Source organism: Strix uralensis, chromosome Z (genome assembly GCF_047716275.1).
Source record: "Strix uralensis isolate ZFMK-TIS-50842 chromosome Z, bStrUra1, whole genome shotgun sequence".
In the NCBI taxonomy this organism is placed as follows: Eukaryota; Metazoa; Chordata; class Aves; order Strigiformes; family Strigidae; genus Strix; species Strix uralensis.
The window spans coordinates 81852322-81924410 of NC_134012.1; the positions used below are offsets into that span (position 1 = coordinate 81852322).

General features: G+C 39.6%; 2 protein-coding genes across 5 annotated transcripts in view; both read right to left on the reverse strand.

The window, feature by feature from the left end:
• Positions 1–371: 371 nt before the first annotated feature.
• On the reverse strand, positions 372–40666 carry IL31RA (interleukin 31 receptor A). 4 transcript variants are annotated; one of them, XM_074855507.1, is made up of 17 exons: positions 40649–40666; positions 38680–38731; positions 28307–28388; positions 25979–26275; positions 24440–24560; positions 22138–22319; positions 20543–20694; positions 17407–17572; positions 16726–16808; positions 15963–16179; positions 14322–14504; positions 11920–12021; positions 9699–9845; positions 7013–7153; positions 5572–5665; positions 3934–4012; positions 372–3480 (listed from the first exon to the last, which is right to left on the reverse strand). In XM_074855507.1, the coding sequence occupies exons 3-17, from the start codon at positions 28356–28358 to the stop codon at positions 2887–2889; spliced, it is 2610 nt and encodes an 869-aa protein (XP_074711608.1). In that variant the 5' UTR covers positions 28359–28388; positions 38680–38731; positions 40649–40666; the 3' UTR covers positions 372–2886. The 4 variants fall into 4 exon arrangements, with proteins under 4 accessions (XP_074711608.1, XP_074711611.1, XP_074711609.1 ...); XM_074855510.1 differs by lacking the exon at positions 40649–40666 and adding an exon at positions 39077–39098 and having other exon boundaries at positions 17515–17572; positions 38680–38734; XM_074855508.1 differs by lacking the exon at positions 40649–40666 and adding an exon at positions 39077–39098 and having other exon boundaries at positions 372–3462; positions 38680–38734.
• Positions 40667–55782: 15116 nt separating this feature from the next.
• DDX4 (DEAD-box helicase 4) overlaps positions 55783–72089 on the reverse strand; it is a 30886-nt gene continuing 14579 nt past the window's right edge. The window contains exons 4-13 of the mRNA XM_074856936.1: positions 71430–71572; positions 70241–70393; positions 68541–68695; positions 66435–66564; positions 65230–65396; positions 61557–61702; positions 60698–60797; positions 58573–58843; positions 58335–58418; positions 55783–55863 (exon numbers count right to left, since the gene is read on the reverse strand). Coding sequence (XP_074713037.1) covers positions 55783–55863; positions 58335–58418; positions 58573–58843; positions 60698–60797; positions 61557–61702; positions 65230–65396; positions 66435–66564; positions 68541–68695; positions 70241–70393; positions 71430–71572 — 1430 coding nt within the window. The remainder of the gene's footprint in view (positions 55864–58334; positions 58419–58572; positions 58844–60697; positions 60798–61556; positions 61703–65229; positions 65397–66434; positions 66565–68540; positions 68696–70240; positions 70394–71429; positions 71573–72089) is intronic.

Here is a 72089-nt window from a genome sequence, read left to right on the forward strand (position 1 = left end):
ACATCATCTTGAAATTATGCCACAAACTGATCTCTATTAACCTTGCAAAGACCCATACACCCGAGAGATTAATTTTCTGCATTTTAAGGAGGAGTAGAAATGGGCATTCTTCAGATCGGTCATCATGAAATGAAATCTAGGAAGACCACTCTAAAAATAATGACACCAGACGTTCTGTAAAAAGAAGTACCAAAAATGTTAAAATATTGTAGTGTCCAACCTGCCATTGCCACTTGACATTGTAAAAGTGGAATAAACTGCCCAAATACCCAATCTATTTGTGGATCCCTCTCAAAATAGGATCACATTTCTAAATGAATATGGAAATCTAAAATGTCTAAATGGTGTATTGAGTATAAATTGATAAAAACTTTTCCATATGTTCTCAGTTTTATTTTTTTCATGGTTCACAGCATTAGTTTGAAAGACAAATTGTAAAAGGTCAGAAAGAGTACAACTGTGAACGTAAAACAAACCAAGTCCAAGAAGCTGATGTTCCAAAGCACAGGCAAAAGGCAGCCCTAATTTCTGAGATGTACTGAGCCCACTTATTGCATTACCCTTTTGCAGAGAAAATAATGGACAAGCAGTTCCAAAATGGGGAGAGAAAAGCTGCATAGCAATAGAGAAAGAAATAAAATGGGATGAAAAAGCAGGTTATTACTTACCCTTCAGAAGCTAAGAGGTGTTCTTACAGGGAGATCCTACCCAAACCACCCAGCAAGACCCTCCCCTAATGACCTCTTAAAGTTTGCATTATTTTTATTTTTTACCTGACTCAATCATGTAACTCAGAGTATGCTTTTGCATATGTTTAGCTTTCATATGGTTGCTAAACAATTCCTAGACAGGCCCCAAAATATCTCTGGATCGGTTTATTTTAAAATCTTGTGATATTTTAAAAAATACTGAGATTTAAGGGGAAAAACACCTGCTGTGACTGAGTCAGTGACTTCTGAACTCTAGAGAACGGCAATGTAACTGTGTGTGAGAAGTCCAGAAGCGAGTGAAGCAGCAGGAGCATTGACCCGACCGAAGCTGTATCCTATGCTCATTTCAGAGCATGATTTATCTGAAGCAAGGGATTTTAAGAACAAACATACATACATTTCAGCTTATAGCACTGTGATTGGGAAAGTGATCCAACAAACTTGGGGAGGGGGATAGGAATCAGTGTTGCTGTACAAGTAACATTTGCAGAAATGCTTTTCTCATCCCTTCTTGGAAACTAAGCAAATATTGCTATAAGTAAAAGCAGCTTCCAAACTATACATGAAAAGCCTAAATGTAAATTTTACCCTCTCTTCCCCAACACAATGCAAGTAATGGCCAACACATCCAGGGTAGGGCTCAGCCTTCTCATTCATGCTGGACAATGTATTCTCCATTCTCCCACTCTTCTTCCTGCGCAGAAAGGAAAGGCTTTCTATTCCTATTCACATTTGTCTCTCCTTTTTCTATCCCCATGACTCCTGTATCTTTTTCACCCCTAAAGAAGCCTGTAGTTATGCACCAACAGACTGATGCTGTCAGGCCTTTAAATATTCTGAAAATAGTTTAGTCTTAAAATTACTATATGCCACACATGTGCCATACTGAACATTCTCTTTTAACACATTTTACTCTGAGCTGACTCTCCACCTCTTTTTCTTAACCTGTCATTTAACAGAGTAAATATTTTGGTAAGAATTTTACAGTAATAGCCTCTTTCCTGCTGAAAAAAAAAAAATAGCGTGATGGAGAGTTTCCTGCTTAATTGCTGCTGTATAAAATGGAAACTACAAGTAGTTTTATGACTTATCTAAATCATAAAACAAATGACAAAAGTTATAGATTTCATACAGAAATCTATTCCTAAATCAGTTACCTGAGGATATCTGGAGATATTGTTGTAGACTTAGTGTTTTTTCAACACCTTCCAGAAAAATAATTTCCTAAATATAAACTCAGTGCTTATTCCAACACAAGATGTTGTATTTAGTTGAATTTTTTTTCAGTTCATCTCAAAATATCAAAACCTCAACTAGGAAACACAGTTTTAAACTCAGAGAAATTATAGGCAAAGGACAAGAAGATATCCTGCAGTAAACAGAGTTTTAAAAAGCAGCAAACACAGCAAACAAACTGGAGAGACAAAAACAGCACAAAATGCAGAGAATGATTAAAAACACAAGAGAAAGGGAAGGAAGCAACAAAACCAGCATAACGCTACCTCTTCTAAAATGCAGAAAAGTCAGTAGCATATACATAACAAATATCCTCTCATTAGAGACAGAGTAGCTATGAGCCAAACCACTGATTTAAGAGACAGGATGCAAAAAGACAGTTACTGAAATCTACCAAATAATTGCGAAACAGGAGGAACACTATACATAAAACCAGTTATAGAACAATTGAGGGAAATAAGAACAGGAAAGTGGTTCTACTCCATGTAACTTAAGGAATGATTCAGCAGATCCTGGCTCTGTTCAAGTCAGTCCACGTTTCCCCAGCAGAGCTCGGCCACGGGAGCTGGTTGCCTGGGGAGAAATCAGTAAGCTGCTTGCACTGCTTTATGTTCCACAGTAAAGATAAGTTTGTTTTAGCAGACTGATATGGCAGAACTAAGAAGTAGTAAGAAAAGCTACTTCCTTTGCCTCACTACTGGTCCATCTATCTAGTAAAAAAAAAAACAAAAGCAAACAAAAAAACCCCACCTCACACTGAAAGCGAACCCTGACGGGTATAAACACAGTGCAAAAAATTACTTTACAACTGCTCAAAGGAAAGGGGTGTTTTCATCCAAATGAACTGAGATCAGCGAGGTTAGTACATATGAATACATACAAGCAGCAGCGCTCAAGATACATCTCACAAGGGGACTTTACAAAGGGAAGTTTTCTCATGCTAATGAGCTGTGGCCAGCCCAAACATGTCCAATGTTACATAGGATTGTCCGGCGACATTTTTTTGAAAAGGAGGTAAGACAGTTGATTGGCTTTTGGGTTCATTCTTACTGTGTTCTGACAAATTCTCAGAAATAAGAAATTCCCTTGTTTTAACAGAATTTTTAAGGTATGGATTGAACAGTGCTTTTTCACTGAAATCTTCCAGCTTTAAAACTTCTTCATTATAATTTTCATTTTTAATTGAAGTCTGTTGGGATCCACATATGTCATCTTCCAGCATTTCTATGGGTTGGATTTCCTTTGCTGGTATCAAAGCTGAATGCATTTGACTTCCGATATCTTGATCAGTAATTATATAAGGCATGGATGGTGAAAAACATTTAGCAACTTCGTTTTTTTCATTATACAGTATCTTTTTATCTCCATTAATCATGCCTTTTGTATTAGTATCAGTACATTCAGAAACATGGTTTCCACAATTCATTAGTAGTGATCCTTCCTGATCTTCAGGGAAACAATGTTCCAAAACACTTATGTCTTCAAAGTCTACGGTTTTAGCCTCAGATGTCACTCCCTTCAAAAATGAATTATTCTGTCAGTAAAAAGAAATAAATTGCAAAATTATAGATAGATAATGTATTTGTTTATTTTTTTAATATATAAAATATTGCCATTTAAGCTCTGTTTGACTCAATTTTAAAAGTGCATTAATACAGAGTTCATGTTAATTTCAGCTGGGATGCAGTTATATGTGAATGAGTACTAAAAATAACAATGTCATTCTGCCCATTTGTTAAACACTTTCATATTAGGCTTTCTGTGCTTAATAAAATAAGGAGTTTTAATGAAGACTTGGAATCAGGCTGGGAGTGTTTCCCTCTTTTCCACTCTAATGAGCCATTTTTGAGACAGAAGTTAAATCCCATTCTCCGCAGATTACACTTTCTATGTAAACCTGATCAACACCACATCATTCAAACAAACATCAAAACTTTAATAAGAAAGAAATATCCAACAATAAAAAAGATAAAACTGCAATTATTACCACAGATGCATCAAGAGGCCATTCCACTGCAATGCTCTCTGCAGGATTGGGTATATCAGGCCAGCAAACCTTTTTAAACCTATCATTGAGAAAGGAATTTTAGTCAAATAATGAAAGAAATAGATTAATAAAAATAAAATTAACAAATCTCCAGAAAGCCCAAATACTGCTAAAATATCAAACTTCCACAACAGAAGTCATTCCTATATTAACACAATCGTTTTCATTAAAATTGTTTTCCTTCACATTAATTCTTATTAAAAAAATATCTCAACAAGTAAAAATCTTGGGCTACAGAGACACTGCAGAAAAATTACTAATGCACAAAAGTCTTCTGTCTTATTATATAGTAGATCAAATAATAGCATGCCAAAATAAGGCTGTATACAAAATCTGTTGTGATTATGTTTCAGGGTGGTTCTTCAGTGAAAAGCCACCTCAGGTAAACTTTGCTCTAGGCAAGTGTCCCTAGCACTACACCACATTAGAGCTATACTGAGTTCTTACATTAACAGCAGATAAATGATGCTGACTGACACTGTAGCTTATAACTGTCCAATGCAGTAGTAAACAGGAAACAAAATTAATCATTCATTGATACTGGGTATATATGTGAGTGAACGAAAACCAGGCCATAGCTTGACTTTTCACATTGCAATTTGATCTACACAAGAATATGAACACTCAACTACATCTCAAAGTATTTTTCAGAATCAAAACACAGTTTCTTTCTACCGTAAAAAGTCAAGAGTACACAACACAGATTAAGATGTAGAAGAGCTGGAACCTATACTTGCTACTTCAACTGTACTTATTACCTGATGTTTCGCATAACAACAATCTTGGTTCTAATAGTTTAGAACACCCCAAAATAGTTAACCTTCTTATTAAGCTTCAACCAAACAACCTAGTCACTTTTCATGCTGAAGAAAGCATATTTTACAACCTTAAAAAATCCTCACAGTCATCTTTGGGATGTTATAGCATCTCCATGCTCTGAAGAAGCAAATTAAAATCTGGCAGGGGACATCTGTGATGGCAGATAAAAGGATTATGAATTGTGTATAGATCTGGATCCATACTCATGGATCAAGCACCCAAATGCTTTCATATGATGTAATTTCTAGTTTCTTCACGACTTCTTTAGCTCAAGGGAAGTGTCACAAACTAACAATATTAATGTAGCTAAGACAAGCAATAGGGGTTATCTGAAATGTGTACTAGCTGATACATTAAGAGTGCCTGGGAAACTTTATTTCTGTCATTATCAGCTTTTCAGTAACTGACTTTGAAGTATACTTCCCTCACTTGACGGACCATGGAACTGCAAATGGCATGTAGCATTTTCCATAAACTGATATAGGTAATATGTAAATCTGTTTCTCTTATTCCATTTGTTCTGATTTACTGCACTTTCTAAAATTAATATTTATTTCTGGACTACAGCACATTAACTGCAGTTACAAGATAACCTGTGAACTTAGTTATTTGTTACTTATTTTCTTTTTTAAATTGCTTATTTTCTTGACATTAGTTTGGAATCCAACAAAGGCATTTATAAGACATATAAAAATTTGCCTTTTACAAGTTAAAATGAACTGATTGCATTACATTTTAGAAAGCAGAAGATATACTCACGCATGTTTTTTCAAAATGCATGTTATCCAAAAGCCTAACAGAAACAACATGCTTAATCCAATGGGTAGAGCAATGAAAATAACATCTTCTTTATCTTTAGAGGGGAAAAAACCAAACCACACAGATGTTCATCATTACTTCATGTATTCCCTTAAGACAGTTAATTTTCAACATCCAAGTCATCTAATTAGCACAATTCTAAAGAGCTCTGTCAAGACTAGCCAAAATTACTCATAATACTGGTACTCATTGTACAACATGTCAAAAGATGAGTATTTTGAATCCAACAAGTCACAGTTACTGAGCCAGAAAAGCAGCTCATGATAAGACTTCTTAGGATATCTCAAGAACAGATGTATTGCATTTTAAAATTTCCTTTATTTAATAGAATCACACAAAAAAATCAGATTGGAAGGGACATCTGTCAGTCACCTCGTCCAACTCGGAAATTAGAATCAGGTTGCTTAGGGTCATACCAAGCCAACCTTTGAAAGTCACCTTGGATGAAGAGTCTACCACCTCTCTGGGCAACTGTTGTTTCAGAGTCACATAAAGCTGCAATACAGTGCCACTTCTACCTGTACTACAAAGTAAACAGTAAATTCAATGCAGGTTTTAAATAGACAGAAAATACAGTTACTCTGACTGAAACAGTGCACAGATTTCTGAGCTAGCTTGCAAGTACCTACCACAGGTAGGTACTGACAGAAGTACAGACTGGACCTCAGCATAGTCTAACTTACTTTGCATTTGACTAGCAAACTAGCAGATGAATTTACAGGCAAAAAATAAATTAACTTCAAGTCCCCAAGTTCAAGGATAGTTCAAGCACTTTTTTATACTTCAGTTTGGCCACCACTGTGACAATTTATGTATGTATTGAAAATGTTCTTCCAGAAGTAGAAATGAGGAAGTGTCTGAACTTCTGAACTGAAGCCACCATACCAACCTCCTCGGTAAAATCTGGCTAAAACAAACAGTAAGAAATAGGAAAAGATATTTCCACACGCACACTGGCCACAACCTGTGCAGTGATCTATTAGTTAAGCTTACATAGCAGAAAGAATGCAACGCAATGCACGGCTATCCTAAATCTAGTATGTCAGATGGAAATACCTACTTTTTAATAAACTGTTAGGCACCCCATCCCATAACTGACAGCATACAAACTGTTGCTCCCACCAACATCCATAGTATTCCACAGCTTTATTGACAGCAAAATAAAGATTTTGGGGTTTGACTTCTGATCTTGAGGTTTTAGTCTGTGACATGATCAGTGAAACTGAGTTAAATTTAGTTAGTGTTGGTAATTCTTCCTTGTCTTAACACTGATTTTTAAAAAAATAAATAAATAAACAAATGCCTAAACAAATATATCCATTATTTCTTACTCCCAAACCTGTTTTTAAAACAGTAATAACTAACCTGGAATATTACTTACTAAATTTCAAAGTCTTGAAGGTTTTGGGCTCTCCACTGGTTCCACCAGCTCCATTGTTTGCCATTATATAGACAGTATATTGTGTATTAGCCTGTAAGGACTTCAGTCTGTATTGCAGAACATCAGAGTTCACTGTTTCACCTTTTTAGGAGAAGATTTATGTCAATAAACACACAAAATAGTGTTATATCAGGGAACCATACAGTTATGCATCTTTTACAATGATAGATCACAAAGTATTTTAAAGACAACTTGAAACACAGAGTGACCTTATCAATCTTTGAGAGACAAAACTTAAATTACCCATATTTATCAATGCTACTTAAAAGTTTAGGGGAAAAAAATAAACCATTATGTATTTTTAAAAATAAACACACATTTTTTTGCTAATATTAAAGATAGGCAAATTATGATCCCTTGTGTTTTATTTTATCATTGAAAACAGTGCTTTGAGAAGTTTATTTCCTGGAACCTAGGCTCAGAAATTAAAAACTTAAAAAATTTTCTGCAGCTCATGAAATTTAACTATATTTCTAGTACATGCAGTTCGACACTAATCATCCAAAAGTATGCAATCTACCAGCATTGGGATATCACCCCAATAAAGTCAGAGGAAAGCCAAAATCAACAGGAATTCTTTTCCAAGTTTCAAAATGCTTTTCCAAACAGAACTCAAGATTTCCAATACCTTCTCTATTACTGGAATTAGTAAGATATGCTTCTCTTTTAAATTTTTTTAAGCAGGGCATATATCACAACATTCTATGACTATGAACAGTATTAAAAGCATATTCATATCATGAAATTAAAGTCACTAAAACATTTTCTGATGCATGAAGTCAAAGCCAACTCATGTCATCATTCACTTCAGTCCAGAAACACTCAGGAAATAGATATAGGGCAGTATGCACTGAGATTAAACAAACTCAATTTCTCTTAAATCAAAGAGGGGAAAGTGAAGTTCTAGAGTTAAAAGGCCATCAGTTAAGTCACCTTGGCACAAACTCCATGTTTTATTCTTATCAACAAGATGCGACATCAGAGAAGCCTCAAAAAACATCAGTACAATAGTGTTTTGCCATTTATATTTAACTCCTTCAAGTTGCTATTTAAAACTAATTTCCTAAAGGAACTAATCTGAACCCCTAAAATGGGCACAGTCTGCTTTATATTATAAGTAACATGGAGACATACAGCTCCACAACATGAGGCTGCATGTGTTGAGGATGAACCCATACGAAGCAGTCAGCATTAAATTACTCAGAAACCAACATGGCACGAGAAGTTGCATGTAGAGGACTGAATGTGACAGAAATAATCAGCTTCCTCTTTCTAATTTAAAAATTATCAAGAATACTCTTGCCCTGGCTCCAAACTGGATATCCAGAAGCAACTGAAAACACCACAAGATTTGTAAGTTTGAGTTATTTTTAAATAAGATTATGTTAGGTGTCTGTTAACAGTGATGTCTGAAACAAAGGAGGAAAAAGAACCATTTCTGAAGCGTTGAATCATCCAACAGCATTCTTCATAAACTACACAGGAAGAACAAATTTAGGTCACTGAAACACTTCTCATGAAAGATTCTGCTGAGATTTAGGCTAGAGAAGTTCTGAATAGATTACTGACACCTTGGATGGATATTACTCCTGAGGTAGGAGATTAATAATATGCTCAAAAAATTATGCTATCAGCCTCCAGAGCAGAAAAGCGATATCCAGCACAGAAAATCAAGCACATTTGAAGAAATTAATCTAAAAACTATGTTCAGAGAAACTATTTCTTGGCAGCTTGTTTTAGCTTCTGACTAGCATTTGCTATTTTGCTTTTATTATAAAACTGACTGTAAAAACATTTTTACCAGAAAATTTCCACCATACTGTTCCAGAAGCTGAGAACATGAGAAAAGCATCCTTCCAAGGACATGCATGGAGCTTATAAATGCACTGAATCCTCGTTAGGTTCAAATTCATGAATTTGCACAGGATCTATGACTCTTCAATATATTTCAGCTCCACTTTACCGCCTCTACTTCTATCATGACTTTTCCATTGGCTTCAGAGGTGTGTCACGATGAGAGAGAGATGTGAAGATGGAGGGAGACTAGTACATATGTAAAAGGGGAAAACAGCAAGTATCTGACAAATAATACTCTCCCATTTGGCATAAACCTGCTAATTTTAATTTTTTATTGTTAGTGGAGAACAATCAGCAAAAAGCCTCTCATATATGAATTTCCATCCTGGTCTGGAAAGGGAAGAAGAATGGTAGTGCCATACACTGATTAAATTTATCACATGGAGATCCATCAGATTTGCATCTGAGAAGCAGAAAGGATGATGTGGTCAACAGTCATGGCTACACTATCATGGGCAGTACAATACTAACAGCAAAAAAATTAACTGAGAGCAATCAGTGTTGTACAAAAATAAGTTCAGAATGAAGAAATTAAGCAAGAGTACACATGTAGTATTAAAGCAGGGACTATTCACTAGAATACCCCATCATTTCAATTAAACCCACAAAAGTTTTTAATCTTTATGTAAGCCACATTTTAGTACCATTATTTTCATACATACTTATAAGATACAATAATAAAGTGTGCTAATAACTATGAAAATAACTATCTTCAGACAGCAGATTGTCATAACCCTGTTGAAAGCACCAATGTGTAATGCATACTTACTCAATTCTTTTCCATCTTCAGGTTTATAAAATATTGTATAGCTACTGATAAATCCATTTCTTTTCTCCTTTGTAATCTCCTTCCATTTTATTGTAACTTCGTTTTTCCCTGGAATGCCTGTGTCAGCCACAGGTCCTTCTGATGGCTCTAAACAGAAGCATTATAAAATTAAAAAGGTAGTAAAATAGTCTTAAGTACCACAGTGTAATCCATCTATGTTACTTCACACATACCAGTAACATTAGAGGCAACAAACGTTCAAGTAAGTATGTCATCTCAATACTCTGATATAGCCCTTAACTTTTCTCACCCTCTTTAATGTGTGCTTTCTTCTGATAATACTTCCCCTCATCTATTCTAGCATTTGCATAGTTCTGAAAGTTACTTCATCCAAATACCTCAAGATCACAGAATCACAGAATGAATCATAGAATAGTTTGGGTTGGAAGGGACCTTAAAGATCATCTAGTTCCAACCCCCCTGCCACGGACAGGGACACCTTCCACTACATCAGGTTTCTCAAAGCCCCGTCCAACCTGGCCTTGAACACTTCCAGGGAGGGGGCAGCCACAGCTCCTCTGGGCAACCTCTTCCAGTACCCCACCACCCTCGCAGAAAATAATTTCTTCCTTATATCTAATCTAAATCTACCCTCTTTCAGTTTAAAACCACTACGCCTCATCCTATCCCCACCCTCCCCACCTTTCCTGTAGCCCCCTTTAAGTAGTAGAAGGCCACTAGAAGGTCTCCCTGGAGCCTTCTCTTCTCCAGGCTGAACAACCCCAACTCTCTCAGCCTGTCCTCATAAGGGAGGTGCTCCATCCCCCTGATCATCTTTGTGGCCTCCTCTGGACCTGCTCGAGCAGGTCCATGTCCTCTGTATGTTGGTGGCCCCAGAGCTGGACACAGCACTGCAGGTGGGGTCTCACAAGAGCCGCGTAGAGGAGCAGAATCACCTCCCTTGACCTGCTGGCCACACTTTTCTTGATGCAGTCCAGGATACAGTTGGCTTTCTGGGCTGCAAGCACACATTGATGGCTCATATTTAGTTTTCCATCCACTAATACCCCCAAGTCCTTCTCAAGATCATTAAAAGGTTCCATCCTCACCACAATCAGAGAGATCAAGAGGTAAAACATCCTTATGCACTAATGGGGGAACTCAGGTGCAAGGTCTCTGTATATGCAGGACATCTCTGGCTGAGCTGAAATTCAACTGGGGTCTCCAGCACCCCCAGTCTTTGCCCATTACATTAGACAAAGTCTTTCTACTTATACAATACAACTTCACATGTATTGCTCGTAACTTTGAAGCAAGAGTTCTCTGTACCTCAGTTTTAAAACAAGTATCCTCCTTCCCATTCTCTGACAACCTTTAGTACTGCCACAGCTCCCTATGAACAGGAAAGCACTCAAAACAAAGTTCTAATTGTGCTAGTAAGTATTATTCAAACATACAATAATCCATTACTTCCTCCTAGTAATTATTGGTTTAGTAGTGCATTGTACTATGTGTACATGCACACTTACATAGCCCTGTGTACGCACACACACAAATTGACATTTTCACCTGAAATCTTAAAATTACCAGCAAACTACATTCTTACAGCTGGATGTAGAGATCACTCAATTCACATTAAACTTCTACAAATTAAGAAACCTTCCTCCCCAAAACACTATTTCATCCACAGTCTCTATCTAATCACAAACATCATGACTTCTTACCATTTTTAATGTGCAGGACTGCAAATATTTTGTTACAGTATAAAATTTAACAAAAAGCAAGCTTTTCAAGCCATCTGTTTTATTCTGTCTCCTTTATTCTATCTCCTCATATATTAGGACTGATAAATGCAGTCAAGTATTAAAATCAAGTCTAATTTTATATCTAAATGAGTTGTAACATTTAAGATAGCTAGTTTAAAAAACTTTCATGTTTGTAGCTATACTGTTTCCAAGTGCTCTATATACAGTATGTAAACTTTACAACAAATGAGTGGATTCAAGCAGCAATGTACCTCTATCATAAGATACAAATTTTCTTTACTGAACAATTCAGCAGCTGATCTATGAACAGAAACCTGGAAGCCTGAAACCTGGTTTTTTTTGAGTACCTGCATCTCTCCTTTAGTAATGCCAGTACCAAATTGCTCAGAGATAATACACCTTGAGAGACAAACTACAACATACCCTTCACAACATTATTAGTTTAAAATACATACTTTTTTCTTGAACATAAGTTTGTATGGAACATGGAGCTGCTACTTTATTTCCATATAAAGGATACACCGAGATGTTATAGCATATAAATGGTTTAAAGTTTTCTGTAAAGGAAAAAAGGAAATATTTACATACAATTCCCTATGTGAGATTAAATCAATGAAAGTAGAATAAATCACAGTACAGTTCTAAATATACTGTTACAGACCTCTATTTTCTTCAGCTTTTTAGCAAGCATGATATATATTTATTACATCGAATGCTCATTACTGCCCTTAACATAACGAATTTTATTTAGTAGCATTCATAAGAGTACTTGTTTCTGACTCATTCTCACTAGGAATACTTTGAATGAGTAATTATACTTCAGCCTTATACATCCTCTCTGTACGAAGCCATTTATTCATCTTGTAACAGTTTAAGGTTTTGCCGGAAGTTTTTATTTTCAAATAACCAGCATAAAATGTTACTTCCAGGAATATTTTTAATTGCACGTAACTTTAGGTTTACTGCTCTGCAGAAGAGAGTTTTGTCTCATGCATGAAACAGCTTAAAAGGCAGAGTGGAGCCCCAGCTCTTAACTCTACACTGATGTTCCAGTTATGCCAACTGCAGATCTGATTCTAACAGGCTTGACTCGAAAGTACAATTGTACAAACGTAATCTCTGCAGTAGAATTTTATATGTTTCAAAACACAGTTCATTCTGGAAATGAAGTTTTGAACTCTGAACAATCTAGCAGTCAAGTAATCAATAGAGTGCACCCCCTACTTATGAGCAACTCTCATCAATTCTGAGAGGACACATCTGTGGCTTTACACCCCATGGGATGAAACCAGCGTAAAGGGTTTCCTAGACCATTCCTCCTCAAGCTCTGCAGCTTCTTCAGCAGGAATAATGGCTATTGACAGATCCCTGCATTATATCTGCTCTCTGCTGTTTTTTCAGTCCCTTACACCTACTGCAACCCAGCAAAAGTTATGATAGTCCATATGTCATCCTTAAAATAATTCCAGGCCTGAATAACACTGTCTGAATTTGCTTGACATTCTTAATGTGGCTTGTGCTTAGTGTAAACAAAGATCTCCTAATAGTGTTGAGGAGGAAAGTTGTTGGTTTTTTATAGTGAGAACAGCTATAAAGAGCATTTAGTCCCCATATTAAATTGCTGAAATAGTGCCATCTTCAGCATAGGACTCAAGACTCACCCATCTCAGTTCAATATGTAATAAAGTGCTCTTGAATTTTACTTGAGGCAGACTTTTGTTTCACTTGTTTTACTGTACCACATAAACAGTATTTAAATCACTGTTGTCTGAGCCAGTAAGACAAATTCCATGGGCAAGCCAGCTATATACATCATTAATGAACCAAGTGTTCCTTTTCACTTTAGAAAATGCAGGGTACTTGCCTTCTGAAAACTTTGGAAATTCTTTTCCCTTAATGTAGGATTAAGAAAGATCCTTGTATGAACAAGAACCACTTTCAAATCTGATAAATTTCACTTCACTAATGGAGAATCAAAGAACTAATAATCTAAAATTCACTTATCACATATATTAGTCATTTTCACCCTTATTCCTATGTTTGTAAAAAAAATCCAGATGTATACAGAAAAGCAGATGCATTTTATTAGCTAAAGTAACGTGCATGGGTTATTCACATCAACATCAACATTCACGGCTTTGCCTTTGCACATACCTCTTTAGCTCTGCACACTGTTTTTTCATTGAAACTACATACGCATAGCCAAAACATTACTACTTAAAGAGATTATCTGTTAAAAAAAGTCAGCCTCTAAAACAAAAAAAGTAAACAGATCCTCACCTATTCATCAGTGCATCATAAAGCCACTGAAACTTCTTAGAAATGCCTTGGGTCACAATACAAATGTGATTGTGTGATACTTAACATGTCAGATTGACAAATCACTTCACTTGCTTAATTTAAAGTAGAATTCTCCTTCAAACCCTCTTTCAGGCTTCTTGCTCTCTCTCTAACACACATGAAGACACATGGTATTTTCCCATCTTCAAATTATTTTTTTTGGTTCTAGATTTCTCTGCTAAAATAGAGTACATCTATCATAGGCCTCCCTACTGGAAGATTTATGACATAAGATCAAGACACAGAAGTGCTTAAACATGAAATACGTAGCCTAATCCTACATGGGAGCAATCACCATCTTCCATGTTGTGTGAAAATCTGAGAGTTAAAATTGCTATTAAATTACATGCAAAGATTTCAATAAAGCATGTAATAATACTGTTATTTTTTAAAATGGTCTGAGGAAAGCTGGATAAGTTCATCCTTGTTTGTTCTTTCTGGTCTACCTATAAATAAATATACATAAATACATATATATCTGTACATTGCTACAGCTGTAGCTGATAAATGAACATACTTTTATTAGTTTTCCAGTTTGTAGAATTTGATACATATTGCCATGATCTACCAAAGGGATCTGTCTCCAATTCCTCATACCACTCAAGTACATATTCGGTTACTTCTGGTTCAGAGGCTATCCATGTCACAACCACTTCTTCATTTGTTGTAAAGGTCCTCACTGTTTCAATAATCTGAGAAGCTAAAAATTTAACAGAAAATGTCAGCAATTCTATCTTCATAAAAACTGCAGCAAGAAAACAATCCAATTATAGCAAGCTGAGACTGCTTCTTTAGAAGAGTATGGGATTTAGTCAAGGTTAAAAAAAAGGTTTATAAAGTTACTTTATACCTATTTTCACATGCATGTACTCTAAATACTTTAAAATGAAGCATATAAGAATTGTTACAAGGAAAAGGTGCAGGGGGGGCTGACTGAGGAGATGATACTCAAGGAGATTTACACATACAGAATCAAAGACCAGTCTCTCTTTTAGGATCTGAATTTTGCAGTTTGAAAAATTTTACAAACCAATTTATGATCAAATTTACAGGTAGTGCAGATAAGCAAGTTTTGATTGAGAAACAGGAAAGCAGTAAATCAAGTCAGCAAGGTCATGAATGACGGTGAAGCAAAAGTGAACCATCAACCTGCAGAATAGAGGTAACGAAAGTCTGAGTGAAAACTCAACCTGGCAAAGCAGAGGGAAAAAAGACCCGGTGAAGCAGAGGGAAGAGAGATGTATGTAGGGAAAAAAAGCATGTCACAGCATGAAAAAAAAAAATCAGAAAAACATTTACTGTGGGATATAGAAGGTCAGCAACCTCCAGGAAAAGACGACATCATGTCTACATATCAGTTTTCTGATAAAACTGGAATTTGATTGAGCAATTCCAGTGGGACACTTGCGCTTATTTCATGAATGACTGATGTAGAAGTGATTCAAGTGTATCAAATGCAAACTCTCTTCTGGATCATGGGTAGGCAGCAGGATGTTGCAATACAAGGCTCACAGAGATACCAGAATTAAACATAAGAGTCAAAGAACACAACTGTTGTGCTAGAGCAGACCAGCTTCCTAACTCTGGCAGTGGGTGCAGGAATGCATATGAAATGAGAATAAACACAATGTTTCTCTCTCCACTTCCACTGATGCATCTTAGGGACTTTGTATTAAATACGTCTTTGAATGATGTTGTTAAATGCACTTCAATAATGCTCTGTGGTAACCAATCTTATGACCTAGTAGAGGGATGAGACAGAATTGGGTTGGACTCCCTAAGCTTATCTGGGAGGCCCAAGGTTAAAAAACAAAACCAAAAAACCCTCAGAAAGTAATAAAATAGAAATTCTAAGAAGACATCAGAAAGTGCTGGTATCTTAACAACTGTATCTCAAAACAAAAACCCCCAAAATAATTGTCTCTAACAAGAACATGATATGGGATAGCAAAATACACCAGATAATACTGTTCTAGTAAAAAGTAATGGACTACACAGCTTTGTACATAATACAGTTCTATATATGTAGGTCTATGACAAAAGTCCTTACTACAATTTTGCTTCCACTGTAACAGAACTTAAACAGATGTTCAACACTGTAACAAAGATAATTTTTTTGTTAATGAGAAAAATATATCAGGATATTGAGAAATCTTACTTTTTTCATCAGTGGATGGAATCCTCAAAATAGCTTCAGGAGAATTTCCAGCAGAGTTATAGGCAGTAATAGATATTATGTACGCCTCTTCATTTAAAAGTAGAACAATTTTCTTATCAGTAGAGACATTTGTCGTTTTAAGTGCAGCATTGTTTTCTGGAAAATACTGTATTTTGTAGCCCAGAATTCTCCCAGACGGTGGAAAGCTGTCTAATGGCTATTAAAAAAACATGCAGTAGTGTTTCACAATATTATTTGTATAATCAAAAGTATATACTGTATTAAAGAGTCCAGATCAAATTACAAAATGATTATACTATATTTAGAAAAGCAAGGTACTTTCTTCAGTCCCATCTTCAGGACAGTCAGCTGTGACAACTTCATTGAAGGAAAGGTTCAAAAGTCAAATACTGAGATTTGAAATGCAAAGAGCCTCTAGTCACTCTACTAGAAGATTAAAGTGAATTTAACCACAGCTTTGGTAAGCCATATTATTTAAGAGCAGTTGTAAGGACTTTCAATCAGATTTTCCAGGGATCTGAACCCAATTAAACCCTTCCTTTCTGCACAGACTAAAACACCCTATTCATCTACCATTCAGTACACAAAAGCCTTTTCAATTCTACTTTAGTTCAGTGAGGTATTTTTTCTGATGACAGCAAAAAACCCTGGCAGTTTTATGTCCTACAACACTAAAATACTTCAATGCGACATCAGCTGCAGGATACTAATACGATTATCAATTCACAAAAAGAGTATATACCTTCCACATAAGATGTACAGATCTACTTCCAGCTGGGTGTGAAGACTCAATTACCCTCCACAAATCCACTTTTTCTGAAGGAGCTATTTAAAGACACAAAAATATCTTGAAATTTGTTGTTATATTAAAAAGATAGTGTATTATGGTAAAAACAATTAGACTGTGGTTTTGAAATCTTTTGAGAGCAACTTATTAAACAGAAGTTTTCCCTTGCGTACTGTTGTGCCTTTTTTCCCTAATTAGTACAGCTACTCCCTTTCCATATGTTTTCTTCTGTTTTATTTGTTAAGTTCTAGAGAAGATTTTCTAGTCTTATAACTGGCAATTTAACTTCTCTACTTATAGTTAATTTCATTAAATATACTTGCTACACTACATTTCTGCTATTTAGCCATGTTCAGTCTCCATCTACACTCTTAATTTTTCCTCTCTTCACTGTCTGTCTATTCACCCATTTTCTTCCTTAGTCCTATGCTGTTTGTATCACCTCTCAAATCTCCTCCAGTCCTTGCTCTTGTCTTCCAGTTCTCTCTCTATTTAAACGAAATACATGTGTTCTGTTTAAACAACAGAATTCTAAATTCAAGAGACTGATAATATGCTGAAAATCCAGTTTTCCATTATTAAATCCTAATGCCCCAAAGTGTAACCAAAGAAAAACTTGCTAAATAGTTACCCTACCTTTCTCTTCTGTGCTTGCTGTTTTCCCTCTACTCCATTCACTCCAGAATATTGACACAACACTGATACACCGAATGGCAACCAGATATTCTGTGGAGTCCCACAGACCTGTGAGATTACATGATCCTGTTTTCTCTGCAGAACTCAGTGGGACAGTGACAATTTCCTGAAAGTAGATGCATGAACAAAAATTATTCACTATAAAATTGCATGCAGACATTTGACTTAGTTTTTAAAAAAAGTACACAAAGGATGCAGTTTTCATGTGTCCCACCTCACTCCTCTGAAACTCAAAATTACTTGTTTCATTTTTCATTTTTCTGTGTATCATCTTCATTCCTCCTGTAGAACTCCAGGGTCTGAAGAACTTGAGCCAAAACTAGGTCTGTACTGACCGACCTGTGGCTTGAACTGTGTGCAGCTCACATGCGATTCTAGAGCAGCTATGCTGGCACAGGAACTGGTGGGAAGCAACAGGGCACTTCTCAAGCAAATATCACCATAATGTCCTGGATACACCTCCACTTCACAGCAGAAGCATCCCTGGAGAAGCAGTGATCACCTGCAGCTTGTGAGCCACCTGGGTACTCAGTTTCTTTCCAGAGTTACAGGGTCTTCTAGCTCTTAGCCATATAACAGTGTAGGCCATCCCAAAGATTATCACCATATCAGTAAAATGAAAAGATCAACGAAAACACAGAAAATTCTGGTACCCAGAGAATAAAAGATGAAGCCTTTAACTAGCTGAAGGAAGACAAGAGTACAAGAAATAACTGATGCAATATCTTCTTAGAAAAGGAATGACAAAGTGAGTAATTTCCTCATATTAAAAGGAGCCCACTCACATTGCATTGATGGAAATCAGAAGCTAGATTGTTCCTTCAAAACAAAATGTGAAAGAAACCATGAAAACCAGGATTTGGAACTGATGCATCAACTCAACTGGTCCGACAAAAGGAAGTAGAAGAAAACTGCAGGAACAATAGAAAGATTGAAGTGTTTGTGTACAGAAGGATTGATATAATCACTACACCAACATTAATGTTTTCTCTTCCAAATTGCAAAAATTAATCGATAATTAACAACTCTCCTCCTCTCAAGTGTCAGATGACTGAAACTGAAAGATGATAAAATAAACGTTCAAGCTAGTTAAATTCTAACAAGGTCAGCAAAGTTAAGTTTTAGAATAAGGAAGATTCCCTCTCAGGAGCTAAACTGAAGTAGTAATGTCACGTAGATGTAAAACACAGGGCAAAAACCTGTGAAGAAATTCTTGTCTTCCACCAGTTGAACGTTCCAATGAAAAGTAAATCAAACTATAAGAATACAAAATGGAGACACCCACTCCTTTGAACAACATAATCGGAAGTGCACTGCCTAATGAAACTGAAAACTTCAGTCCATTCTGATCTCAAGAAACTCATTGTCAAAAACAGAAAACAGCTTCTACAAGAACAAATTCAGGGATCTACAAAGCACTGCTAGGTGACAGACAATTTAGCCAACCTTAAAAAGGGCTTCAGAACTATTATCAACCCCCTGCAGAACCTGACACAGAATTGTAGACACTCCAGACTAGCTTTTAGTTACTTGCCAAAAAGCTGTTAACATTTAATTATAACTAGAAACTTAGTATATGGAAGTAGAAAAATAGGTCATCTGTTTTTCACTCAGTAAAAACAGTTCACAGCAAACTATATAGATTGTTTTGGTAGGAAGACTTAAAAGGTCAAGAAAATATCTGTCATTTGTTCAAACAGTTTTGGGGGGTTTTTTTGCATATATGTGCTGACAGACAGGAAAAGAGCTCCTATGTCTAATTGATGGCTTGAGGCTGTCTTTGCTGGACACTGCCATTGGATTGGCTACAGACAAAACTGAATCATGCCTGTCTAAGAACCTATGGAACTAAACGCACTGGATTTTTGTCTTTACTGACCATGGCTACTATTTTTTCTCTAGAAAGTCTGTGGAAAAATGCAAGCAAATTCTGAGGAAGAAAATGGACATAGACTGTATTTGATAGTGAAAAAGCTGATTAAAAAAAGTGATTTCTTATGCAGGTGCTGACAAATACATAATAATGCTGAAACTTTGCAAAAATGTGAATGTTTTCAACATTTGGGAAGGATCTCATATGCACGTAAGCATCACAAGGACAGCAGCGTCTTGACTCCAAAGGTATAAACGTCTTGAGCAGGTCTTTTAAATAAATATTAGTTCAGTTTCTAATATCCTGGGTGGACCTGAGCCATACTGTCCATCAGATCACCCCGAATACTGCATCCTGAATCCAACAACTTATATGTCATACCTACAGTAAAGATGCTAGCCATGAGAATGTGAGAAGGAAGCTAACTGGAAACATCTTTAGTATCAGCAACTTCTTTAAACCTCTGAGGACACTACTATTAGTTACCTTGATGAATTCTTCTCTCCCAGAATTACACATTTAATGTATAAAATAGTAAGGTCAAAGCAGAACTCTCAGTTTAATGAACTTAAAAAAACCAAGCCAAGCAACCTGGCCTATTCTTAAATTTAGAAGAGGAAGCAGTAAGACTGCAAACAGAATCACTGCCATACTGAGGAGCATCGGAATAGGCCATCTAAGAGAAGCAAATTACTAAATACTGTTTTTTCTATAACAGTTCCACTTAAGTATCAGAAAGACAAACTCAGAAAAATAACTTCCTTTATTTTGCATCTTGCAAAATTTATATTTTAGTTCACTTGAAAACTAACGTTATCATTAGCCCATCTTAATCTGATTCAACTTCTGTGGTTGGAAGTACATGCTCTTTCCAACACCAAAATGCAACAGGAAAATAAAATATTTTGACTGACTGTGTGTGTAATCCCCCAGCCTAAGGTCATCCCTTAGCCTTTCACAGAAATACATTCAAAAGTATGGTATGTACCAAAACAGACATTAACCAAAAAGAAGAGAACAATTAATCCTAGACCTCAAAACCATGACCTTAAGATCATGCATACCTAATTATGCTCCACTAAAACAACAAGGTTTTGAACATTATTTCCAACTACTAGTCACTTTTTTCTGTTTAGCCTTTTACAACATTAGGAAATTAGTCACAAAGAAGCTAACATTCAGGAAAAAATTTATGTAGCTTACCGAAGAGTTTGAATATAAGTTTCTGTATTGAACCTGGCAAATTAAATCTTGTGAAGGGATAATCTTCTCAGGCATTTTCCAGGTTACTGTAAGCAACTGCTTTATACCAGTGATTTTTTTAACTGAAAGTATTTCAGGAGGTTCAAATTTCTCTAGAACAGAGAAACAAAAACATTAACAAGGGAAAATGCTTCTTTAGAAGTTCAGAATTGCTCCATCTATGTGTGTCCCAAGAGGTTTATTATCCCAATAACATATATCCTATCAGAGTATTCACATGATGGTCTCTTTTATAAACGTAACTCTACATATGAGAAATTATCTATAAGAGAGATTGCACACAAGTGATTTAATGCTGACAAACCTGCTCTCAAACAAATGTGCAGAGATTTCTTTCATCTGTATCAGCACTGAAGAATACTACGCAGAAGCAACAGCAGGGAAAAGAAACAAAGCACAGCAGGGATGCCAAAGTCAAGTCCAAACTGCAGATGAGGGAAGAATTCAGTTGAAAAGGATTTGAGGGGGAGGCCAGTGTGAAGGAGATGATGGGAAAATAATGGATTAGCACTGAGAAATGAGATTGCTGGTACAGAGGATGTTGTAAGTAATGAGAAGCCACAGCAGGTCTGAACACAGGGAATAAAGGAGCATGTGGCTGGAAAGCTGACAGAGTGCTGCAGCAAAAATACTCAGTTAAAACAGTTGTTGATGAACTACACCAAAATCAAGAGGAAAATGCAGCACAGCACAGAGGGAGAAGAGGTAGACAAAATATTATTATTGCTCCTGGGAATTGCAGAACAGGTGGGTTTTTAACATTCCTAACCAGAAAGTAGAATAGCAGAGTAAATGGTGGGGGGACCTGAAGGAATTATAATATCACTATTCATTTACCATCAGATATTGCACTGTCATCTACTACCACTCAAAAACACAAAAGTACAGTCCAAGTACCACTTTGCTTGATAGGAAAATTTAGTGTATGGCCTTTACTTGCTAATAATTAAAAACTTAGTAAATTATAATGGAAATGTCAGACATTAGCTTTAAAAATATTGTACTTAGATACTTCATAGATGAATACACCACGCTATCATTTTTCACCACCTTTCGGTAAGACCAAGAAATTGCTGAAAATTGCTTCTGTACCACCAACCAGACTGAAGAATTTTACATGGAAAGGTGATTAATTAGAACATATAATTAAGGCAATTAATTAAAACATAACAAGAGACTTGCTTCAACTAAATTGGAAGCATCCAAACTTTGATGAAAAAAATTGGGAAGGATGAAACATTCTATTAAACCCTAAACCTAATTTCAGAGACTTCATAATTTTAGCTATTAAAATTAGATGGTGCTTCAAAACTGAAACCTATTTAAAACCAAATGAAACCCAAGTAATAGTTTCAAAACTATTATATCAAAAATTATTTGTTCACTATTTTCTTCTATGTAAACCAACTTTGATTACACAATCTGTTTCAGAGTTGTCTAACCTGTATGCTGTAGGGAGGGAAAAAGAATTGGGAAGGCTGCAGTCAGCTCAGCGTACACTGATTTATCTTTATTTAACTCTTTTTTTTAATTACCTATTTTTTCCATAGGTATAGGAACACAATCTGATGAGGCTTCACCCAAAACATTTTCAGCTTTCACCTGAAAACAAAAAGAACTACTGTAGGAAACATCTGGATAATAAAACGAACATGACTCTGTTTTGCTTTGACAGGAGTTCCCTGTATTTGGAAGAGTCACCCTTTCTTCTGTCATCCTAAAAAACAAAAGAGAAAAAGGAATTATAAATTAGAGGATTTTCTTAGAATAACTCAGACTGATTGTTGGTTTACTATTTAATTATTATTTACACGTTTTTGAGGTTGCAGAACATCTTTAGCAGTGAACATCTCCTTAGATGATATGCTTGTGCAAATGAGTTCTCTTTCCTAATTGCACTGCTCCTGCAAATGCATATAAATAGCCTGCACAGACTCAATTACTTTTAACTGCAACTAGTAAGACAACTTACCAGGAGCATTAATGAGGAGTAAAATGTCTTAATGGGGCATCCACATTCTATTATTATTTTACATTAAAATAGCAAAGAGAAGTGAAATTATGTAACCCCACACAAAACCTCTTTTAAAAATATGGATAGAATCACATGCCACATGGAATTATGTGATAATAAGCTTTTATTCCTCTTTTAAATATAGAAAAAAGAAACGCCAAATTGTACCACTGCCAAGCTATTACAAGGTAATAGAATTTTGACAGATTTTCTTGAAAGAATACACTGATAATGTGCTGTCTTTACAGCATATACTTTCATAATAAGTAGTGTGAGATGCAAAACTATCAAAATTTGTTTCATTTTACTGACCCACAGAGAAATTCTTCAACAAATAAAAACTCATATATGGGGCCTGTGTTAAATATTTCCTAGTATGCAGTAAGCAAGCAGATCATTTGTGTAACTCAACAGTTCTCAGCTGGTATGGCATGAACATTTGTAAGCTAGTGTAAGCCTACAACGGCTGTGAAAGGAAGTATTCCTGCTTTCCCTAATATGCATAGCTGTTTGTTTCCATTCATAGCTCTTGGCCCCCTTGTACCAGTGCTTTTGTAGTCATATGGTAAAGAGTTGAGGAGTTACCTGGATTAAAATTAATAGCTAGATTTTACTGGAAATAGTTCTGCAATCCAATTCACTCTGTGGTTAAAGAAGAATTTGTGCTGGTACAGGAAGGAACAATACTGAAACAGTTTCAATAGCTGTTCTAGTTTATGGTTTCACAAGTTCAGGTAAGTTACAAAATGTAGAAACACTAGAAGTAAGCAGGGTCCACCTAATGAAGGTGGAAGCTGAAAATGGAGATAAAACGAAAGATGTTTCCTGCTCTACCACTTAAATAAGAAAGACATCATATGCTAGCATAACTTACAAATAAGAAAATGTTTCCTTTGAAGTCTAAATTCCTTCCTGTTCTCAAGAATAATTTTAGAGATTTTAGAAAACTCTTCATGAAATCATATTACCTAGAGTCTTGATTAGGCAGAAAAAGAGCACTACGAGCAGCACTATTATGAAGAACAGACTGACAAGTATATTTGGGACAAAATCTGTGCTATCACCTTCAAAACTTTACCTGAGATCTGCCTTGGAACAACACTGATTTCACCACTTCCACAGTTAACTTATGAAAAAGTAGGCTCCTAAACTATATTTAAAATGTAATGGAGATTGAAAGAATCAAGTATTTATGCTTCTATAATGGGGTCACAAAAACACTAAAAAGCATGAGACTACATAATTCATATTTGTAAATACAAATCCTCAGATGTGAGCAATCCAAAAAGGACAACTCTGAATTCTTTCACTGAAGCCTCATGACTCCAAAGGTCCCTAGGTTAAACCCTACTGGCGTCAAGCAGAGTAACAGTGGCTTTAATAGTTTTAACTGAGAATTTTTTAAAGTATAAGAGGAAGTAATCTTTTTTAACCATCCAAAATGAAGATAGTTAGTTATGCAGACGTTTCTGGGTAATACTCCCACAAAGTGTCTCCATTCTGCATTTGTACCTAGGCTCACTCAGCTTTTGATCAAATTAGTAATGTTACTTCAAGGAAACGAGTGAGTATCAATTCTGATGTAAACATTTCTCTGCTGAATACTGGGTTGAGAATGCTCATTTCCTTTATACAGCATACTAAAAAGGTATCAGATTGTAACATTTTTCAGCAATTACTAACCCCAAATTAGTTGAATTTACTGAGGAAATGCCATGACTCTGAACATGATGGTTCCAGGTTTTCTTCTGTTTAAAGTCAGGATTTGAGGGGAAGGGTGGTCTCACCCCAGCAAGCCAGTTCCCAATACATCTTATACTTACACTTTTCGGTATAGAGTATAGTTTGTTGTAAGATTTGTTTCTCTTCCTGAAGTCCAGGTGCAGGTAAGTTCAGCATTAAAGTAATAAATGCAGGAAATATTTCCTGGTGTGTCTGGTGGAACTACAAGGACAAAGGTTAAAAAAAAAAAAAGTCATCCAGTAAAAATAAGTAACTTTAATGGACCACTGATTTTGTTGGTCAAAAAGCAGATTATGGCGAACTTCACTAAGTGTCTTGCACAGCACTTAATTTTATAATTTCTTACTGCCCTCAAAACTCCTCAAAAATCCAAAATCAAAACCACTTTTTCTTCCCATAGGGAGACAGGGACATTTTCTCCAAATACTCAGAAGTACTTAAATAAGCAGGCCTGAAGGTATTTTTGCAGTAGCTCATTAACTATCTTGTATCTCACTACATACATAACTTGTATATCACTACATACATTGTCCTGAACCTCTAAGTATACCCCCCACAACATGCCTGTAGCTCAAGGCCAGTCCAGAGTGTAAGAGGAAAACAAGGAAACAGCACAGAAGTTCAGGAAAAGGCATTCTCTGAAAGATAAAACTCCTCTTGGTTCCTTCCCAGAATGTCTAACCACATACCTTATAAGAACCCCTCATCTGAGGAGCCTGCAAGACCTCAGAGAGCAGATGACAACTTCCTGGGAAACGTATCTATATGACCTGGAAGAGATCTCTAATTCTCAACTCTCTTTATCTTATCAGCACGACAGCACAAAGGAAACAATCCTCTGCAATCTCTATAGTCTGAAGTCATCCATAAAAACGTAACACCCTCAAAGACTTCTTTGTTAAAGTCAGACTTCTTCACTCAACAGAAGAAATTGGAGTTGAAAGGAAGAGAACTGCACCCAGTGAAATACACTAGTTGAAAAAGCCCTCTCTCCAAAACAGTACTTTTCTGTCCCACCTAATGTAACACTCAAAAGATCTTTCTTTTATTGACAAGCTTGTGCCACACTAAACTCCACAGACAGGCAACAACTTCTACTGGGTTTTATTCCACAGATGTATTTTTCTGTACTTATTGCTTCTTTACTAGAATGGCACCCCTAGGCATATGTCAGTATAATCTGGACTTAATCCATTCAATAAATTAGAAAATTTGTATACATACTTATCCTGTAACCTTCTCCATAAGAGACTGTAATTACAGCTTCTTTGGCACAGGGGATTAGAGAGGAAATCTTCCCTGGAGAAAGCTAAAATTGGCTAGGCTAGACAAAAGACATAACAAAAGGGACAGACTCAGTACCCTCTGAACTCAACAGAAAACCTCCACTCACTTCAGCTGGCCAAAAGTCAAGGGTCAGAGAGGTTAGGACCAGTGTCAGTAAGGAATGCCTGTGATTTCATGTTTTATTTCAGAAAAAAAAGGAGATACTTGAATACAAGTGTCTTACAATGCCACAAGCTAAGAATACAAAAAAAAAAGCAGTTGTTTTAAAAGTAAAATTTTTACATTAAGTTATTAAAAAAAATTAAAATTCATTTTTCTGCATTTCTACTTACAGCCAGATTTAACTTCAGTGTGAACCAGAAGTTGTTCCTTGCCCAAGTACTTAGTGAAACATTTCACATGAGCTCTGCTGTAAGTGAAATTATGGATGGTTACACTAGATACAGTCTCATTCACAATGCTATAGTCTTCCTGAGCAATTAATTCATGATTCAATTTCCAGATGATATGGCTTGCATTTCTGTGAGGTGTGTAGCGTTTTCCAAGAACACAAAAGAGTTTCAGGGTGGATCCTCTTTCAATTTCAGGAGATGAAGGAAAAATGTCAGCATCTCTGATAGAGTTTTCATCTAAAAACAAAACCAAAGATATCACATAACCTAATTCCTTTTAAAATACCAGTGGAAAAATTGTAAGTTATTTTGTTGTGTACAGATCATTTAATTAGATTTTTTTTTCATATGGAGTTCAAATAAAATGCCCAATTAGTCACTTGAATCAGATACTGCTGCTTGGAAACTCAGTTCACATTTATTACTATATTACCATAGGTATTATATAAGAATGCTGATTCTATACCTTCCCAGAAATAATGGAGAAACTTCAACTCAAGTGTTTTTTAATAGCTGAAAATGAAGAAGAGATACTCGTCTTTTAAATGTTTTAAAAAAACATTCCTATATGTAAAAGGTATGCATACCATTTAGATGTTATCATTACTAGTTATTATATCAGAAAATACATCAAACTGGTAAGCTTAAAATTTACAACTAAGCTGCAATATATTTCACTATCTCATTAGTACTTTTAACCCTCATAGAATTTATATTCCCAGATACAGTACAGGAATTGTATGTAAAATGCATGTAAAAGGAAAACACAGAAGTAGGCTGAATGAATAAATTCAGCAACAAAGTTATCGAACAGTGAAAGAATTACCCATTAGAGTATTGCAAGAAGCTAGCTGGAGGTTTTGTTGCTGCTACTTATTTCTTGAAGCCAAATTTCATAAATAAATCTGTTAAATAAAACCAAAAAAATCCCAACTTTTACAGATAGAATTTTTTGCTAGAATGTAAGAATGAAAGGGAATCAAATATTAAACTTTCTTCCTGGTTCTCTGCTAATTCTCCCCTTTTTGGGTGTCTTAACTGTAAATTGCTTTCTATGTTTCTTTTTGTGTTATTTTTGTTTCAAAGTAATTTATGTTTCAAAATCACGCTAATGGCTATTTTACACTCTACTGCACAAATTTTACTGTATATCAGTTGTAAGCAACTGCCTGTACTGTTTCACTTACTGTTCAAGCTTCTACAAACATATGGTCCCAACTTCCATGATCCCCAAATACCATTACATGATAAATTACTGTTGTATGTTAAGTTGTATGTGATAAATTGCACATGAACTTTCAACTATTGTCACAAAGTCATTATTTCAATCTGTTCTTGTGATTTCCTACTCTAAACTATACTATTGGACTTAATCAGCTTAAAGTGGCAGTGTTGTCACAAGAAGCATTTTTAATCCTCAACCACCCATTCACTGCTGTTATCCCCTTTGCATGCCAGAACTGCCTGCTTAAACCGAAAGGAAACTGATACAGATGAAAAATAAAAGCTTGGCAAAAAATAACATCATCCTCCATCCAAATCAGATTCCTCACCATTTCAGAACTAGCCACACGAAGATGCATTCGAGCAGAAGGAGAGGGAGATGAGAGGCAGAGGGAGTGCCGAACTACCTGCTTTTCCAACTTCAGCAGTTACCTGTGCTGGCTTAAAACGACTGTGGAGCTTCCACATTAAAAAAGAAAAAAAAAAAACAAACACCAAAAAACCCCAATAGTCACACATTGTGAGGCGACTTTTAAAATTAGGAATGAGAACATTAGTAGCCATTGCATGAATCTCTGAATAGGTCATATTTGACTTAAAACTCTCTAAACGCAGAAGACATTTACTGCATTTTAAGTGTTCATGTGTTACATAAACATTAATTTGTACATCAGCAGATCTCCAAAGTTACCAGCCTTTACAACCCAACTAGAACTGAAGTATGATATGCCTTCCACATCCAGATTCCTTGTCTATATCCTGTGCAACAGGGAAAAAGTTAACAAAGTAAGTTTTAAAATGTTTTTTTTCTTAATACTTTAAATACAAAAGAAAATAAATCCAGGCTATTGGACAAAAGGACATCATGAGTGCCATAAATTAGTTTTTCTCTCTATACTGTGCACGACTTAGTCAAGCACCTACTAACTTCTGTTTTTAAAACACATTTTTATCATTTTCAGAACTCTTCAAAATTTCATTTGGAGAAGATCACATTTTGGAAAACTTTCTTGTGATAAGACAGGTGCTAATCAAGAAACATACCTGCTATAGAGCTGCAGAGCAGGATGAACATCCAAATCAAACAGTTGCACATTTCCTTTTCAGTGCCTACAGGCAGGAAATGCTGTCATAAAATAAAAATAAAATACTTCAAGTAAATACTTTGTGAACATTTGCGTACAAGTTAATAATGTTATTCAGCTTTTCTCACTTGTATTAGAGTTAAATATTGCTTTGTCTAAGTGTTACTTTCCTGTACAATGGGAGAAACTTGATGCAGTTTTCCTAAGGTAAGTGCATACATTTTCTATAAAAAGAGAGGTAAGTTCCCCTGAAATCCTTCTGAGGGCAATTCAATTCACCTAAGTACTTTACCTTCTGAGGACCCTGTAAAGAATTGGTAAGAAATATATCTATTTCCACTTGAAATCCAGATGCCTAGCCATCTTCTGAGCAGATTGAATTATTTTGAAAAGTAAGGCTGTTGCAGGAGAATGAATGGTCCACATCTCTTGTGCATCACTACCTAATAAAAAAAATTGTTCAGGAAGTGGGCAACAGTCCCAGGTCATCGTCCACCCAAGAGAAGGTGAATTCACATATTTTTGTTATCCCAGCTAAATGTCCCAGGCACCAGACTTGAGGACACTCTTCAAAGGCAAGGCAAGACACCCCTGTTTGGCTTGCTCTTTGAAGCTGAACTGCTGTACAGCCAAAAAAACCTCAAAACTCTGGGATAAGAAGGAGGAAAGCAAAGTAGACTGATTTATTCTAAAGGTACAGCTGAATCTAGGGTTCCAGGGGAAAAATGACAGAAATCAAACACTCCCCTTGCCTCAAGCACTCAAGTGCTGTCATCACTCACAGAATCACAGAGTGGTTGAGATTGGAAGGGATCTCTGGAGGTCATCTGGTCCAACCACCCAGCCCAAGCACAGCCACCCAGAGCCAGTTGCCCAGGCCCATGTCTAGATGACTTTTGAAGATCTCCAAGGATGGAAAGTCCACAACCTCTCTGGTCAACCTGCCCAGTGCTCAGTCACCCTCACAGTGAAAAAGTGTTTCCTGATGTTCAGAGGGAACCTCCTGTTTTTCAGTTTGTGTCTGATGCCTCTTGTCTTGTCACTGGGCACGATTGGAGAGAGCCTGGCTCTGTTCTCTTTGCACCCTCCCTTCAGGTATTGATGAGATCCCCACTGAGTCTTCTCTTCTCCAGGCTGAACAGTCCCAGCTCTCAGACTTCTCCCACATGACAGATGCTCCAGTCCCTTAATCACTGTTGTGGCCGTTCACTGCACTCTGTCCAGTATGTCCATGTCTCTCTTGTATGGGGGAGTCCAGAACTGGACACAATACTCCAAGTGTGGCCTCACCAGTGCCAAGCAGAAGGGAAGGATCACCTCCCTTGAGCCGCTGGTTACACTCCTAATGCAGCCCAGGATACCATTAGCTTTCTTTGCCACAACGGCACATTGCTGGCTCATATTCTACCTGGTGTCCACCAGGACTCCTGGGATCTTCTCTGCAAAGTGGCCCTCCATCTGGTCAGCCCCCTGTCTGTACTCATGTCTGGGGTTGTTCCCTCCCAGGCGCAGGATTTGGCACTTCTCCTTGCCAAACTTCATGAGGTTCCTGGCAGCCCATTTCTCCAGCATGCCGAGGCCCCTCTGGATGGCAGCACGACCCTCTGGCACATCAGCCATTTCTCCCAATTTTTTCATCAGCAAACTTGCTGAGAGTATGCTCTGCCCCACCATCCAGACCATTAATGAAGATGATAAACAAGACTGGACCCAGTATTGACCCCTGGGCTACACCACTATTCACTGGCCTCCAACTAGACTTTGTGCCACTGATCACCACCCTCTGGGCTCACTAGTTCAGGCAGTTTTCAATCCACGTCACTGTCTGCCCATCCAGCCCACACTTCACCAGCTTGTCTGTAACAACCACTGTCTGTGAAGTGGCCCAACTTCAACATGAAGGACAGAATATGCTGCAACCCAGACAACTCATTTGTCTAATAAGTAGGAAATCTGCCCGTAGAAAATAATTTCAGATCCCCTTCAGCATATGAGGGCCTAGGGCCCAATATTCCTACTTACTGGACAAGTAACTCTAGCTACTATGTTCATAAGCAAAAGGTGGGTATTACTACTGCTGCAGTTAGTTAGGGTCCCTGTTTCACATCAGGTTTTCAGATTTATCTGAGGAGCGAGCTGCTGGAATTTCAGCTTTCCATGCAAACCTGTATGTCAGGAGGGCTCCAGGTAGGAGACAAGTGCTATCTCCCTAGAACAGATACACCAACAGCTTTCACACCAAACAAAGCATCTCCTCCTCCCACAGGCCCCGACAGTGCTAGGAAGCAGATGTGCACCAGGTCACTCCTTGGGACAAAGATCTATAGACCCTACATTATGGTCCCTTCCACTAAAACTTCTTGGGTTTGCTACAAAATAAAGTTTTACAGTAATCTAAAAGAGTAAAAAAAATGATTTGTGCTGAGTTTCTGACAGAACTCATCTTAAACATTATTTTCAGTCTGTCTTAGAAAGCATTTTATAAACTTTGAGGCTATGACAGTGCAAAACAGGAGAAAAAAATTAAAAAGACACATGGGATAAAAAGAGAAATGAGGGAGGAGTTTGTCCAGTGACACCCACCTAAAATAGAGCTGTAGCAAGATCTGTAAAAACAAGAAATAAAGCAATTACAAGAAGAGAATCTATTACTACTTTAATTACCTAGGGTGTAAGTTCTTGTTCTCTAAAGCAGTAAAGACAAATTATGCTACTGATGGCAATAAAAACCAAGAACCTTAAGCAATATTCCAAGTATTCTGCACCAGTAGATGCAGAATAAAAAACAGATGCAGATTTAAAAATATTTGGTTATTTTTAAATTTTAGTATTAATATAGTCCATAGCAATGTTGATGACATACTAGAAGTTCTACTCTGTTAAAGGTAAGAATTTATTTTGTAAGCACTAAAGTATGTATTTATTCTTACTATATTTTTTTTAAGTTTAAGAAAGATACCGAAGTAAAAGAATCAGTCCCAAAGTCACAGCTACAAGAAAACTACATTCCACTCAAAAATAAAGCAAAATCATAACAATGACTAAAAAAGGCTTTGCTGACTTCATAGGAACACGCACCAATGATTGCTATACAACTGCGATGAACACTAATGTAGTCACTACTTCATTAGCTAGGAGACTAGTAGTTGCAGAAAACCAACATGCTTCAGAGATGATTATCAACATCAACAAAATCAAGCAAAATTACAAAGAGCACTCCAAAATGATGTGCCTAATCAAAACTATCTGACAGAGGAGGAATGGTCAGCCAAAGACAATGAGTTACAGATGCTACACTGGCATAAGCATTTTTTAAAAAACTTTTAAAAGCAAACAATTTTATTAGTCAAATAAAATGTTTTTGCAACAGCTCTATGAATATGGCTTTAATCTTGGAGGATACACTTATTCATGAGAATACCAAATCCTCTGTGTGGGAAGATAAGCATATGTAAAGTTGTTTACAGGAAAGAGCTTAAGGCACTCAACATAATAATAAAGCTCTATTCTTTCTTTCCTGTAGACGTAACTGCTAGCAACATGTAATAAAAGCCCACTGCATATTCTGTATTGTAAAGACTTCATGAAATAAAATCAATAGTTCAAAACACAGGCTTTCCACTTACATGCATCAACCACAGAATACAAGGTTTATGTATTATGGCCACAACTAACTAAAGAATTTCCCCTAGTGATTGACATTTTCCTTAGATTCACCGAACATAAATACACAGTAACAAAAACCAGTAAAAATTTGCCATAAGATTACAGTATGTCAAGAAACAACTGCTTCCAGATCATACAGGCAGCAGCATCATTTGAAATATATGCAACAATAAAAGAATTGAGCAAAAAGAGAAACAAGCAATTTCACCACAGAGCAGCTGTCAATACTGAACTTTGATTACACTGCGCTAAGTAAAAAGGGCTAACAGGTTTTCCTATTTTGTGGACTACTCAAAAAACCCAAACTCCCCCAAAAAGCCAGCTAATACCAAGAACAAAACTAAGATCATGGTTCTCCCCAGGGAGGACATGCGAAGTCCCTTCCTACCTAGAAAGAATTAATTTACAAAATGTTTTCAATAAAATTAACAGTCTGTTTCAATAGAAGATCTGTTGCAAAATAAGCAACCATGAGTTGACATGGACACCCGAGAGCAGCTGCCCTTCTTCTGGAAATTAAAATTATTTTACAGATCTTTGCTGAATGTTTGTGAGAAAAATTGAAAGACAGTATGAGCAGAACCACGGCCTTGGTTAAAGAATAGAACACTTCAAAGGGTGCAAAAACTCTACAGGGAGTTGAAGAACAATCTGATATATAAAAAAGAAAAAAAAAAGAAAAAGGAAAAAGCCCGTCAAGTTTACCAAACACTCCCACTGTCTGTCTTTGCTTACAACTTCGCAGATCTCTAACAGTTTCTGCTGACATTCTATGTATGCTGTTTCACGATTTTTGAGGGTACATGAGACAGAAGAGGCTGCATTTCAGCTAAAATAGTTCAGCTATTTCAAAGAATAAGGAAACCATTTCTTTAATCATATTCCTTTGACTAGCTCCAGCAATCCCACACTTCATTAGCAAGGGACTGGAACTCAAAAGCATTGGAAAAATCATAAAAACATTTTTAATTATGCTTGTGCCGAAAGTACCACATACCACCGCATATTCCAGCACAGCGGAGCCCAGTGCTGAGATCAGGCATGGCAAATCTGGCTGCGATGCCAAGCCTTTGAAAAATTCTAGTTCCACATGCTCACCAAAAACCTTAAACAGCTCAGTGAGCACTCCTTCTCCTGTACCCACTCTTCTAGTGCCCATCACACAGTAAGTCACTTCCACTTGCTAAAACAGCAGAAAACTAAGCAAAAAATGTATTATGTTAGCAAGCGTAAGCAACTCACTACATGATTTGACAGGCATCTAAGTTGGTGAAACAGAGGAGAGGACTGTGGAAAGAGAACTCCATGACACTTCTTCCCAGCTGTGAGCTGTTAATTTAGTTCAGTCCTGATGCTGTGCTGCATCTCCTTCCACCTTCTCCAACACCAACTAGCAGCTAGTTGGTTATTTGACTTGCCAGCTGCTAGCTACTACATGTCAGAGACCAGGGTAGTGACTCAGCAGGTTACATCTGCTTACATCTTACCGTGGTTGTCACTGTATTGATACATAACTAAATAGCTCTTTGGCTCTTTACTTAAGAAATTGCACATACTAAAGTGACGAAAGAACATTCCTGAGTGAAAGTCACATCATAAATTCATAAGTGCTTCACTTAAAGATATGTACAAAAGCTAAATTCTGATGACTGAACAATTAGCATGAACAGAACTGTCTTCTTCAACTATTTAAAAAACTGATTCACCAAAGCCACATTTCTTGCCGGACTGGGCAATCTCAATGAAGATCTCATTAAATAAATAAAAAATTGTGTAACATAGTTGATGAAACACAAAGCTTTCTCAATACCAAAACCTCTGGTTTTCTATTTTCATTTTGAAATGTAAGTTGTTTGGAAGAGCTATGGTTTAAAAATGTAAAGAAGTCAGAAGAAAAACTTACCCAAAGTAACTTTTCCCCATACTCTATTTAGAACTATTTCTTAATCATCCTTCTCCTCCATTTTGGGACAGGAAAGTTTTTTCCATTCAGATCCAATTCTAAGATTCTTTTCAACTACACTAACACATACTTCTACATGTAGTTACACACTGTTAGACCATGATTAAAGAACATGATACATCTACAAATGGAAAGGCAGTATGCCTTTAGCCTATATAAAACATAAGCCCAGTCCTCTTCAAGAATTTCTAACATTTTTGCTGAAACCTGACATGCATCCTTCCCTACTAAGTGTGACACTCTTCTAACAACTATGAAAGAGGAAAGCAGCTGAACAGCCATTGCTTTTATTTATTCTTTAGTAGCAATTGCTACAGCTCTGCCATGCCAGCTACCATATGGGGAGACAGACCTTGCCCTATATGTGATCAGCCAATGCTGAATGCCAGGAGCCCGAGCCTACACTCAGCCCCACTGGGCCACCCGACTGTGATGTAACTTATGCACAGATGCAACTGGAAAAGCCTTAACCATCAGTTTGAAGAACTCCAAGATTCAAATCCATCAGTGTTTTCACAAATCCTAAAGGGAAAGAGGACATTTCAGGCAAATGATCCAAATACAAACTTCCTAGATAAAAGGGTGTAGAAGCATCAGCTTTCAGGATTGGTCAGGTTTCCATCAAGGGCACTACCAGTGAGCATCAGAAGAGGAAAATGACATGTAAACCTACTGGAGGAAGCAGTAAATGTGAGGGACAGCTAATGGCTTTTCCCAACTCTCTAATCCCTATAAATCATGCACTGACAAGCTCATCCATGACAAAAATGACAGACTCTAGTGAAATATCCTGAGCACACTGGTTTCATAACCCACAGTCCTTAACTGAACTCAAAATAGTCAGTTGAACATCAGATCAGGATGAATAATATTTAAAATTTTACCATTTAAAAATAACTTGATTTAAACAGGACTTAGGTGTGTTGTCTTCTGAAAAATAAAGCTATTTAAATTTGAAATTATGACAGCCTACCTTAAAACACATTGGTATCATAATCTACTAAAATCACTTAAATTAAATAAATTCAAACAATAGATATTGAGAAAAGAGAAGCCACTAAGCTGATGAACATATCTGAAGGAGCAGCATGGAGCAGAGCTCCTTGAAATGCAGTGCCAACTTTTGACACAGAAACTTGTTCTTAAAAATGCCAAAGGGGGGGGGGGGGGGGGGGAGGATAGAAATAAAGGCTGTATTCATCAAGTCCAATGGACTGTTAATTTAAAAGCTGCAAATCAACTGGAAACCGAAAAAGCAGGAAAGCCATTTTCCTCTTTCAGTCTGTAAATATAAAAAATAGGCACAAAAGGATAAGATATTTTTGTTCTAAATTCCTCAAGGATGTAGAGACTGGGAAATGTCAGTTCAGTTAATAACTGCTGATAACAGTTATTTTGCTTACTATACCCTAGAGTTACAGATGCAAAACATGTTTTGATAAATCCTTTTGTTATAGAGCAATATTTAACAGCACATTGAATATTAATGTTTTAACATACAATGCTGTTCATTGAAATTTAAAAATAATTTTTACCTAAATGCAGCTTGATACTAATACAGAAAAATAATGAGTAAATAGAACATATTAGAGTATATATCTAGTAAGTAGAATATAATTAATTATTCTCTCAACAAGCATAACAAATAAGCCTCTAAATTTATCTTAAGGTTTAAAATGCTCAGGTAGATAAAAAAAAGCTGCAAAACAAATATTTGTTTGTTAATTAATATATTATACCTCAAAATAAAAACAATTTTGGGGAAAAAAGCTTAAAGCTACAAACACAAAACAAGATTTAATTCCTTTATTTTTTCATATTGGTCACTTTTTTCATTTTAACTACATGATTATATCCTATTTGATAACACTCAGTAAAAGGCCATGCCATCAATATCACTAGAACCGAATGATGGTGATACTATCAGAGAGAACTGCAGTGCTCACAGCACTCCTTGTTCTTTTTTCACTGAGAAAGAGGAAACAGTGAAGTTAGGGCTTAAACAGGCTTCATGTACAGGTCTGGTCTTGGAGCGTTCTTCTTCGGATCAGTGTTTGAGGGAATACAAAGTCTATTTTGGCTACAAAAGTCTACTTTGAGAGATGATTTTGTGTTAGATGTTTTCACTTAGTAAGACATTATTAGATAGGATGGTTGCCTTTGTGCCCCTTTCTTGAGCACAGTCACTCAAAGAAAGGTGGAGAACAATATGCCTCTGCCATGATAAGCAAGTAGTGAGAAAAATGGATGACCAGGGCAGGAGGATCCATGTGTTGAGCTTTAAAGAAATGTGGAACCCTTATCGAGAGAGGGTGGCCAGATCCAAACCTCTTACCATTGCCATATTTGGGTGGCTTTAACCTGAAGAACGCACACCTGTCAGAAAATCAGAAGAAAGATTCTCTGTACTACTTCGGAGCATCAGTTCACCTTGTCCAGCCTCGGCTCTTGAACTAAGTCCAATTCCAGATGTTCCAGGGTAAAATACATGTCCACTTGAATAACGTCAGCAAACTGTGTTTCACAAGAAAGCAAATAAAAACTTCCCCGGACTGTTCAGAGAATCAGCTACAGCCCCAAAATGTAGGATATAATTATAATCCCTGTCCCACTGCAGTGCTGGAGAACAATGCAGGTAATCCAGTGCTCTCACACACGCAAGAAGGAAAGAGAACAAAATGAGTGCAAAACCCCACTTTCATACTTTATCACTCAGAAAAGATGACTGTGACCCTGTAGCCTACCTGTACGCATAATACACCATTCTGAGAGATTTCATCATATATTCTAGAAAACATTGTAAACTCAGACTCATTACAAACTCAGCTAATAGTGAGTTTTGCGCTTATACTGTTGCATCACTTATTCTTGGTTTTATGAGTTAATTTGGAATATAGACAATACCTGCACACCATTTCATTTCATATATTTTTCAGTGATTAAGAGGTTTCCTTACACTGCCACTATCAAATATCCTTCTCCATATTCATCTCAATCTTATATAAATTAAAGAGTATACATTAAGTCCTCCTTAAAAGGTTTGTTTTCCATTTCATTTGGTTATTTTTTTGTACTCTTTTTTGAAGGTTCTCCAGGATTTCACTGAAGTGCGCACACAATATCTCAACAGTCGGAGCTAGACTTACAGAAGTGAGCCACCGTCTCCATTACACTAATGCAGTGAATGTATAACGTGACACGGAAGCCTCTGCACAGTGAACCTTCACCTATTCCTTACAACCTCTGACTGCTGGATGCTAAACACCTCATGTATCTTGTTATAGGAACATAAATATGATCACTACCAGACACTTACCTGCTATTCCTCTTACTGTAATTCCAAGCAGAAATGTTAGCCCTTTTTTTTCCCCCATCAGAGAACACAGTCATCTAAAACAGTCTTTACATTACTAATTTCCAAGAGTTTTTTGTCCTGTTGAGCATCCTCTCTATTCTTTGATCCCAAATACATTTACCTCGGTGTTGACCTGCATAAGACAACTGCCATATCACCCTGCTAATTCAGATACTCCCATAAAGGTTATATATCCTGTTTTTCTTTTGATTACTACCTATCCTGTAAAGTTCACTAACAATATTTTTATATCTTAGTCAAAACTGCTAGGTGAAACATAGCATGGCATTGTGAAACCAGGCTCCATGGGACCTACTAAAAAGAGCTACGTTTTGAGATCTCCTAGTACAGCATTTTTAAATTGAAAATGTTCTTGACAAGCACCAAATAATGCAAAAATTTACCAGATTTGCATGGTTATTATAGAGAAATCAAGATCTTTAACATTTAATACTGCAACCTCCATGATATAAAGTTTTTTCCCCATTTTTATTCCTTGAGACCCGTTTTGTTACTGATTAGCCTCTATCTGACAGAAAACTCCGAACTGACCATTCCATTCTTTTGCCCAATACATGAAGCTTTCTGCAAGCATGAAAACATTCTCTTGCCCAGTGTCTTAATTCACAGATAAGAAGCTAGAAATTGCATTTCAACTATTTCTGACAATCATCTTCAAAAGACAACAGTCACACAGTCCATTACAGATGAGAAGTTCAGTGCAGCTTCCCCAATTTAAGAAGGAATGCATGTAGGTGATACTCATGACAGATACGTACACAAACAGAATACAAAATTATTTTTTGCCAGGAGGCAGAAACTGTGCAAGCATAGAAGAAGCACGGGGCTAGCATATTTAAATCTGATACACCACTGAGAAAATTCGAGTGAATACAAACAACTTAAGCAGCCAGCAGTTAGGAAAGAGCTTTTACTGCCTTTGATGACTGCATATATTGCAAACATTCTGAGAACTAGCTTCTACCCATTGCACACACACTGAAAACCACTGCTAAGCATCTGTATCATACTCTTCCCAAAAAGAGACAAACGCAATCAGCTAAATAGGAAGCTTCAATTCTTGCTATCTCATGGACTTGGAAGAAACTGAAAGGAGTTGCTTGGCCTGGAGAGACCCTGAAGCATGCACTGCCTCAAGTCTGGGATGAACATCTGAAGAGATATGAATGCGAGCACGTAACGCTGCAGGGAAGACTTTCACACTTTCCCAACTCCATATTAACAAAAATGAGCAGCGGGACCTCCGCTTTTTTAAAAAAAAAACAACCAAACAAACAAAAAACCCACAAAAAAAAACCCAACAAAAAAAAAACAACTTCACACTTACCGCAGCTGCAGAACGGGCGTTTCGCTTAACAGGGACCCCTGCCTCCTCGCGACTGCCAAGGGATGTAACAAAATAGGAAGTTATCAGGCTCAGCACAAGCGACACTTTTTCCTGTAACTCTGACGGACAGAAACCACCGCCCCGCGCCAGCTGCCTCCGGGCTGCCCCCGAGCCCACAGCCGCCGCGTCCCCTCGCCGCCGCTGCGCCCTCCGCCCGCGGGAACGCCCCGCCCTCCCCGGCTGCGGCGGCGGGAGCCCCCCGAAAGGGGCCGGCGCGGGAGGGGGAGCACGGCCCCACCCGCCGCGCGGAGACACCGCCTCGGGGACCCGCCCGGCACCGAGGGGCGAAGCCTCCACCGCGGCCCCCGCCGCACCCCGACCCCGCCGGAGCCCTTACCGCTGCCTCCCGCCGAGCCGGGGCCGCGGGGGAGGCTGAGGGACAGCGGGGGGGGGTCTGAGGCATGGCCGCGGGGCCGCCTCCCGCCCGCCCCTCGCGGCGACCCCACCTGCCGGGCGGGGCTGCGGCCGGGGCACGGCGGGGCGCGGGCGACGTGGGGACGCTGGCAGCTGACCGGGGCGAGGCGGAGGCTGACCCGGCCGTGCTGTCTCCGGCGAAGGGACAGCCTGCAACTCCACAACTGTACTTCTTTACGGTGCACCGGCACAAATGTGATTCTCCTCCTCTGCTCCACTCTCCTGAGACCCCACCTGCAGTGCTGTGTCCAGCTCTGGGATCCCCAACACAAGAAGGGCATGGACCTGCTCGAGTGGGTCCAGAGGAGGCCATGAAGATGCTCAGGGGCCTGGAGCACCTCCCCTGTGAGGACAGGCTGAGAGAGTTGGGGTTGTTCAGCCTGGAGAAGAGAAGGCTCCAGGGAGATCTTATAGCGGCCTTCCAGTACTTAAAGGGGCTACAGGAAAGATGGGGAGGGACTATTGATCAGGGAGCATAGTGATAGGATGAGGGGTATCGGTTTTAAATGGAAAGAGGGTAGATTTAGATTAGATATAAGGAAGAAATTCTTTACTGTGAGGGTGGTGAGACACTGGAACAGGTTTCCCAGAGAAGCTGTGGCTGCCCCCTCCCTGGCAGTGTTGAAGGCCAGGTTGGACGGGGCTTTGAGAAACCTGATGTAGTGGAAGGTGTCCCTGTCCATGGCAGGGGGGTTGGAACTAGATGGGCTTTAAGGGTCCCTTCAAACCCAAGTATTCTATGGTTCTATAAAATCTCACAGTACTTTCAAAGGGCATCAAGTAATCAGCTATATAATGATGTACACAGCAACATTTTGATGCAGATGAGTCAGTTCAGCAATGTCTTTAAATTACATAAACATGCACAGTGAAACAAGTGTATTAGGTAACAGCCATCACCAAGGAGCACTCACACATATGTACCTCATGCATTATTTAGAGTATCAGCACTGTGAGAGAAACAACTACAATTATGATACCTTTTAAACCTAAACAAATGCATTCCAATTAATGACTTAGAAGAAAACTGCAGCCATCAGCAACATAAAAAGGAATAAAAGGAATGAGAATTAGAAGCATTGCAATTAAAGGAGATACTGTAAGGTTAGTAAATGGAAATCCAAAGTCCCCAGTAATGTGCCTCTTACTAAGTACTGACAGTCCTTTCTAAGGAGACACTCCAGGAACAGATACTGTATTTTAATATCTTAATCAATACAGATGTCATGCAGAGGTCCTGACCCCAGTTTAGGAAGACATGCACAATAGACAATAAATGTGTTCATTCCACACTAGTGTCACAGGAAAGACAAGCTGCAGATCTGGATAGAGAGGTTTAAGACCAGTGATATCTGAGCTGTCACCCTAATCGGTTATCTCAGCTACTCACTGAGGCCCACCAGCCCTTCCCATCAGGGAGATGGCCACTGCTCTGGGAAGGTTGTGCTGGCTCCCTGCTCCACAGCTGCTCACCATTACCATACCCAAGCCTTACCAGCCAAGGTCCTCACGCTGCCCTATTGTTTGTCTCCATGTATCTCTCCCATCTCCAGAATCTCTCCCCACTTCCAAGATCTGTCTTTCTGCAGGATGTTCACATTCCTTCCGCTCTCCGAGCCCTTGGCTTTCTCATGTGATAATCTACTTGCAAAAGCACAAAGTCGATCAGCCCACTCACTGGCTTATGCCTATTCATTAACGGGAGGATTCAGGAAATGCCCCTTTTGCGTAGTTCGAGCATTACAAAAAGTCACAAGCAGCCCTCACAGCTGCAGCTAGCAAGCAGCAGGTTTGTACTCGAGAGTTCAAAAGTTCAGTTTCAAACCCTCACACTGCACACGCACCACAATGAGAGCAAAATCCCCCAAGCACAAGCCCCGTGTCTCAGGTGAAGCTGTTGGTGGGCTCATTGACTTGTTCCTACTGCCGTGACTTGTCCAGCTTGTGTTTTTGCATGCCTCGTTCCCTCACAGCAGCCATTGGAACACACAAGCTCAGCACGCACTCCAATTTTTAGCGCACTCGTTAGCCTTTGCCCTCTTTAGCTAATCATCAGATTCAGCCAGGTAGCCTGTTGATTCCCTTTTCATTTTCTGAATGATGTTGCTATCTCCCCATCATCCGTGACCTCAGTATAAAGCTGCATTGTGAACTGCTTTGGTGTTTCTAAATTCCCTCTGCTATTTAGAAGTATTGTGATACATCAGCATGTATACCAATATTTTAAAATATTTTTTAATTTTAAATATTTATTTTACTACTAGGTAACATAAACCAGAAATGTGATTCAACGGAAAGAGAACCAAACTGTAACCTAAACTCTCCTTGACATACCAATTTTTTTTTCTTTACTAAGCAGGAAAGAAAGGGCAGAACTAGATCCTTTAAAAAAAAAAAAAAAAAAAAAAATTGGACCTGTATTCTGGACTTGGTGCTGACAGATTAATACATTGTTTTTATTGACACTGAAAAATGGCTGCTCAATCTTTCAAAGCAATGAAAAATTGCACCACACCTAACAAAATAGTTAAGCAAGCGCTTAACTTTTAAAAACCTTGAGTAATCCTTCTGACTGCAGGACTACTTACACGTTTAAAGTAAAGCTCCCATCACCTTAAATGTTTTGGTGTGGAATGAATGGGCTGTAGCATTTAGGAGATTCCAGGATGCAGAGGACACTTAATGAAAGTGGCAGTAACTGTTCCAGCTACCACCATTTGTAATGATTTAATAATAAAGGGAAAACTATCAAACAAAAAAAAGGGTGATGTGATTTATCAAAAGTGGTTTGCCACAGAAGACAGGAAAACTTTAGAGCATAATAGAAATCATGCCAAAAATGCGTTTTCATATGCACACTTACAGATGCTTTTATCCAGTTTGCACATGAATGCTCTAAAACGATGAATTCTCCTGTCCTGATGGTGGGAGGAAAGTGAGGCTGCTATTCCTGAAACACAGGAGAAGAAAGTGCCTTCAAAAGGAAGACTCACAGTTTTCATTGCCCATTCCTCACTACCAGTGTTCTTTTGGCTGGTGATTCAGGGATGGCTGCTCCAGGGACTGGCTGATCCCAGATGCTACCCCTTCCTGAAAAGAGGCATTTGCGCTGTCCCTATTGGCAGGATGAGACAGGACACTGCAGATCTACTGACCCTCATCCCATATTAATTTGTTACTTTACAGTAGCTCAGTTTTGAAAAGTATTTATCTTCTGTATTATGTATCACCACACCCTATAAAGTTAATAATCACTGTATAATTACAGTGGGTCTCTATAAAATAACACTTTGGCACAGAACAGAGAATTGTGTAGTTAAGTGGAAAAATGAGGTGCATTTTCACTGGTCAGTCTGCAAATTGACCTTGCAGCATTTAATCAATTGTGCAGTCTTAATGAAAGCAGGTTTGATGGAAACCAGAGAATTTTACTTCAAGAAGTGGCAAAGTTGGCTTTAAGCATGAAATAGTTGAAGACCCAGTGATATCTTAAGAAGAGTGGGGACACACACCAACAACTACTAAAACATGAGATGGTAACATTTTCTAAAAATCATCCACACACAGAAGAAACCCTCAAGCATTCAGAACTATAATTTCAAGGAGCACTTAAAAACTCTGTCATATTTCAAGCTGCATGTACATTTTCTTTTGATCCATCCAGTTGGGATGCAAAACTTGTAAAATCAGATACCTGAATGCCTGAGTTGCGCAAGAAAGGAACTAAGACTTTTCAAAATTTCAGGGATGTATTGGGTTTGTGTGGTGGGGTTTTGGTAATGGGGGAGGGGCAACAGGGGTGGCTCCTGTGGGAAGCTTCCCCAGCTCCAGGTCAGACCCACCTCTGGCCAAGGCCAAGTCAATCAACAATGGTGGTAGCACCTCTGCGGTAACATATTTTAGAGGGGGAAAGCTGCAGTGGAGAGAGGAGTGAGATATGAGAGGAACAACTCTGCAGACACCAAGGTCAGTGGAGAAGGAGAGTGAGGAGGTGCTCCAGGCACCAGAGCAGAGATTCCCCTGCAGCCCCTGGAGGACCTCACTCAGAGCAGGTGGATGTGTCCGAAGGAGGCTGTGACCCCATGGAGAGCCCACACTGGAGCAGTCTGTTCCTGAAGGACTGCATCCTGTGGAAGGGACCCATGCTGGAACAGTTCATGGAGGACTGCCTCCTGTGGGAGGGTCCCCATGCCAGAGCAGGGGAAGAGTGTGAGGAGTTCCCCGCCCAAGGAGGAAGAAGGAGCAGAGACAACATGTGATGAACTGACCACAACCCCCATTCCCTGTCCCCCGACCCGCTGGGGAGGCGGAGACAGAGAAATCGTGAGCAAAGCCAAGCACAGATAGTAGGAAGGGGTAGGAAGAAGGTGTTTTTAAGGTTTGGGTTTATTTCTCATTATCCTAATCTGATTTGATTGGTACCAAATTAAATTGATGTTTTTCTCCAAGTCAAGACTGTTTTGCCCATGACCATAGCTGGTGAGTGAGCCCTCCCTGTCCTTGTCTTGACCCACAAGCCTTTTGTTATACTTTCTCCTCCCCATCCCACCAGGGGGACGGAATGAGTGAGCAGTGGGGTGGTGTTAGTTGCTGGTTGGGCCTAAACCATAACAAGGGACAACTTGACCAGATTCTCATTCAAGGAAGAAAGGTAAGACACTTCTATTTACATGTGACTTGTTCAGCCATTTCCAATTCATTTTAAATAATTTGGAAGTTATGTACTGAAAGCAGTTCTAGGCTAAAGATCCTTGCCAGCCCAATTATCAGTGAACTGAAGGCAGAAATGAGTGAATCAGAGACATCTACATGAATGGACAAAATAGTAATGACCAGGAGAAGCAGATTGGCTGTGTCCACATTAACCATTTCACCAGCATCCTGAAAAACCATTGCTCATTGCTGTTGACAAGGAAGAAGTCAAGATGCACATGGGAAGTGACATATGTTGAGAAGGTAGCACTGCCTGAGCTACTGTGATAAGTTTGCCACCTTGCCTCACAGATCTCTAGCCAAAGTAAGATCAAACCTAACTCTCCTCTTAACTCTGCCCTGTCCACCTATTCCCACTCTGCCTATGGCTCTCCAAGTCACACAGGTTGCCCAATCCTTACAGCAATACTCATTTCTTTTCCTATCCTGCTACAAAGGCTTTAGTCAGATCTTGATGAGCCATTCTCTTGAAAACCAGGCACTTTTCCCACACTTGATGCAAAGTATTGACTGCCAAAGCCATAACTTTATTTTCCTATAAACTTGTAATAGTAATGTAATTGCGAAAGGAAGCAGAGAAACATTACATCTTTGGTTTCTAAACTGGGTCTGTTTTGTTTACATTGTCAAGTCAACTTTAATGCTAATGTTAATATAGCCTGCAAAAGACCACCCACTTGAGATGAATTTATTTTTACAGAAATTCGAAGGTAGCCAGGGACAGGTTTTGTAGCAATCTGTAACCCCACTTTTATTTTAATTATTTGTCTAGAAACATAGTTCTTAAATGTTATCTGTCTTATATTTCTATCTACTAACTACTGAAAGGACAGCAACACATCTTTGAAAAGGCTTTTCTGGTATACACAACAGCAAATAAAATCAATAGTTTGTATTCACATTTGGAAATTCTAACTGCTTCAGAACCTACAGCTTCCTTGTACAGTAACATTAAAATTGGATCAGGCAAGTTGATGTCATAGAAGATAAGTAGCATGGTTTTAAAGTTACATTGCAAACTGAGCCACATTCTGACTGCTTTACAAGATCATCAAATACACGTACTTATGTAGCTATACCATGTAATAGAAACTATCATTGTAAGGATATTTTTTTCCTATCAGCAGCAGGTTAAAACTTTCTTCTGCATATGAAGATGCATTGTTACAATATAAAAGGTACAGTTCCACAGCAATACAAGCCAATAAAAGCTAGCACTGGCCCAGTCCCTCCTTTACCTCATCGACATTCCTGACTTGTCTCTGATGCCAGTACTTGTGCTCACAAGACCCTGTATAAACTAACTTGGTCCTACATCACTTGTTAGGTTGATTTTTTCCTGGGCCAATGACCTGAACCACCTCATTCCCCTAAATATAAAGAGCAAGGGCTGGATACTTTCATTGACTTAAGCCCTTGCAAAACCACACACAAATAAAAACCATGAGTGTCCTTTTCCCTACTGATTTAGCTTGTGTGTGGGGAAAATCCAGAGAAAATAGTCAGATACTGTTATCAATTTCTGAGTATACATAACTCCATTTTTCAGTAAGTAACCTGTCATCAGAAATCTACTAGCATCAGCCTCCATGCAAGGCTGCATTTAAGGGGTGAAAAAGTAACTATGTCCTTCTTAAAATTCATTTCAGGATAACATAAAAATTCCGGAACAGCACCATGAAAACCATGCACTTAAATTACTGATTTATGACTATAGCCTTAGTTTCAAAGCAATACATTGGCCAAACTTATGACTACTGTATCACTGAATAAGCAACAATAACGTGCAACAATTGTATCACTTGGAGTTTTAGAGGCAGACCTACAAACTGTCCAAACCTAACAGAAGGGGTAAGGAATGTGCCAATTTCTATGCTCTTGTCCTGGTTTAGCCAGGATAGAGTTAAGTTTCCCCAGCAGTGGGGGGGAAGCTCTAGCCGGGTTATTCAGATACCCTGCGGACGTCACCTCCTGGCGCTGAAGCGGGACAGTCGGTTAACACGTGTACTGTGGGATTTGTTCTGTTCTCACTGCTGTATTGGTAGATATTTTGCTCTGTTCATTGTTATCACTGTTATTCTTATTGTTATTGTTTGTTGCGTTGCAGTTGCACTGTTGTATTAAACCTTTCCTTATTTCAGTCTTGGGGCTTTGTATTTCACTCCCTTTGTGGGGGAGGGGCAGTGGCCGCATGGTCTCAGACCCCGGCAGGGACTAAACCACCACAACTTTGGCACCCAACGTGGGGCTGGAGAAGGCTGAGATAAGGACAAAAGGAGAAGGTGTGTTAGAGCCATCTGTTAGGTGTAATTTTTTTCCCTGTTTTTATTCGTATTGTTTGATAAGAAACGTTTGCAATGCTGGCCGACTTGCTTGCGTGGTGGGGCTGGATTAATCCTTATATCCCCTGTGTGTTCCCAGTGCTGGTGTTTGTTCTCGGTGGAAAATGTATCAAGGGTCTTGTTCTGCTCTACTGGTTACTGTCTGCTTATAATGGGCTCGTATCGCTGCTTGTGGGGGTGAACCGGTACCTGTTTGCTGCCTGGTCTTTTGTTTGGGGTCTCACCCCCTCTGTGGGTGAGCCAGGGGAGGAGATTCTCTCGGTTTTTGAGAGTTTCAGCTATCCCTGGAGCCTCCTGGCCACTGTGTTCGCGGTACAATGCTTTCTGAATGTCTGCCAGATCTTGTTTTGGGCCATGCAGTACTTCTCCAACAATAGCACCACCCGGAAACCTGCCCTGAGGGCAGATAGTTATAAATGGCTAGGTATGTGGGAGAAGATGGGCAAGTACCTGAGTGAGTGGTCACCCCCAAAGTTCTGGCATTTCACTCCCGAACAAGTGCAGAGTCCTGATAAACTGGTGGAGTGTTTGGAAAAGGTGTGCTGCCAATCTGACAAACCCCGGGAGATGCAACTCGCTGCGATGTGCTGGGGGCTTGCCCATGCTTACCGCATCGCCCTTAACACTGATCACTGCCCTCAAGGGGGAAAAAGGGCTGCAGGGTCTGAAAGTGAACCTGCTGGTACAGCAGCTGGGCCAGAGGGACAGGCAGTGCCAGTACCGGTCGCCTCCACCAGCACAGCAGCTGGGCCACAGGGACAAGCAGTACCAATATCAGTTGCCCCGATACAGAAAACCAAATATACCAAAAAATCCCCTCGCAGTGTACAGGGTGATGATGAACCAGGCCCATCACGAGAGCAGGAGGAAGAGCCGGAGGTAATCATCCGATCTCTATCCCTCAGTGAATTGCGAGATATGCGGAGGGATTTCAGCCGCCTTCCAGGCAAGCAAATTTGCACCTGGCTGCTCCGATGCTGGGATAGTGGAGCTGCTGGTTTTGAATTGGAAGGGAGGGAGGCCAAGCAGCTGGGACCTTTAGCCAAGCAGGCTGGTATTGACAAGGCAATAGGGAAACAGGCTCAAACCCTCAGCCTTTGGAGGCGACTCCTGCTTGGTGTGAGGGAGAGGTGCCCCTACAAGGATGATGCTCTATGTCGGTTAGGCAAGTGGACCGACATGGAGAAAGGCATTCAAAACCTCAGGGAATTGGCTGTGTTTGACATGGTCTATGGTGATCTGAATGATGAGCAGTCACCAATGGATCCAGATCAGGCCCCTTGCACACAGCTGATGTGGCGGAAGTTCCTGCAAAGTGGACCAGAGGCACATTCCAAAGCATTAGCAGTAGCGTCCTGGTGGCAAGACACCCAGACTCAGACAGTGGATGAAGTGATTATCCAGCTCCGGCAATATGAGGGAAGTCTCCCTTCCTCCCAACATGCTTTGGTTTCAGCTGTAGAGGAACTGTCTCAGAGGCTCCAGAAAGTGGAAGAGGACATGTCCTACATTCCACCTGCATGGACCAATGTCTCAGCCATTAGAAGCAGGCGCTTCCCCACCCAAGAGAAGGACAGTGGAAGGCACACACCACGGGGCACCCTGTGGTTCTTCCTCCGTGACCATGGGGAAAACAGGAGAAGGTGGCATGGACAGCCCACTTCCGACCTAGCTGCACAAGTACAGCAACTGAAAGGGAAGACCACCATGAAAGGGGAGTCTTCCAAGAGAGATGCAGCTCCAGTGTCTAGTCGGAAATCTCCCGGACAGAATAGAATGGCCAACAGTATGCTTGACCCTCTTGAGGGGACCAGGAAGTCATTCTTGCAGGAGTCACTCTTAGATCAAGTGAGTGATGGTGAGCAGGATTAGAGGGGCCCTGCCTCCAGCCAGGTGGAGGAAAGGGATAATCGGATTTACTGGAAGGTGTGGATCCGATGGCCTGGCACATCAGAACCACAGGAATATAAGGCCTTGGTAGACACTGGCGCACAGTGCACCCTGATGCCATCAAGCCACAGTGGGGTCGAATCCATCTGCATCTCCGGAGTGACAGGGGGGTCCCAACAGCTGACCCTAGTAGAGGCTGAAGTAAGCTTAACTGGGAAGGACTGGCATAAGCACCCCATTGTGACTGGCCCAGATGCCCCGTGCATCCTAGGTATAGGCTACTTCAGGAGAGGGTACTTTAAAGACCCAAAAGGGTACCGGTGGGCCTTTGGTATAGCTGCCCTGGAGGAGACTGAGCAATTGTCCACCTTACCCGGCCTCTCAGAGGACCCCTCGGTGGTGGGGTTGCTTAAGGTTGAAGAGCAGCGAGTGCCAATTGCCACCAAGACGGTGCACCAGCAGCAGTACCGTACTAACCGAGATTCCCTGGTCCCCATCCATCAGCTGATCCGTCGACTAGAATGCCAGAAGGTGATCAGCAAGACTCATTCACCTTTCAACAGCCCTATACGGCCAGTGAGAAAACCTAATGGCGAATGGAGACTGACCGTGGACTACCGTGGCCTGAATGAAGTTATGCCAGCGATGAGTGCTGCAGTGCCAGACATGCTAGAGCTCCAGTATGAGCTGGAGTCGAAGGCAGCCAAGTGGTACTCCACGATTGACATCGCTAACGCGTTCTTCTCCATTCCAATAGCACCAGAGTGCAGGCCACAGTTTGCGTTCACTTGGAGGGGTATCCAGTACACCTGGAATTGATTGCCCCAGGGGTGGAAACACAGCTCCACCATTTGCCATAGACTGGTCCATACTGCACTGGAGAAAGGTGGGGCTCCAGAACACCTGCAGTTCATTGATGATATCATTGTATGGGGGGACACAGCTGAGGAAGTCTTTGAGAAAGGAAAGAAGATAATTGAAATCCTCCTGAAGGCTGGTTTTGCCATCAAGCAACAGAAAGTTAAGGGGCCTGGAAGGGAGATTCAGTTCCTAGGAATAAAATGGCAAGATGGGCGTCGCCACATCCCAATGGAGGTGATAAACAAGATAACAGCCATGGCCCCACCAACCACCAAAAAGAGACTCAGTCTTTCCTGGGCGCTGTGGGGTTCTGGAGGATGCACATCCCAAACTACAGCCTGATTGTGAGCCCTCTCTACCACGTAACCCGCAAGAAGAACGATTTTAAATGGGGCCCAGAGCAACACCAAGCCTTTGAACAAATTAAGCAGGAGATTACCCAGGCAGTGGCCCTCGGGCCAGTCCGGACAGGGCAGGAGATTAAGAACGTGCTCTACACCGCAGCCGGGGAGAATGGCCCTTCCTGGAGCCTTTGGCAGAGAGCACCTGGGGAATCCCGAGGCCGACCTCTAGGCTTTTGGAGCCGGGGATACAAAGGCTCTGAAGCTAACTATACCCTGACTGAGAAGGAGATACTGGCAGCGTACGAAGGAATTCGAGCTGCCTCAGAAGTGGTCGGTACTGAGACACAGCTCCTCCTGGCACCTCGACTGCCGGTGCTGGGATGGATGTTCAAAGGAAAGGCTCCCTCCACACATCATGCAACAGATGCCACGTGGAGTAAATGGGTTGCGTTGATAACACAACGGGCTCGAATAGGGAACCGCGACCCCCCAGGATTAGTAGAAATGATCATAAACTGGCCAGAGAGCAAAGATGCTGGGATGTCACCAGAACAACAGGTGAAACATGCTGAGGAGGCCCCACCATGTAACGAGCTGCCAGAGGAAGAGAAACAATATGCCCTGTTCACTGATGGGTCTTGCTGCATTGTGGGAAAACATCGACAATGGAAGGCTGTGGTGTGGCATCCCACACGGGAAACCACTGACGCTGTTGAGGGACAAGGTGAATCGAGCCAGTTCACAGAGGTGAAAGCCACCCAATTGGCTTTGGAGATTGCTGAGCGAGAAAAGTGGCCGAGGCTCTATCTCTACACTGACTCGTGGGTGATGGCAAGTGCCCTGTGGATGTGGTTGCAGCAATGGAAACAGAACAACTGGCAACACAAGGGCAGACCCGTCTGGGCCGCTGAAGTATGGCAGGATATTGCAGCCCAGGTGGAGAACCTCGTTGTGAAGGTGCGCCATGTGGACGCCCATATACCCAAGAGTCAAGCCACTGATGAACATCAACATAACCAGCAGGCGGACCAGGCTGCTAAGATCGAAGTGGCTCAGGTGGACTTGGACTGGCAGCGTAAAGGTGAACTGTTCATAGCCCGGTGGGCCCATGAGACCTCGGGCCACCAAGGCAGAGATGCAACATACAGGTGGGCTCGAGATCGAGGGGTGGACCTCACCATTGACACCATCGCAGAGATCATCCACGGATGCGAGATGTGTGCTGCAATCAAACAAGCCAAACGGGTGAAGCCCCAGCGGAATGAAGATCGATGGATGAAATATAAATATGGAGAGGCCTGGCAGATGGACTACATCACACTGCCACAGACCTGCCGAGGCAAGCGCCACGTGCTCACAATGGTGGAAGCAACCACTGGGTGGCTCGAGACTTATCCAGTGTCCCACGCCACTGCCCAGAATACCATCCTGGGCCTTGAAGAGCGAGTCCTGTGGCAACACGGCACCCCAGAGAGGATTGAGTCGGACAATGGGACTCACTTCCAAAATAACCTCATAGATGTCTGGGCAGAAGAACACGGCATCGAGTGGGTCTACCACATCCCCTACCACACACCAGCCTCTGGGAAGATCGAGCACTACAATGGGCTGTTAAAAACTACATTGACAGCAATGGGGGGGTGGAACCTTCAAACACTGGGACACACATCTGACAAAGGCCACTTGGTTAGTGAACACAAGAGGATCTGCCAATCGAGCTGGCCCGGCTCAGTCAAAACTTCCACGTGTTGTAGACGGGGATAAAGTCCCTGTGGTGCGCATGAGGGATCTGCTGGGAAAAATGGTCTGGGTTAGTCCTGCGCCGGGCAAAGGCAAACCCATCCATGGGATTGTTTTTGCTCAAGGACCTGGGTGCACCTGGTGGGTGATGCAGAAGGATGGAGAGGTCCGATGCGTACCACAAGGGGACTTGATTGTGGGTGAAAACACACCGTGAGTTATACTGTGCTTTTGTTAATTTTTCTTTGTTAATGTTAATTGCTAAATGGCAGCTGGATGTGACGCACATGGTATAGAATAAAGGGGTGGATTATGTCCTGGTTTAACCAGGATAGGGTTAAGTTTCCCCAGCAGTGGGGGGGAAGCTCTAGCCGGGTTATTCAGATACCCTGCGGACGTCACCTCCTGGCGCCGAAGCGGGACAGTCGGTTAACACGTGTACTGTGGGATTTGTTCTGTTCTCACTGCTGTATTGGTAGATATTTTGCTCTGTTCATTGTTATTACTGTTATTCTTACTGTTATTGTTGTTGTTGTGTTGCAGTTGCACTGTTGTATTAAACCTTTCCTTATTTCAGTCTTGGGGCTTTGTATTTCACTCCCTTTGTGGGGGAGGGGCAGCGGCCGCGTGGTCTCAGACCCTGGCAGGGACTAAACCACCACAGCTGTACAGCAAGCAACTGCTCACATTTAATATATGCAGAAAGGTCTTAACAGTTAAGTGTAATTATTTGTGAATCTTCTCAATCTCTGTTCTAGAGATTTATTCCTCAAGAAAAGAATCAGGTATTTTCCTAAGAAGGCCACAAAGCCGTTACCCATTACAGAATAGAGAACTATGCAATACTTCCTTCCCGTCACATCTTCCTTCACAGTATTGCAACACTGTAACATCAACTGTAATTGCAATCTGTTAAAATGCTGGCAAAGAAAGGACGCTTTATCCCCGGAGTGCTGCCTTTGGAGGTTTGCTACAGAAATTTTTTTAATGTTTTCATCCTATGGTAATTCAAGCTTCCCAAACCTTTTACTACAATTCCAAAGGCAAGGAAACATAATTAAATCCATTTGTACAAACAGACTAAGGGAATTACTGAAAATCCCATGTGGCTTTAATAGCAGGACTACAAGATACCATTTCCTCTAATTTTCCCTCCCAAGACCACAGCAAGCAGAGATTCCCAGTGGTGATCACAACCAGCATGAGTTACTCCTGACAGAGAGCTACTACCTGTGGAGAGTCGCAGCAGTTTATACTAACTACCACCTGCATTGAAAACTAATTTCTCACAAATGTATATTTTAACGAAGACAAAAAAAGAAAAAAGGTTATGTAGCTGAGAACAGCTTATCGTACAGATATTCCTCTCTTCCCACACACATCACGTTCATCACTTTGAAAAGATTCACGTTATTTCTGGAGTCAGCATCTTTCAAAGGTGGCGTGCCCAACAGCACTGCACTTCTCCAAATTAAAGGGTAGGAAGTGCAACCCACACAGGTGATATATACAGAACTTCCAAAAGCCAAAATAGCCTCTACAAGGGTAAATTGTATTAATTGTCAGATTTGCAAAGTCTTGAATCTCTGCTAAGCAAAGCTTCTTGCTAAGATGGCCCTCTAAAGACAGCAGGGCCACCACTTCTCAGCTTTCTTACCTTAAAAAGGATGTGGCTCCTGCCCCACCAGATGCCATCCCAGGCTGTGTGTACTCTGCAGCCGCAGGGTTGGCTGCAGCGGGGAGTCGAGTCGTGGGCTGCCCGGTGCCAGGCACAGCTGGTTCCAGCCAGCCCAGCGGGCCCACTGCAGGGCACAGGGCACGGCTGAGCCCCACAGCAGAGCTGGTGGGGCCTCAGGGGAAACGTGTTTAAGAGGGCAAAAATGCCACAGGCAGAGGAGGGAACAAAAAGGAGCAAGAAGCAGCACAGGGAACACCAAGAAGAGGAAAAGCTCCATGACAAAGCAGGTGTTTCCTGCAGCCCACAGAGGACCCACACCAGAGCAGAAAGTCTCTGCTGCCTGTGGAGGATCTGGGAAGACCTGGGCTCCAGCATAGGAAAGCTGGGAGAAGGAGGCATAGTGTGAAACCCCTATATACTGACCACAACACTCTCCTCCCCAATCCTCCCCACATGCTTCATTGCCACTCTAAAGGGAGGGAGCGTAACCAGCAGCAATAACAATGCAGGGAGAAGTCCCTGGAGTAAAGTTGAGCTTGGAAAACAGGGACAAGAGAGGTTTTCCCTCTGTTTCAATGTTTGTCTTTTCCCATTATCTGAGTTAGTAATTAAAAGATACACATATTAATTTGCTATCATTTTCCCCACATCAAGTCCATTTTGCCTGCAATGGTAATTGATAAGCAATCTGTCTTTATCTTGATGAGACTTCTTGTTCCTGTTTCTCCTTATTCTCACCTGCTGAGGTGGAGCAGCAGGGAGTAAATGAGCAGCTGGGCAAGAGCTTGGCTGTTAGCCTGGGCCAACACACTACATACATATATATATTCTACTTTCTGCTGCCTGTCAAATCAGCTGGATGATGTATGCTGATAAAAGTGAGGGCACTTCAGACACAAAGCTTTGCTACCAATTCCTGGAACCACCTTGTCTGTACAGAAAAGCTCATGGGAGGTTCAGCTATGATCCACTTGTAGTGAAGGACCAGCTCCCAGGAAGCAAGCTAAGTTAGGTAAGCTGGTACAATCAAGCAGCAGCCCACCAAGAACTTCAGCAAGAACTCTGGCATCTCAGCCAGAGCAGCAACAAGGTACTGCCATTTTGCTTGTCAGCCCCACACACATGCTGTATTTAGCACCTCTTGTCATTAACAGCTGACTGAGTGCTATGAACACCATCTGCTGGTCATGACATTTTAGTTCACTGAGGGTTCTACCTAGAACAACTAGAGGGAGCCTAGACTGTCAAGTCTGCCGCTGGTCAGCTTGGGACCAGCCCCTGTAGCAGCTATGAACTGGCTTTCTTTTGAAGTATGCTGACATTGTTACGGAGTGCTTAGTGAACTTCACCATGTTTAGTTTTCCATGCGGTGCTTCTAAAACAAGGCAGCAACACAAGCACTTACCGTCCCAGCAGCAATATGTGACATAGCACTACAGTAAGAGTAGCACTATTTTTTTCTTATCTAGCTTTCAGTGCAAGTGATTAAGAATAGGGCCGCAACAGCTTTTTAGTTACAGAACTTCTCTGCTGCACCCCCCAACTCAAAAGGCTGTGTTAGGTTTGTGTGTCAGGGTGAGAGGCTTCTCTAAGCTCCCCCTGCTCCAAGTCAGATGTGCCTCTGGCCAAGGCCGAGCCAATTAGTGATGGTGGCTGCACCTCTGCAATAACATATTTAAGCACGTGAAGGTGGGAGGAGGGGTGGGCATTGTGAGAGACACACCTCTGCAAACACCCAGGTCAGAGGAAGAAAGGAGTAGGAGGTGAGGGGGGATTCGCCCAAGCAGAGACTCCCCTGCAGCCCATGGTGAGAGGCAGGCTGTGCCCCTGCAGCCCACGGAGGTCACTGATGGAGCAGATGCCCATCTGCAGCCACCAGGGAAGGGGGCTGCTCCCAAAGAAGGCCGGGACTCTGAGGGAAACTGCACTGGGGCAATTCATCTCTGGGAGGATTGAAATGTGCAGGAGGGACCCATGCTGGAGCAGTTCTGGAAGAGCTGCAGGCCATGGGAAGGACTCATGTAGGACAAAGTACATGGAGGACTGTTTCCTGTAAGAAGGACCCCACCCTGGAGCAGGGGAAGAGTGTGAGGAGTCCTTGCCCTAAGGAGGAAGGACTGGCAGAAACAACAGGTGATGAACTGACTGCAACCCCCATCCCCTAGTGGGGAGGAGGTAGAAAAATTGGGAGCGAAGCTGAGCCTGGGAATAAGGGAGGGGCAGGGGGAAGATGTTTTTAAGATGTGGTTATACTTCTCACTGTCCTACTCTGATTGTTAAATTAAGTGTTTGTGGTAGTGATGTTTAAATTAAATTGATGTTCCTTTTTCTTCCCCTAACAAGTCTGTCTTTTGCCAGTAACCATAATGGGTGAGTCATACTTCCCTATCCTTATCTCAATTCCATACTCTTTTCTTTTATTTTCTCCTTCTCATCCCTGCTGGTGAAGGAGTGCTTGTCAAAATAGTAAAAGTTCATGAAACCTCCTGACATATGCTTTTTTTGTATATCTGACACAGAAGCAACCATCCATATGCACTCAAGCTTTAATTAACTGCTTACAAGATTTAACAGATGCTTAAGTCCCAACATCCCTAGATTCAAATTTTGTAACTGACCCATTACAACACAGAATGAACATTAAGTTTAGATGAGCCCTTTACATAAAGCTCTTTCCCAAACTAGGTCTTCACAAGACTATCCTCCCATGCAAAATTTTGTTAACAAAGCAGTAAGTTCAAGGGATCTACTAGTTTCCACTTGCAAAACCTCCACCTTTCTGTAGCAGCATACTAGCTACCAGGCAAACACTTACTGAAAGTTTTAACACTTAATACCTGAAGTGTCTTCTGAAGATTGCTTTTGACTTCTTACATTAAGTGTTAATCATCACGGGGTTCATCATAACAGGGTACACACCAGTTGCTGAGAACTTGTGGCATACAATATGAGCTACTCTTTTAAACATTAAGTGCTCTATAAACTCAACAGTAAGGAACATAAGTGCAACAGTTCACTTAAAACACAACAGAATACAACCTAGTTTGGTACTAAAGCAGTTTTAATCCCATGACTCCAATGCACTTGCAGAATATGGCACCTTCATTCCTCCTGTGTTCATGCTGCCTCTGCCTCTGTAATTCTAGGAAAAAGAAGTACTAGTTTAGAATCATTAACACTTTCAATCATTTAACAGTAAAAGTCACTACAGAGCAAGTTTAGCTTCTGTAATGTGAACACATTTTTTAAATAGATACAGAAGCTCTTTCATCATTACACTTATATACGTAAGGTTTTTAGGCTCTGTGTGAAATTAATGCACTTTAATCCACCTCAGATTTACCAGGTGTAGCAATAATTCTTGTCAAATCCCCAACTTCTTCTCTTACCCAACACAAATCATTTCACACAACTTTGGGGAAAAACTTCCTTCTCTATTTCTTGTTTAAGAATGACTGTTTGCATTAGTTTCCCAGCAAAACCCTTTTCCTTTGGAAAAAGGATGAAGCCCAGTCATCTATAAGATTGTCCCAAAATAATCAGGTAAGAGCCTCCAACAGGTTCCTGTTTCAAATTCATTATTTGATTATCAAATGACCCTTTCATGCATTTGTTTTGGAAGAGAGAATATTGTAAAAACACAAATAAGATGATGCCATTTCTTCTGGGGAAGAAAGGTAACACAATCCTTACTGAACACTAGATGATACAGCCTCTCTTTCAATAATAGTAAACCAGCAAAAAACAGCTTTAATAGTTAATTTCAAAATTAATTATATAATAAAATATAATCCAATATAAAACATAATAAAATATAATAAAAGAGGGCTGATTAAAAATGCAGAGTTGGTCAAAATTGCTGATCTCAGGTCTCATAAGAAAGTAGCTAGAACCTGATGATCTCCAACTCAAGAGTCAGTACACTACATTTACATGGTTGAGAGGGCAGCACTCCCAAGGTAAACAGATTTCCCCTGAAACCATCCTATTCACAAGTATGTGGACGAAGAGTCAGTCAGATTTGGTAACTCAGAGGTCATAAAGGACATGAAGGACAAACTTGGACCTAGAAATGACAGATTTCATGAAATGCTGGGAGACACTCCACAAAGGTTGGAGACATGTGTTTGGAAGCAAGGTTGACAAGATCCACCTTTGAAAGCAATCTATACAAAGTCAAAAATGTTCTTGAACAGGAATATAGAAGAACGATCCACTAAAGCTGCAAGCACGGGAAGGCAGCAAAAGTTTAAGGGTGTAACTGAGGTCCCATGAAGACCCAAAGAAAAAACATTCAGATCTGATTAGGGAACTAGTCAGGCAGGTAAATACAGCCAAAACACCCAATACTTTCAATAGTTATGGTATGGAAAAAGATAAATACTGAAAGGAACGTGTGAGCTTGAACTCAAGCTTCAGACATTGTGTAAGCAGTGTCAGTAATTACTCCTCCTGTGGTCTGTAAGAGTATTATCATTTGGAATGCAACTGACATGTGATAAAATTCTTACGGAAGCAAAAGATCAAGGAAAGGCTTTTCACAGAATCACCTAGGTTGGAAAAGACCTTGAAGATCATCCAGTTGAACCATCAACCTAACACTGACAGTTCCCAACTACACCAGATCCCTCAGTGCTATGTCGACCCTACCCTTAAACACCTCCAGGGATGGGGACTCCACCACCTCCCTGGGCAGCCCATTCCAACGCCCAACAACCCGTTCTGTAAAGAAATGCTTCCTAATATCCAGTCTAAACCTTCCCTGGCACAACTTGAGGCCATTACCTCTTGTCCTATTGCTTGCTACTTCATTAAAGAGACTCATCCCCAGCTCCCTGCAACCTCCTTTCAGGTAGTTGTAGAGGGCAATGATGTCTCCCCTCAGCCTCCTCTTCTCCAGACTAAACAACCCCAGTTCAGTCTTTTGATGAAGGCATTAAAATCCAAGTAGATAAAAGCAAGAAATATCAAACATCAGTTGAAAAAAGAAAAATAATTCAAAGGAGTAGTTTAAATATGATTTATAATTTAAATCCTAAACTAGCAGAGTGATTTAAGAGCTATGCCACCTAGGCTGTCTCATTTACTCAAGCTCTATTTTAACATCTGGTCTCAGCAAAACAGAGACCAGAAGGCACCTCCTTATCACAGACATTAAGAACAATTTTGACATGGATCAGATTGGGGCATTTAACTTTAATTAGCTGAAGTTTTCAGTCAAATGAGTTACTTGATTGAGCCATTCATAACAAGCAGTGATTGTGTAACTAGCATCTATTTGCTCCTACCCTACATGTGCAGTAGAGAATCTTCTGGAGCTACAGCTTTTGCATATGTTTACACAAACCTTTTTTCCACAGAGTAATTCTTGACACTACAGATCAAGACAAATGCAGTTTGTAAGGCCACACTGTAACAGTCCAAGTCAAGCAAGTTGTCCAAAATTAGTTCCAGAAATACTGAGGACTTTGTGTCCCTTATCTTAGTTGTGCATCTTCAGTTAACAGTCAGAACAGTTTCAGTGGCATTACTCTTGATATATACTGCTAAACACACTTTTATATTGAGACTAAGTTCTAAAAGCTAAGACTTCGAGTTTACTTCCAGACTTACCCTTTGGGTATTAACTGATGTAAAGTCTCTTTCTTTAAAACCAAAAGCAATTTCTTCCAACCAAACAGGAACTTCTTGCTGGGCCTACATAATTAGAAAAGTGAATTTAGACAGTTTGACTGCTTTACCAATTGGTATTAGGAGTTCCATAACTGTACCAAAGAATAAGAGTTGCTCAGTACATTAAAGTGAAATCCTGAAGAACAGAAAAAGTTAAGCACCAAGATCTGAAACTTACATCTGAAAGCACTTTAACAAGAGATTGTGCAAGATGGCCATCTGAATTGTTATCAAAGAAGCAAACTGCTCTGCCTGTATTTCCACAACGGCCAGTTCGTCCAATTCGGTGCACATATTCTTCAATGGTGGAAGGAAGATCAAAATTAATAACATGTTGCACATTCTCAATATCCAGACCTCTTGCTGCCACTGAAGTTGCCACAAGAACTGCACATTTTCCAGAACGAAAATCGTGAAGAGCGAGTTCTCTTTCTCTCTGTTCTCTATCTCTACAAAGAAAGCAATGGTTACAATGGATGTTTCAGAAACTCTACAGTATTATTTAAGACACAAGTTAAAAGCTCATGATTCATGGACAGAAGTAGTTTGGGGGGGTGGGGGGTGGAAATCAACCCACACACTACTGGTTTAGGTTTTCTGAATTTTTAACTCATTAGCAGTCACACACAACAACTATTTTAACCTAAGTCTCTAGAGAAATTAATTTCTCTAAAAGAACCAGAGATAGTCATGTACCAAACTCAGTGACTCCCTAGGAAGATCCACTTGTTTAACTGATTGTTTCTTCATGCCATAATCAGAAGTGCTTTTCCTACTGCTTTATAGCAGTGAGCCAGAATAGCAAAGACGAAGTCTACCTAGACTTGTGCATAGGCCATTTTTTCAGATATACTATAGAGTGTGGCCAACCAACAGCACAGAACTTGTCTTTTGTTTATCATCATAAGAAAACTAGATTTGCTCTGGGGTTTGTATTTTTAAAAATATTTACAAATTATCCAGTATTTAAATACAGTAGATCAGAGTTTAACTCATTCTTTGTTGTTCAAATGAAAGAACAAACTAGAAAGCTAAAAAACAGTGCTCTTTTGAACCTAATATGGGACATTTAGTGAAGCCTGGTATGACCACTATTCCAGAGAAGAGCAACTATCCTAACTTCAACACTCAAGTGGATCAGAAACTGGTAGCATTCATGACAGTTTAGCTGCTTCCGTGGAACCAGTTATTCTCTTTATATAAGAGAATAAGTATACAGTAACTCAGTGTTATAATTCTACAGAATCTCCTCCCACACAAGACAGGTTGTGGGATAGCAATTCAGGTTAGCCATGAACAGAAGGCCAGATCTCAAAATGACCCTCCACAGGTGTGTAAAACTGATAGGGCATGGAATATACACAAACATCTTCTGTCTCTGTGCTAAGATCATTTTGACCCATCTACAACCTTAACATTCTGATGTCAGAACCCTTGCCCAAAACATCATTTTATTGGCAAGAATTCAAGTCTCTTCCTCCTATTACAAGATGAAAAAAATTGCAAAATCACATTTTTGACGTGCTACAGTTCACTGGGAATCTTAAGACTCAGTTTGTTGTCCTACAATTTGACATATAAACAAACACCCCGAAGACTGCACTACATTCCAGCTCTTTAAGTGGAAGACAGGTCCTATTTTTAGATGGGTTTAGACCTGGAATTAGCAACTATTTCACTTTATTTCTTAGCATTTGTTCAGGTATGCAACACTAATGAGAAGACTACAAACACAAGTTAGAAGCATCTTCTCTTTAGATCAGTCTCCATACAAATGCTATGTCCATGAACATGACAAGAAGGCAGAAGTGACAGCATCAGAAATCCATATGGTATGTGACTCAACTTACCTCATCACTTTGAGGAAGCCCAAGACAGAGTGGAAGGTCCACAACTGCCACATGAATTTACAAATATTGTCTCACCAGTAACACCAAAGTGCCTGTTTTTGGCCACACAAGTGATGACAAAAACTACCTATGAACAACAGCTGATTCTACTGAATTATATACTTTTTTTTTAGCAGTAGGTGTAAGATTCTCCAGTTCATATACAGCATTTGAAGTGTGGTCAACCAGAAAGAGGTAAACTCAGCACATGCTTTGAGAACTGGCCTTCAGAAACACTACATTCTCAATTGGGGAGCGCTGCTGAGGATTACAGGGCTATCTGAAACAAGGCAAGCTAAGTCACACAGATACGGCCAAACATGAAATCTCAATAAAAGTTTCTGGGAAGATACAGTATTAAGTGACTTGCACTTAATACTATTACCACCTGACTTCCACTGTAAAAACACTTACCCATGGATGCTAGTGGTTGGTATGTTTTCTTGACAAAGAAAGGCTGCAATATAGTCTGCTTTTTTCTTTTTGTCCACAAACACCAAGGTTCGTTCATAACCTGTTAAACAAGAGTTCAGATTCACTGCAGTTTGAAACTGATGCATTTTCACTATTCACAGTTGCAGTTACTTATATAAACACCTAATATCAGAATGTTTTGAATAAAGTCTTTAAGGTGTGACTGTAATCTCTTGCCTGTGTTGAACTAATTAAATTCAATCCATCACTTTTTAGATCAATACGGAAACCTATGTGAAGACAGGTGCATTGTATTTTACTCCTCAACAGGAGGAGGAAACAAATGTTGTTCTCCGTGATAAGTGTGCACTCCCTTTTTACAGCATGTGGCTTAGTGTCACACCATTCTGAGCACCAAACAGCAAGGTACACAGATTGTTTTTTAATTCCAAACTCCTTTGAGTTTTCAGCATTAGAACTTAAGATACATTCAAGAGCAAAAAACCCCCAGCCATTAACAAAATACAGGCCCAAACGCTCACATGGGTTTAATACACCTATAATCTGGAGATAATACCCCCAAATGCTAAAGTATTGTAATTGACCATATAAAGAAACTAACCATCAGGGAAGCTTGTCTGCTAGTACTCAACAGAGATGAGACCTCAGCAAATACCCATAACACACATAGGCTTAAAAACCTAGAAATTCCCAAGGTCTGCTTCAAGCTTCAATCAGCAGTCTTGTAAAGTGTGTAACATACATAATAAAATGCAATCATGACTGGTCAATAGCAAGCGCACAAGTTTAAAACCAATTTTGTCTTCCCTGAAAAACAATTAGCAATAATGAAAGTTACCTATGCTTTGTAGAATTTCTATCAGTTTATCCCTCTTGGAATAATTAGGAACTTGAAGAATGTTTTGCTGAACATCACTGCAAGCTCCACCCATGTGTCCAACAACAACAAATAAATAATCAGTTTTCAAATATTCACCAGCAAGCCTTGAAAAGAAACAGAGCAACATGAAGTCTGTTACATAGTTGTATTTTTGCTTAAGATCAAGTAACTTCATTTATATTTAAGCAACCCTCACAACAAATACTTGTATCATTTCTCACAAGGCAGAGGATACAAGCAGTCATGGCATTTTTTAAAAGCTAAAAGACTCTCTACTGTTCTTTAGACAGCTGTACAAAAAACCTGATCAACACAAAGGTGCACAGACTGATTATGTCCCTGCAGCTTTTCATAATACAAATACTGCATTTTCTAGCCATCTCAGAAAGTTCCACATACATGCTTGCCATAAAATGGGTTACTGACATACATGCTCACAGAACTGTTCTCGGAGCACTATATCATCACTTGCTGGAGGGACAGGGGAGAATTCTACACAGGCCACAACTCAAAACAGACCTCCAAGAGACAACACCATCCTTTTTGACTGTTCAACAAAAGCACTGCTTAAAAACACAGTTTATTACACAGCATTTATTTACCAGTTGCCATAGGCAAAAGTCAAGTTTTGTTCAGACAGTGTTCCTCTTCAATTATCCCTTACCTAGGTGATCTTATCTGAGAGATCAAACTTGGCAGAATAGGTAATTCCTTGGAACGCCCCATAATACTCAGGAGTTTTACTAAACTGTGTTAACTTATTGACAGTGTGCTTCATGTGCAGTGTACACAAAGCAGCTTCCACTGCAGTAAAATTCAGATGGTAAACAAGTCAACCCTTAACTGAAAACAGGAAATCTCAAGTTTAGAATAAATTCAGAAAAAATTATAGTCTTAAAAGTGTTAAAGGACTGCCATAAGAACTTGAATCTCCCACCTGATTTACACTTACCACTGAAAAGGTGTTTTTCATAGCAACTAAAAAAGTTATTAATATTTAAATGTGTTTGGTCTTAAAGTCTGACTGGTTTAAGATCTCAAAAGGACACAGTTCTAAATTGAAAGTAAAGGGCAAGTTTAAACCCTCTGAAAATGGAACTGTGAACAAAAAACAGGAAGAGAGAGAAGAAAAGACCTTTTAATGGGAGATATAAAGCCCCAAATGCTAAATTGAAGTTTACCAGTCAGCTAGGAAATGCATGGTGTTCTCAACCCACATGCACAGGAAGAGCCTTGATGATCAGACCACAGGTTTATGTAACAGCAGAGACCCAAATTCAGGTACAAAACCAAACAGTATGTTGAAACTAAATCTAATTACACTCACTGAATAGAAGTGCAAGAGAGCCTGAACCCAGAAGGGCCAAAGAAACATCCTACGGTACTGAAGTAATATATTGTCCAAAGTTGTTTTAACAGCAGAGTATAGGAAAACATTAGCTTTCCTGACTCCAGAATCAGAAATACAGTAAATCCAGGAAGAAACTGACTCCAGACAAGAAGGGTTTTCATTTGCTAAAATAAGAACAACTTTAGGCATTCCAGTTTCAAAAGGACACAAGAATGCCATTATGCACTTCCAAGCCATGATCCAAGCACTCAGGTTTCTGAAATCTTCTATGTAAATCCTGCAAGACTGACAGCAAAAAGGTAGATCTAGGGTTTTTTTCATTAAACAGAAGCAGACAGCAAACGTCTTACACAGTTGAAGGGATCTTCTCCTTTCAGATGCTGATAGTTACAGTAGTCCTTACTCATCCCTCAGCATGTAGCAAAAACACATAGCAAGAGCATAAAGATAACCCATCTAGAGATCAAGGGATCAAGGTTTCTCTCTCAACCCCAAAACCTGAGCCCATTAGAGCACACTGTGCATCTTAAATGGAGATACATCTGATCTTCTCCCCAGATGCAGTGTGAAGTGAGACCACATACCTGCACAAAGAGTAAACACATGGAATGAATGTGAACCACACTCATGTACAGTTATCATTTGAACACTTGATACCCAGCTGTGGAAACAAGGCTGTTATTAGTTCACTCTTCTTCTAATACAAAAAAAGTCTATGAAAGTCTTGACCGAGGAAGCAAAGCCACAACAGGCAACTTAAGACTGAATTTAAAGTGAATTCAATCCTACTTAAAGAAAGGCAATTCATCTCCCCAACAGCTGTCAGTAACAACTGATTGAATGGGAGAAAGCAGCCCATTCCCCTCTACCACTCAGGACTGTCAACTACTGAAGATGTTTTCTCCCCACCTCAGGAAAGACCTTTGAGGCTTTTTGATCCTGAGTTGTCAGGATTTGATTCACTGAAGTACCAACATAATTCATTGCAATGGTCTGAGCAGTTTACATGCTCTCAAACTGCAGTATGCCTACCACAAAAGTCACCAAAATTATGTCAACTGCTCAAATTGAAGTTTAGACTTTTCTGATTTAAGAAACACCTGTCTGTGGCACCCACCTGATGAAAATGGGGCTTTCTGGCTGCTGAAATGTAGTGGCCATTGATTTATTTTTTCATGCCCTTGTTCTCAGGGCTTTACAGTAATTGGGGCCTTCAGCCAGTAAGGGCTGATACTGACCACAGATCAGGTTCAGCTCAGGTATAAATAGAGTCCCCTGGGGGAGCCACTTTGAGCTAGTCCCCCCTGGAGTAGCACACTGGTTTAAGGCTCTCCCCTTGAGTCAGGACACCACACAAGGAAACTCCTTGAGGTTTCCCCTATGGGTTGGGATGCTGCCCAAAGAGATTTCTTGAGGTTGAGAGCCTTCACTTTTTAGGTGAGTGACCAAGCGTTTTGGATTGTTGTTAAATCCTAGTGTCTGTATAACAGTTTTTGTTCTCCTCTCAAACATTTAAATCTGTTGCTTGTAAGTTTGCTGGAGTGCCAGTGGATTGTATTAAAACAAAATTTTAATTGTCATTTGTTTATCTTGAGAGCCTCTACAATACTATCTCTTCAAAAGTGGCAATACTGGATAATTTCATACACCTACACAGAATGGTGTGTTTTGTTCTATTACTCCCAGGCTCAGCAACCCCACTACCATCTGTTGAAGACAGTTCTCTCAGAGCCTGGAAAGTGGAACTTTAAGGGGGGTGAGTAGTAGAGCTGTAAGATATATCCCAAACCTGTTTGTGGAAGGTTTAAAACTGCAGAAAACAAATAGCACTTATGCATGTAAGAACTGTACATCAAAGGCTGGTGAATCAAGCAATAATTGGGGTGTCTGGTTATATTATGTCGTGGTGCCTAAGACAGCACTACCAGTGCCGCTTGTGAAACAGCAAGATCACCGTTTTGAGCATATCACTGTAGTGCAGGAGGGACAAGAAACAAACAGGGGCAGTATGAGGACTTTTACAGAAATGGAATTTAAAAGCCTTCAGACAAACTTCATAGTTGCTTTAGAGTCCCCACCTAAATTAAGCAGTTAATCTATGAAGCTATTAGTTCTGTTACCTAAAAAAAGGAAGTCTTCAACAAGGAATATTAACATCAGTTTTTCAGTATCTTCTAGCAAGATTATAAGCTTTTAAACATAAGGAGTGCTCTTAACTCTTCAAACATTTAGCTCCACATAAGTACAACTTCAGACATAATTCATTTTTACTTTACTCACCTCTGAACTGCTTCAGGAAAAGTGGCACTAAACATTAGTGTTTGACGTTTGTCTTTTGGTGGCATGCTTGGGTAAGAAGTCAACTTCTTCATATCTAACCCAAAGCCCATATCAAGCATGCGGTCCGCTTCATCTAGCACCAAGTATTTCACATGATGCAAACCAATCTGCAAATATTTCAGTAAAAGAAAAACTGTATTAGTTCACTCACATTATACACTTATAGAATGTTCTAATTGCCAAAATCCACCTTTTACTTATTTCTCTCTAGTAGAATTTTTCACAAATAAAAGACTATGTGCACTGTTTTATTTGCATCTCAACCTCTATTTAACTTTTTGATCTGCACTAGTTCTAGTAGTATGGCATACACTGAAGTGCTTCAGAACCTGGTTCAGCATGTAAACCAAGATAGAGACTATAGATCAACTATTATTCAGCACATCTATTTTTAAATTATGTCTGAGTTTTAGAAAGGTTCTCATATAACCCTCACACATTCTCAAAAAACTCCTTGTTCTGAAAAAAATTTGTCAGAAAGCATTATTAAGGACATTACAGCCTCACTGTTGCTGACCAAGACTGTAATTTTAGCTAGAAGCCTAGCAACCACAGAACGCAAATCTCCAGTTTACTATCAAGAAATGTTTTCCAAACTTCACTTGTCACTGAGCCACCATTACAATATGTAGCAATTCTGATTTGAACTTACAGTGTCTGCAAAAATAAAAATTCAAATACAATACTACAGCTGGAGGCTTTTTGTAATTTGAATAAAATCAGTATTAAAATATCCAAAGAATTAATATTAGCATAGTTCCAGACACATAAAAGCTGTTGTAGCAAGACAAACAGGAAAATATGCTATGGAATTTTCCACAAGGACTAAGAGAAGATGTTCCCATGTATTTATACTATAAAATTTAAATGACAAGAACACTGCAGCCAGTTTGATTTAGACTGATATTTTCCAGCGGGCCCTGAAAGGAACTGAAGAGATCTGGACTCACACTAATCTTTCAAAAACCTCATGGTATTCAGGTATGCCAAGAATAGCTCATTTGTATTTAAGTAAGTGCCTGTACAAAGGCAGCCCACTGACTGGTTTTCGTGGCTCCATCTTTGCTTCTATCAAATCTGAAGAATGAAAACCAGTACATAAAAACCCAAGCGTGTTTAGGGAATTCAGATTTTTAAGAACTTACCTTCTCTCTTTCAATGATGTCTATAAGCCTTCCTGGAGTGGCACATAGTACATTACAGCCTTGTTCTAACTGACGAATTGAATGGCCTGTTTGTGTACCTCCATAGATGACAACAGGCCTTATACAAGTTCTATTATATACAAAAAAGATTTGGATTAAAATTTGGATTAATGATATAAGTATGCACACAGTATTGTTTCTTGAAAATATGTAAAAAATTATCAGATCTACCATAAACCATCTTAGAGTGGTTCAATTCCTTCACCACACAGCACAGCTTATAACCAAAAGCAGAACCCAAGACCAAAAAGTCATTCATCATAAGCTCAAAGGTCTCATTCATACTACATAATATAGGCTGCACAGGTGCCTTACTTTGAAAGAACACTTCATTTCACCTGTCTTCTTCCCTCTCCCTTCAACTGAGAGTTATTGGCAGTAAGAGCCAAAATGGTGTTAGACATTGCCCCCTTTTATACAGCATACTTAGAAAAAGCAGAATCACCAAACAGATGCATTTAGAGCTTTGGAAGTCATCTTTCCACACCTTGAAAGGACAGTGCAAAAAAACTAAAACCACACAGATAGATCTTTGTGAAGCAACTGATCACACTGGCCATGCAGTGTGCCACTCAAGAGTTAGACTGCAAACCCATTCAAATGCTGAACTACTTAGCACTCTTCCTACTAAGTTTTTTGGTTAGATCTACTGAGTAGAGCTACATCAGATACTCATTTCTTGTAGAAAACCACCTCTGTGAACAAGGACTCCCTTACATAGCTGAAGAACAAGTTCTTTATATCTTTATATAAAAGATATCTTTATATAACCCCCTGCTAAGTTTTTTATGTGCATTTTTCATACTCAAATTGTCTATTCTTGAAGACACTAATTCAGCTTCATATGCAGCAACTGTGAATCTGATAAAAATTTACCAGGTTTAATCAGAACTTTTCAGAAGTCTTTAGTCAAGAATAGAAACAGGTTGGACTCATAACATTTCAACATTTATCCACTATCAATTAATACACATATTTCATATACCTATTTGTGAACTAAGCCAAAGAGCTTAAGAGCATCATGAATCTGAACAGAACAATATGCATGCAGTTCTTTAGAGGCAACAGATTAACACCCTGATATTGTTTAACTACCCCCCAAATGTAGGTTATCTTGCTTTTACTGCAGGGCAGCTGTAGCAGAAACTTTCTAAATTCAAAAGCTATTTTATTGTGAAATAATCTATATCTAGTTTAAAGTGGCTTAACTAATAGAACTAGCTACAGCTTTAGAGATTAAGAAGCTATTCTTAGTAACACGCTTAGTAAATACATATGCAAACATGATGTCACTTCCCAAAGGCAGAAACAGCCTCCAAGCCTAAGTTTGTTTGAACGGGCAAAGGCAAGTCTAATTTAGCCCACCAGATTTTGCACTGTGCTCTCCATTCCACCTCCTAACAGTAACAAGTCACTACAGACAATAGATTTAATTCTCTTCCTGTTCACTGATGACACCTATCACTTAGCAGCAGAAAGATCACTGGCAAACTAGTACAAAGGTAGTCTCACACAACTTCCAAGGCCTCAGTGGCGTTTAGATCTCTTGCTCTGTTTTGAAGAAAGAGCCAGAAAAGCTTCCTTGAGCTGTGAAATTTCTGCCCAAGACGAGAAACATTGGGAAGTAGTTATTACAAACCAACACTGAAGTTAACTAAAAACCCCTAAACACACACCTCAATTTTTGTCAAGAGGAAAATAAAAGCAAGTATAAGTTACTAATGCAAGCTAAATTTAAGTTACTTCTTTTAAGAAGTTTCATTTTTCTCATCAGTAGAGATGATGTGACACAAGTTTAGTACTTATCTCCTCTTCAAGCTAGATTAAGTCTCTTTTCACCCACCCGCAACATCAGGAATATTAGGAGTTTAAATCCTTAGCCACATAGTATGAAACCTGCTAGCCAATATAACCATCTAAATTCAAGTGTTTGTAGTTACCCAACTAGCACAGAAAAAACGTTGAAAGTATTCATGAAAAAAAATAAAGCACTGCTGATTCAGACAAAGTAACAATTGAATACCAGGCAACAGTGCAAAAGCTTACCCATAAACAAATTTTCTTGCTTCTAAGAAGATCTGATTTATCAGTTCCCTAGTTGGGGCAACAATAATACATTCCGGTTCTTGCAGCTCTTTAAAGCTACTGGCAGTCACCCCATCTCTCATCATCTGAGCCACAATTGGTAGAAGAAAAGCCACCTAAAAAAAGCATCAGTTATTTATGCTGTTTAGTCTTAAAACTTTGTTCCGTCACACTAAAAGCTGCATATCAATCTTAAAGCTACATACAATGATACAGCACACTATCAACTTCAAGGAAATCAGACTGCAAAAGGATTGACCTGAATGCAGTACAGAACATTTAAGCCTATTTCTCCCTGTTTAAGCAGCATGAAAATATCTCTCTGGACCTTAAGAATGTAATAATGTAGGAACACACTTCAGTGTGGGTTCTTCAGGCAGTTCCACATATCCTGCTGACATAGATTGATAATATACCCCTGGATCAAATCCCCTTCTTAACATTTCAGACTCATCGAATGGTTTAGGTTGGAAGGGACCTTAAAGCCCATCTAGTTCCAACCCCCCTGTCATGGACAAGGACACCTTCCACTAGCCCAGGTTGCCCAAAGCCCCGTCCAACCTGGCCTTGAACCCTTCCTGGGAGGGGGCAGCCACAGCTTCTCTGGGCAACCTCTTCCAGTGCCTCACCACCCTCACAGTGAAGAATTTCTTCCTCATATCTAATCTAAATCTACCCTCTTTAAAACCATTACCCCTTGTCCTATCACTATACTCCCTGATAAAGAGTTCCTCCCCACCTTTCTTGTAAGAAAGATTTACTTACAAGCATTACAGTATCATCGGTAGATTCAAGGTAACCATGTGTCACCATTCTCCAGACTATTATAATAGCATAGCAGTTTGCAACACAGCTACACCAGAACCCTTACTCCCATGCAAGACTAGTTACCCCCAAAACAGAATCTGTACAGCAGTCCCAAAAACATTCAGAATATTTATAGCATAAGGTCTGGACATTTTCCCCTCTGCAAACAGAAGAGGTTTTTCAAAAAAAGTAGATAATAAGCTACGTAACAAAGCTAGAATTCCACACTATACTGAACAGCAAAAAGCTATATTTAATATCCAAATATTCTTGTACAAAGCCGTCAGTGGATAGATTTGGGTACATTAGACAGTTTAACAAGTTGAGACAACTGTCAACTCAGTATCAACTCTGAACACTGTTCCATAATTAATACTGAATCACCTAAAACTAAGTCCGGTGCAGATCAGACTTGATCAAACCAAGGATGACAAACCAGCACACCACACTGTTACAATCTGGCATAAGTTTAAAAAAAATAACACACAAAACAAAACACACATACCAAAACACAAAAAGCCACAAAGAAACCCCAACTTCCAACTGCTGATTTTTCTCTCAGTGGTTTCTATGACTGCCTACACTTTTGAATCTGTATCTGTAGCCCTGAAGACTGGCCTGCTGTATCATGACAGTAGTTCACTGAAATTACAAAGAAATTCAGCCCCAAAATGCAACAACTCATCCATCATTCATATCTGCACTGAACACTACACCTGCCATTGCAGTGCAAGTCAAATCATTAGACAACAAGCTGTGAAGCATCTGACACACATAAGACTAAGGCATCCACCTGAAAGTTCAACATCACACACTTCCAGTAGTATGAATAGAATATCACAGAAAATGCTTACAGTTTTTCCCGATCCTGTCTGAGCACACGCCATTAAATCCCGTCCTGCCAGTATAATAGGAATGCTGTATTTTTGCACTGGAGTAAGTTTAGAGTATGCAGCTTTAGCAATGTTCAGTTTTAAAGTCTGACACAAGTTAGCTTCTTCTAAAGTCTGTACAAGAAAGAATTATTATTAACAGTACACAAACACAGAAGTTAGAATTTAAAAACCTAAGATGCTTACCGTAGGATACAGACATCAAAACACTAAAAAGTATTAACTTTTGAGGGGGTCTTGCCAGTCATGTAGATTTTCATGGTTCCTACATGTAAAAGCCCCAAGGGTTTCTTCAGCCTAGCCATGTCATTCAAGTAAAGTTGTTTGTAGGACAGTGAAGGCCTTCAGCTGGTCTTATTAGCTTTGACAGAAACATCTCAGAAGCCAAAAAACAGACTAAAACTCTTCTGTTACATTTCACACAGGACAAACACACTTAGTTTTTGTGCTAAAACTAATAAGGGGAGCTAAAGCAACATTCCTACCCGGGATGAAAAATCATCATACATGACAAAATCAGTTTAACTTCTGTGAGAAAATCTTTCAGAAGATGGATAAGGAAAAAAAACCTCTGCAGCTTCTCTTTCAACACAGGTGCTATTACACCCTCCACCCTTCTTCCTCATTCTTAAGAGCTTTTTTAAAAAAAACCCAAACCAACCCACTAGCTACATGGTATGGAATAGAAGCAAAGTTATGTATTACTTTTAAACAATAAACAGCAGCCCCAGAAAACAGGCCTAGAAATTACTTCAAAAACACCTCTGTCCAAATAAAAACTACTCCTACAGGTGTTCATTTACAGTGTTAAGGGTGCCCCAGTAACAGACTTCAACAAGATAACCCTACCAGCCTTCTCACAAACTGCTGCCTAAGACCTTTCTTTCAAGATCTAAAGTCGTATTTTTCTGCCATTTAAGGACTATACTTCCTGTCCATTCAGTATTAATTTCTTTGGGACATTTCTGTAGTTTGTCAACATAATTTTGAATTCAAATTTATATCTTTCAAGTGGGCAGTATCTCCCTCCAACACAGTACTGTCTGCAACATTCAAAAAATTTTCATTAGCAATGAATATTATTAGACTTTGTATACATCCTTGCAGAATTGTGTGCAACATAAATCCTGAGATTAATGAGTTCACTAACCAGTAGTGGTGCTGGAGGGTCATGTCCTGACACTTCCACAACACTTTCATCATACTTGTCAAAATTAATTCCTGTCTGATAACGTGCAAAGATGGATGGTTCATCATCCGGTGGAAGAGGGGGCACATAAGTCACCTTTGGACCTTAAAAACACAAGCACTCAAGTTCATGAACAATATAAGGAAAACTTAAACTAAAACTATTTTAATTATATACCTACTGAAGTTCAGTGGGATATCGTTCAGGCTTCTGTCCAGTTTCCAGGAAGACAAGAAATTTCATAAATGAATTCTATTAGAACAGTTTTATACTACTAGGCCTAAAACCCACTTTAAAAAACAGTCTTTTGTCAAGCATTTTTGTCTCACATTTGCTCAAGGACCTTACTTTCAAGAGCCACTCCCAAAAATTAAATTAGGCTCTACTTCACCACCATGCAAAAAACAATTCTACCCCAAAACCTCATTATACTACAAATTATCCCCTTGAATAACAATGCATTTAATACCAAGGATAAAATTAATCTGTTCATGGCAGTACATTTATAGTTGTGTATTCCTTAAGGTATTTTTCAAGATAATAAACTCAAAGGTATAAAAGTAATTATCTGATGCTCACTAAAAGATTGGCAGTAGAAGCCATTTCACAGGGACCTCAAAT

Bases quoted from the DNA above. Each gene is read 5' to 3' on its own strand.
- IL31RA (XM_074855507.1), bottom strand. From the start codon at position 28,358: ATGTGCAACTGTTTGATTTGGATGTTCATCCTGCTCTGCAGCTCTATA. The intron at 9,846-11,919 runs GTATGTATTTTA...GCTTCTGTTTAG, and splicing joins AACTTATGTTCAAGAAAAAA to AGCCATCAGAAGGACCTGTG. The intron at 3,481-3,933 runs GTAATAATTGCA...TTTTACTGACAG, and splicing joins GGCCTCTTGATGCATCTGTG to AATAATTCATTTTTGAAGGG.